The sequence below is a fragment of the Triturus cristatus genome, chromosome 10, assembly GCF_964204655.1.
Source record: "Triturus cristatus chromosome 10, aTriCri1.1, whole genome shotgun sequence".
NCBI lineage: Eukaryota > Metazoa > Chordata > Amphibia > Caudata > Salamandridae > Triturus > Triturus cristatus.
Window position 1 is genome coordinate 544,089,925 of NC_140593.1, and position 72,089 is coordinate 544,162,013.

The following is a 72,089-nucleotide window of genomic DNA, read 5'->3' on the forward strand; positions in this document are numbered from 1 at the left end:
CAGCACATGTGGCATAATCTTCAATGAAAGACAAAACAGTTTCATCTGAATCTGTTCCAAATGTAGGGGCGTCCTTGATCCATAACAACATATGTATATGAGGAGCACCTCTTGCTTGATACTCCTTTCTCCAAACAAAATCCACAACTTCTCCAAGAGGAGGATTCTTTTTATTGCAGATGAAAGACATCATAGCTTCAAATCTATGATTGAAATATTTGCATACATTAACAGGATCCAATGAGCAAAATTCTTTAGGTGTCTTGTATTCAATATTTTTTATATTGGAATTTGCCTCTCGAAGAAATTCAAGTAAATCAACCCAAGCATACTCAGCACAGCTTAGTGTAACAAACCATGTAGGAGTTCCCAAGTTCCATAGCATACATTTCAGTTCTCCATGATGACGGTACCAATATTCATTAGTCCCACGCTGACATGCCAGCAGATTAATCAACTGAGATTCTGATGATCATCTCTCTGATGCACTTTATCCATAAAATCCTTTGCAGTTACATTTTGCAGATGCATTCCAGTTTTTAAAATGTGATTTACTGCATATGAAAGTCCAGACAAGTCACTTTCAAACAGAAGATGAAACATATAAGGGATACATTGTCGAAATCTTGCATCTTCTGCATATAATCTTGTTGTCCGATATTCAGATGCAGGAATCTGCACAGGACGTTCATCATATCTTTTCCTGTTGGAAACAACTGCGGGAAACAACGAGCTTCCAAACTCTCTTCCCATACACTCTTGGGACTTCCTATTGCTTTTTTCATTTGGAACAACTCAATCGTATTCCCCATCACCTCTTTGGAATGAAGTGGATGTACACTGTAATGTTCATAGATTTCTTCACATCTGGACATGTCCACTTTTTCTATTTGTCCACTTAATGTTTCAGTATCTTCTGCTAAATCAATTTCTTCTTCTCCTACAAACACATTTCTATAGTACGCATTATTTTTTAACAGATACAATGATGCCTTTTGCACTTTTCTAACATCCATTAACTCTTGCCAGATTTTCTTATTCTTAGTAGGAACACCATTAACCAGAATGACTATTGGCTCATTTTCTGCATGGTCTACACCAATAGTTTCAATATGTTTCCTTAAATCTAACTGTAAATACACAACTCTTCCTTTCAATCCTCTTTGCAACTCTGATGGAGGTAATTAACCTGTTTTAGGCTCCATACGAGCAATAGCCTGAAACGGGTGAACACATTGAATGAGAATAGACTCATACGTATTTAAATCTATCAGCTCTGGAGGAATAGCAACCAACTCTAGATTATTATGAACAGCTCTAGCAGGCATTTTATTCTCATCTAATTTGTTATAACAATATTTGCAAATACGCTGCTCAGATCCCAAATCAAAACAATCCTCTACCAACAAATAAGTTGCAAATTCCATCCACTTATCATTATCTTCTATTTCACTTTTTAAATACAGATTGACACCCCTAGTCTGATTTTTATAGTGAGTTCGCCGATTGCAAATACAAGAAACATTTGGGGGTTGATTCCGATCCTGTAATTTTTTTTTTCGTACGACTCGTATCTGTATTTTTTTCCGTGCGAATCGTACAAGTCATGTCCGACCCGTGAAGTACGATTTGTACGGGAAAAAGTACATACGGACCGGCCCGATCCGTACGAATCGTAGCAGGAAAAGTTGTACGAGACGGACCCGGACACTTTTCCGTATGAATCGTAAAAATACAGTCCGAGCGTACAAGTACGACCCAGACCGGCTTTCCGATTTACGATTCGTACGGAAAACATCCCGTACACGGGGAATGACTTGTACATATGCAATGTCGGTGTACGCACCGTACATGCGCAATGTTGTTGTACGCACCAATGTTGTATTACGCACCGTACATACGCAATGGCGGTGTATGCACCGTACATACGCAATGTTGTTGTACGCACCAATGTTGTAGTACGCACCATACATAGCAATGTCGGTGTACGCACCATACATACGCAATGGCGGTGTACACACCGTACATAGCAATTGCGGTGTACGCACCGTACATAACAATGTCGGTATACACACCATACATACGCAATGTTGGTTTACGCACCGTACATACGCAATGGTGGTGTACGCACCGTACATATGCAATGGCGGTGTACGCACCGTACATACGCGATGGCAGTGTACGCACCGTACATAGCAATGGTGGTGTACGCACCGTACATACGCAATGGCGGTGTACGCACTGTGCATACGCAATGGCTGTGTACGCACCGTACATAGCAATGTCCGTGTACGCACCGTACACACACAACGCATGAGGGTGTGTGCCTGTACAACTCGTACCCCTGTACCGCACTGAACCACGGACATGGTAAAACAGCACAAGGAGGGTCTATTCAACTCGCACAACACCACAAAACACGTCTACAGTGCACAAAGAATGGAAATGACTGACCTGGACACATCCAAACAGGCAAACAGAGGGGCAAACTCACAACCACCCCTTATAACACACCCACCAAAAATTCTAACTGAGGCCCACCCACAAATGGACCAATAAAAAGTGCCCACACACACAAACCATGAGCCTTTGCAACATACTCACTGCAGCTAGAGAGCACACACCAACAACTGCACCCATCCACCTTAACATATACACCTTCACACAACCTCCTTCACACATACCCCCTCTTCACATTCAGACCCACACTGTCACATTCAGACCCACACACCCACAACCATCCACACCCTCACCCCACACCATGCCCACAGACAAGAATCCTAAGTTCAAAAGGGAGGAGCTGGAGATCCTTGTCAATGAAGTCATCAGAGTCGAGCCACAGCTGTTTGGAACATTGGTCAGACAGATCAGCATAGCTGAAAAATCACACCTGTGGCAGAGGATCGTCGATAGGGTGAATGCTGTTGCACCCATCAGAAGGGCCAGGAACGAATGCCAAGCCAGGTGGTACAATCTGCGGAGGGCGGTAAAGCGGAAAATGAATGATGACTACGCCCAGAGCAACATCACTGGAGGTGGTTGGGCCCCGCAGACCAATACATTTCCATCCCTGGGAGGAGAAGGTGAAGGCCCTGCTTCTGCCGGTGGGAGTACATGGACTGCAAGGAGTTCCAGAGCCTGGTGAGTACACAAACAACTTAGGTAACATGGGGGTAATGGAATCCACACCCCAGCTACACCAAATGCACGCAACTACCCCCAACCCCCCATCGGCCAGAACCACAGTCAAAAATAACGCTAATGCCACTAACATGTGTATGCTCCATTGAGAAATTAAGGCCATGCTACGTCCCATGCTACACGAAGCAGCAACCCAAGAATGGATGGCCGGTATGCTGGGAGGGTGGGTGGAACAAAACACATTGTTGAACTCCAAATCAGACACAGTTGCCCTCATCCCATATGGCCCAGGTACATACCCATGCACCATGCGCAATGCACAGGGATTGGGAAAGTACTGACAACATAGCTCACACTCGGCCCGGGTGTAGGCAGCACAAGGCCATCCTGTGACCAGTGCAAACACAAACACCAAGACAACAAGGTCAGATATCTAGGACAGGAATTCACACTCACTGTCATGGCAGCAGACTCCATGGGGGGACAGCTACATCACCCAGTGCCAAATCACACTACACCCACCAGCAGGCCCTGCCACACACACCCCTTACACAAGCAGACACCCCCGGGACAGGCAATGGATTTACGCACTGTCACAATGGACATGTAACACAACAACACCAATACATAGCCGAAGAAGCATCCAAGCCAAAAATCTACATGTCAAAGACTCAGGAGAACATATCAATCTGTCCCCCTCAACATATCCATCCACAAGTGAACATTGAGGAGAATGCTAGGCACATAAAACTACCTGGAGGAACAGTGCCAACTTGAATGTGCATGATACATGCATGTTGCATGAAACAGCATTAACATTGTCTGTCTCTCACACACAGGGCAACATGATGAATCTACCCCCAACAATGGGGGTGAAGATTCACAGTCCCTGGCCCGGGAGGAACCTGATCACACCGGCAGCGACGCCTCTCAACACTCCGCGGATGACCCCGACCGACCTGGGCCCTCTGGTGTCCAAGCCCCTGCAGAACCTGGTTCAGGACCATCTGTGCCAACCACCACCCCAATTCCTGCCACATCCCAGGAGACACCAAGGAGCCCTGCCCGCAGTGAACAACTGAGCCAGTCTGACCAGGAGGGACAAGGAGCGTCGGGCACCCAGGAGGAGGCAGACAACACCGCCACTGCCATCCCTCAGGGGTCCCGTAGACCCGATGTGCCCACAACGGCAGGCCAGGCTCGTGTGGGCAGGGGTGGTGGGAGTGGAGGCAGGCGGAGGCGAGAGCCTGACCAGCCAGCTGAAGGGACCGGTATGTCACACATACACAACATCATGGATGCATACCGGCGTGGCACCAGGGAGTTCAGCCAGGTAGTGGTGACCCTCACAGAGATCAAGAACCAGCAGGCCGAGCAACACTCCAGTCAACAAGAACACCAAGGATGGATGGAGGCAAGACTGGTTGAGCTCCTGGCGGTGCAAAGGGACATAAGCCATTCACTCCGTCGGATCGCTGACAACATGGGCAACCCTCCCTCTGCCACCAGGCGAAGACCACCACCAGCCACAGGGAGGGAGGAAGAGGAGGATTCGTCCGACAGAGCGTCCCAAGCATCGTCAAGGCCTGCATCTGAGGGTTCCACGAGGAAGGTGGGTCGTCCACGGAAAAGACCGTGAGAGGCAGCGGCACATCCACATCTCCCAGGTCACCTGGCCTGGCACATGGCCTTCATGTGCGACAGCATCACCTCATTGACTGACATCATCTGCCACATGGACCTGCTGGTCACAGTCTGACTAATGATGCCAAACACTGTGGTCTGGACTCTGATGACTTCAAATGGCAAGGATCTCATCTCCCCCTGTGAACTTTGGATTCTATGGTCTCTGCTTTGCACCTTTTTCAGTGCACAAATCATGCCACAGAGCTATAAATAAATAATTATTATGTGAAATTTTATGTTGCAATCATTTAGCATGAGTCCACAACATACGTGTGGGGATATGTCAAAGTATGCCTGAGTGTGGAGCTAACTCCAGCCATCCATACACTTGGATCTGAGTTCGGTCGAGGACACACATGTGTATCACCAAATACAGACATGGAGCCCAATACTCACCCGTGATGGCCTCAAGCTGCTGAGGGGGGGCTTGCAATACTGCTCAGGCAGACCAATCTGGAAGAGTATCATGAAGGTGTAGAGGTCATGGGTCATGTTGATGTGCCCGGGGAGGGAGTCCCAGGTCTGTTTGGTGAGGTGGGAGAACTATCTCCTGCATGCAGTTTTTATGTGGATGTGATGAATGGTGGCCAGGGCAAGGTGGGCTGCATGGAGTTGGGCCAACGGGGTGTTGGATGACAGACGTCCAAGGTTTGTTTTGGGTCTGGGGTTGTGGACTGCCTCCTGAGTGTGGGTGAGGAGTCTGAAGGTGATCCTGCAGCAGACAGTGAGCCATTCTAGCTATCTCAGGTGGACGGTGATGTGGCTGGGGCTGGGGATGTTGAAGATGAGGTGTGCGGATGCACCCTGGATGTGGACAAGTTCTCCTGCAGTTTTGCTGTTGTTCTACGTAGAGGCCGGTGCTGTAGTTGAGCCGGCTGGTGTCGTGGACCTGGGGGACAGTCTGTCTTGCCTTGTAGTGGATCTATCTGTGGATCATTTGCAGCATGCGGAGGGTGTTGCAGCATGAGGTACAGATGGTGGTGAGTTTCATGGTAATTGTGAGCGATGGGTCCATGATGAACACCAGCTTGCGTGCGTGGCCACTGGGTGCTGGTGCGGTGCCCAGACCAGTGGGACACACGGAGTTGACCCAGCCATAAGGGGACAATCCTCAGATGATGACCTAAGTCCTGTCCAAGTCCAGCCTCAGGTGGCTGATGTTCAGCCATTCGTCAACGGATCTCATGCCTTCTTGAAGTTTGGATCTGGCAATGGCTGGCCCTTTGGTGAGTTTGAGGAGCAGCTGGGTGTCAATGGCATACGAGATGATGATGAGGTCGTGTGCGCATGTGATGGTGGAGAGGGGGGACATGGAGACATTGTAGATCGTCACGCTGAGAGAAGAGCCCTGGGGCATGTGCCACATGACCGCAGTGTACTACATGCTGCAGGGTGGAGGCCGACTCCCTGGGCCTTGCTAGTGAGCTACTTTCTGATTTAATCCTGGGCCCTCCTCTGGATACCATTGTTGGAGATGTGTGAGCTGACAGTGTGTTAGCACATGGTGTACAATGCCGTTGAGAGGTCAATGGGGGTGGGCTCTCCATTGTTGAGCATGGCAAAGTTGTCGTTGGTGGTGGCAATGATGACGCTTGCAGTGGTGTGATTACCGTGGAATATGGTCTGGTGCTGGTTGCCTGGAGCTGGTTGCATGGAGGAAATTTGTCAGTTGCTTGTTGAGTGACTTCCGGATCACATTTGCTGGGTAGGGAAGCAGGGTGATGTAGCAGGAGATCCTGCGGTACTGCCATCCGTTGTTTAAGAAGGGCCTGGGTCTCTGCATGCCTCCAGCACCCATGGAATGTGGCTAACTCAAAGGAGACATTCATGACGCGCTGGACGTGGGCTTCTAGGATGGGGAATGATGTGGTTGAGATGTTGTGTGGGAAGGGGCCTGATGGAGAGCCAGAGTGGATGGTGCACATGAGCCAGGTGGTGTACTTGCTGCTGACGGGAGTCCAGAACCTGAGGGGGGTTTGTCCTGCGGATAATAGTGCTGTCTGCCGCTGTGTGCCAAGGCTGTTGTGTATGGCCATGAGCTAGCAGTGGTACAACGTTGCAAGGGATGTGATCTGCCTTGCAAGGGTGGGGTGTCTTGGACGGATATCTGCTGTCAGTTCACTCACAATGCTGATGAGCTCCTTGATGTCGTGTGTTTTGGTGTCTCGGCACTATCTGAAGGATCTCCACTTGTCCTTGCTGATGGTATGGTGATGACTGTGTGTGGTCTTTTCCAGGCCTGTAAGGTAAATGATGGCTCTTTGTGTTGCAAGGTATGCACAAGAGTCCGGCTAGGTCTCTAGGAGTCCAGTTGGTCTGCCTTGTCCCAGGTGCCTTAACTGTTGTTGTGCTTCACAGGAAAGTCCGTCAATGTGGCAAGATTGTTGGATCAGTTGCTGATCCAGTGCATGAGGTTTCAGGGTGTTGCGTTGGTGTTGTTTAGAGTGTCCCACACAGCTTGTCTGTGGTGACTTACATCAAGCATCTTTGGGGGATCGTTGGCGGGTTGTGGGGCAGTGTGTTGCTTGTCGGAGACGTTGATTAAAATGTTGATGGACCAATGATGGATGGTGGTGTGGTTCTTCTCCAGCCAGAAGTTACTGGCCCCCAGCCACATGTAGCCTGTGGAGGTGAGGGCGTGCATGCAGATGTACATGTTGATGGCTTAGCACAATTGTGGATGCAGGCCTGGAGATCTGTAGATGAGTGTTACTCTGAGGGTTGCCAGGGAGTTGCTGCAAACCCGGATTTGTGACTCTGAGGGTGTACTTGTGAATAAATTGCAATTCATCCTCCGGGATTGTTGGTGCCGTCCCTGCGGGTGATCTTGTATCCGTCTGAGATGGCAATGAAGAAGTCGTGTGCTGAAGATGCTTATGTCCAGGTTACTGTCATGAAGGTGATGTGTGGGGCTGTTGTGTTGAGGAGGTAACAGAGTCCAATGGCGTGCTGGTGGACGGAGCGGGTGTGGAGTAGGAGGAACATGACCTGGTTGTTCTGACAGGGTCTGGTAGGCTGGGCAGTGCTGTGTAGGCAGTTGGAGTTGCACACTCAGCATGCGACGGTATCGTGTGTGCGCTTAGGGGTTGCCTGATAGCAGGCTGATGATTGTCTGGGGGACATTGCTTGGAGGTTGGCTGCAGCATGAGCCTGTTGTGTGACGTGGGTCATGCAAAGACCAGAGGCTCATGCACTGTGCACGTTGCTGGCGCAGACGGTCCTACCCTTGGAACGGCGTTGGCGCAACAGTGGCACAGACAAGCTGCTGGCTGCATTAAGAATGGGTGGAGGGGGGAAGGGAGGAGCATTTTGGAGGCGTGTGGGTTGCAGAATCAGAGCACTCGGTGTGGCGGTGCCACAGGTGAGGCAGCAGCAGGCGGAAGGGGTGAGAAACTAGGCAAAAAGTAGCACACAAAGACAAGGAGGTCAGAAAAGCACAGTGCAACAGGTGTACTTAAAGGAATGAGTTTCAGGTTACTCATGGGTCACTACGAGAAAATGTATGACCAATCACCAAAAATGACGGCCAGAGGGTCAGGCAACAAAATGCGGAGCTGCGCACAGGAGACACACCATCAGCATGTGTTCACGTCCCGTTGTGGGAAGCAACCTGCACAAATATATACACAACCAGGGACTTTATGTAAATAGATATTATTAGCTGTGAAGAACTGCATGCATGTTGCTGAAGTACACATACATATATGCTCAATATTTGACAAGTATGCCATAGATGACGCATGCAAACTGGCAAGAGAGCTGCAGTGACAGAGATGAGGCACTTTGGATTGTGCTGAACACCTTTATTCCACATACACACACAAAGGGAAATGCATCCATGTGAACAGACTCACAGGTTAGTTGACAGAACATGTGGGACATACGCTGGACCCCCCCTTCACAACACGGATGATGTCAATCCCAATGAACTGGCACACAAGTTAAGGGGATGAGCCAAACACATCCTGCTGCACACGGAGAGGCTGCAATTCCCCATAGAGCCTGTTGTTGTGATGTCCCACACTATGTCCACCCGTAGCATCCGCAATGTTTCAGAGGCAAGGTTTACACACATTGATGCCTTCATCAGACACCACACTCCACTACAGATGACTGTCAAGAAGGGTGACTATCATGTCATGGGAGTGATGCTACATGTTATATGCTCCATGGTGAGAAGACATGTATGCATGGTACCACAACATGCACAGAAGCAGGCCCACACATTCCCAACCCGTACCACCACCAAAAAGCCTTGCTGCAATCCTTACCAAAACTGACATTTCCACATGTCCATGCATGTAACGCTGATTCAGCACACGTTGCAAACCTCATGAGGAATGGCAGGAGAACAACGATGACACGAGCAGACAACATGCGCAAAAACCCGGGAATGACAGACACACAAGAAGTCACCTAAAACAATTCTCGCCGCACACATGGACATTTAGAAAACATGAACAATGTTGGACACATGTAAATTTCAAAGAAAGTCTCTCCGCAAAACTGTGTGGCATGACATCATCACTAGAGTGCGGCTCACACAAAGAGGGGTTAAGGGAAGAGCTAGGCTACATACAACAACTGTTGTCCTATATGTCTTCCAAATAGAATAAATCTCACATATGATATAGGGTAGCACAATGAAAACTAAGGACCAACCGTTAGCTTGGGCATGCGCCAGTTCTGGACAAAAACCCTCACTCACCCGAGGGTGACATGCTTCATCATTGGGTTCCTCCAGCACACGGGGACCGCAAGATACCCCGTGTGGGCTACGACTTAACCCGAGAGGGAAGGAGCAGGAGTGCAAAAGCACACGTTGGATCAACCAACTCGAAATGGTGAGGAGGGGCAGAGTGCAAAATAATAAATTGAAAAGAAGTGATGGTTAAAAACTATCTATTTAGGGGCAACAATTGTATTCTTCCTGCCTAAATGATAGTAATTAAAAAGCAAGTGAGTATAGGGTTGAATATACCCTATCTATTGATCAACATGTTTCTGCCCAGGTGACATAGCTGTTCAAGGCATTCATCAGGAACAAAAGATAGTCACTCTGCGTTATCAGTGCTCAAATCATAATAAAAGTGTATACTTAGGCCTCAAATTCTTGTCCTTCAAACGGACAATCGTTCAACGTAATAGGTCAGCGGGCTCTGAAAAACAGCAACACTTGTAATAATACTCTTCAAATAGTATTCACCCATGTGACCATTGCCCAAAATGGTGGTAGAGATCATGTAGTTAAAAAGAACTCTTGTCTTACCTAAAGCATACTTCGTGTGTGTCAACTCGACCGACTTCAGAGTCTTACATCACGCTCGATATGCTATTAAAATTAAAATGAATGTATTCCTCTGCTTATTAAGTCTAGCTCATAGTACAGACACCATCATATAAGACACACCTTCAAGATTGCATTACTTGTGTAAAAATAAATGTTCAACAAGGCAGAACGAATGGCTATATTGAATCAAATAACAAATACTCTATCACGAGTGGTAACAAACTGTTTGTTATTGTATTCTGAACCATGCAATCAAAATTGTGATAGCTGTAGTCCCTAATTGCCAACCCTGTAATAGGGACTCTTACAGTAAACAGTGACAGCTTCTCGGGAAGCAATGGTGCAGGGAATCGTAAAAACGATCGTCTAATTAAAATAATTGAAAGTGCAACAAACACGGCAGAAATTAGGCTAAGCAAAAAACTTCTCAATGATGACTTACTAGATCAACGCGTGGTGCTGCTTCAAGGACTCTGCCGGGAGTTACGCGTTGGTGAAGCGTGTTTGTATTTATGCAGAAGTGTTTGGAGGTTGAGTCACGTGATAACGTGCTCAATGTAATTGCGTGTGTGTGAAACGATAGTGATAGGCACCAAAATGAAGTAAAATAAAATAAAAACACAGCCCAGGACTCAAAAAATGTTTAACTGTTGATGCATTTTATACTTCACAAACATGTGGATTTATATGTTTCTTATCGAAAGCTTTTGACTGGAAAGAATTAAAACCAGCAGCAGTTGCTTTATTCAGTTTCGAGAAAGCTCAAAAGGCCGCTCACGTGATCTATGTTCTTTGTCTATTAAGATATATCCCCTCTATTTATCGAAGTGGCAGATATTGAAGGGTATAAAAATAGATAACAAACGTCACCCTCGTATATATCATACAGTGTCTCCATGTGTTCAAAACAGTAGAACCCCCTACTGGAGACATAAGTATAAGGTGAATAGTGGTCTCAAGGCTGCTCCAAAATTATCTCCATCAGTATTAGAGTGGCAAGCAGTATATATAGATGTCATGTTAGCAAAATAGAGAGTTGTCATCTATAGGCCACAGCATGGAATTAGTGAATAAGGAGTGTGTAAAAATATTATATTCACTTAAATGGCCTATAGCCATAACTAGCCTCCTAATATTCCATGCAATAGAGTGGTATAGAAAAAACTAATCTAATAAACTACTAGAAAGTTAAAAATCCTATACCACAAAATCGATCTGTATGGAAATGAGGTTAGTGATAGTGTAGTAGGGACATGTGGCATCTGTTAATGGGAGTTCAGTGCACACCAGGGTATATCATCATTGAGCCCATTAATATGACTGCCCAATCTGAATACCCATCGTTGTTCACTTTGGATCAAAACTGTCTCCAAAGGACCCATGTTCCTATGATGATGGGGTTTGTCAAGGACCACCCATTTAAGATCCATTTCTGTATGGTCTGCATCTAGAAAGTGCCTGGTCAATTTAGTATTGGATTTCTTGCACTTGATGGAAATTTTGTGTTCAATCAGCCTGGTTTTTACCTTTAGAGTAGTCATGCCTACATAGTAAAGTTTACAGGGACACTGAATAAGGTAAACAACTCCATCAGAATTGCAATTTGTATGTGAAGTAAGACGCCAGGGCGTTTTTAATCCCAGATCTATTGAAAATGTACGTGTGGTCAGGTGACATACCACATGGATAATGCCCTAGAACTGGTGTACCTGTATTGATTGTTCGTAGCTGACTAGTGGCACTAGTAACTCTCGGCCGAGAATGTACTAAGATATTACCAAGGTTCCTACTTTGTCTAAATGCAAAGAGGGGTTTCTCACAAGTTTTTTTAGCCTTGTTGAGGATGTTCCAATTGGTATTGATTGCTTTTTTTATAGTTGTGCTGAGATGGCTGAAAGTACTGACACAAACTAAGCGATCGGAAGAGGGTTTGACATATGTTTCCAGCAAAACCTCTCTGTTGTTGTTCATAGCTCTCTTATTTGCCTTGCGTACCAAACATGCTGGATATTGATGTTTCTGAAGTTGCGCGCTGAGGTTGCTGGCATGTTTCTGATATGTCACAAGTTCGGTACAGTTTCTTCTCAACCGTAAAAATTGTCCGATAGGGAGATTATCCCGAAGTGCCCTAGGATGGAAACTTCTGTAATTAAGCAAGGAATTACATTCAATGGGTTTTTGATATAATTCCATGTAAATTTTGCCTTCATATGGATATAATCTCAAATCAAGGAAGGGCAAAGTCTCCTTACTGGCTTCCCATGTGAAATTGAGGGTAGTGTTAAGAGAATGAAGCCAAAATGAGAATTCTGATAGTGAATTGTGGTTACCTTCCCAGATAATTAAGATGTCATCGATCTAACGCTTCCATAGCAACAACTTCCCGTGGAAGGGATTGTGCTCTGGATATATATGGGTAACCTCAAACCAATGCATGAACAAATTGGCCATACTGGGAGCACAGGTACTGCCCATGGAAGTACCCATGACTTGCCAATACAGTTGTTCTTCAAAAGAAAAATAGTTCTCTCTCATAGCTAGTTCAGTACACTTCATTACAAAGGCTGTGGGTGTTTGATCACTACGAGGATTCTCTTCCAGTAAATCTTTGATGGTGCGAAGGGTATCTTCTTGTGGGATGTTTGTATACAGGGCCTCAACATTAAGTGAGGCCATGAGATGTTTAGTTGGATCAAATTCAATCGTAGTCAGGAAGGATAGGACATGTTTGGTGTCTTGCAAGTATGATGGCATCTGAGCAACCAATGGTCGTAGAAACCAATCAACAAATTGCGATAATGGTTCAAATATAGAACCGATGCCAGACACTATAGGTCTACCAGGAGGCGGTGTCTGATTCTTATGTATCTTGGGCAAGATGTAGAATGTATTTCGTCCATGACTGGCGCATGCCCAAGCTAACGGTTGGTCCTTAGTTTTCATCATCACTAGAGTGACACATCAGAACACACATCAAAGTCACTTTGCATTCAGTCAGCTTGACACACACATTGCAACACATGCCACTCAATGCTACAAGCTTGCACACTCATACCCACTGACTCACCATTATGAGAAGAAGTTGCGTATGAGCTGACTCCGGATATCATAAACCTCCTCCTCCTCATCACTTGCCTCGTGAGCAAGCCCTTGATCCTCCACGGGTGGATGTTCCTGCTCATCCGGATCCAGGATGAGTGGCACTGCCTTCTCAACTGCCATGTTGTGCAGCATGCAGCACACGAGGAAGATTCGGCAGACCTTCTCCGGGGCATAAGGGAGGGACCCGCCTGTCTTGTCCAGGCACCGGAATCAGCTCTCCAGGAGTTCAAGCGTCCTCTCAATCACTCGCCTGGTCTGCCTGTGTGCATTGTTGTACCGGTGATCTGTAGCTGTTCTTGGGTTGCGGAGAGGTGTGAGCAGCCATGGCATGTTGGGATAGCCAGAGTCCCCTACATGGAAATAACATGTAAAAAAGTGGGTCAGGAGATGCCGTAAGAGCCAAAGATACCGCAACACAGGACAAACAGAGTATACCCACCAACAAGACATGCTCGTTCATTGTGCAGCTGCAGCATCATTTGTGGCACCCTGCTACGCCTCATGATGTAGGCATCGTGTACTGATCCTGGAAAACCTGCACAGACATGGCAAATCAGCATGTTAGCAAGACACACCACAAGGGCATTTATCGAGTGGTAATGTTTTCTATTGCGATAGGCTTGTTCCTGTGCTGTGGTGGTACCAAAGCCACATGTGTACCATCAATGGACCCAATTACATGGGCATCCCTCCCAGGGCATAGAAATCACCCTTGACATCTGTCAACTCCTCAGGAGTAGGAAATTGGATGAATTCATCAAGGTGCTCCAACATGGCTGCTAAAACATCACGCAGGACACGGCTGAACATTGTCTGTGACATGCCATCAACATCAGCTATGGTGAATTGAAACGTACCTGTGGCAAAAAAATGTAGGGCTGCCATCAGCTTCATCTTGGGGGTCAGTGCAGTAGGATACCTGTGTCGCGGTTGCAGGTGTGGTGCCAGCTTGTCTGTCAAGTCCTCAATCAACTTGCGAGTGAATCTGTAACGGTGGATGCAGGCACCTTACCTCATGGCACCCAAGTCTGGAATTGTTCTTGGGACAGGCTGTGCCCTGCAAGACATTGTTTGTAAGAATGAAGATTGAGAGTCTGCCAATATCAATGTCAATGAACATAGCACATGCTACACTGCTAATACACATCAGGTAACTATGGAGTCGGGTGTGTGCAATACATACAGGACACATATGCCAGCTTGCTGGCACTCCTACAAAAAGCCAGATACACCTGTTGATTGTCAAGTCTACATGACATGCCCTGAAATGAGTTGGTGGCCAGTCTGAGTGAAGAGCCACAGATATCACCGGAGTGACACACAACCACATAGCTGCATTGGAAGGATGTCATCTCATCCACACAGCTGACTGCAAGGCACACGCACAGGTCACATGGAATGTCAAATGTACATATCAAACACATTGCGATGAAGGGGTACACGTGGCAAGAGAAAGACACAGCCATTGAGACAACGCAGACATGTATGACTGGGAAAATATGATGTCCGATGCACACAGACCCTACAGCGGTGGGAATCCACATGTGGCATGGTGTGCGTAGATGTGTTCCATGCCCATCTCCACACAGACCAATGTTGGATGCACCAACAGCAGATGCAGTTGACGGAACACTGACATCAAGCTCATGGGAACACATGACACACACCTGACATAGTCACAAATGGGCACGCTGATCGTGACATGTCAGTTGATAGAGTGTCCCTGTCCCTGGCATCAGGAGACAGGTGCGGATGTTGATGACTGTGCCATCCCATGGCTGCTGTGCATGACACAGTTGGACTACAGACACACATGTGGCAAGTGTCAAGGTGATGTGTGCCACATAGTGTCCCAACACACATGACATGTGTCCACAGGTCATCACACATCAATTGTGCAACTAGATGAGATGACCTGTGCAATATCACTGGCTGCCACACCTAGGGCCTGCACATGACAGTATGCAATGACAACTACTTGATGGACATCCTTGTGCGACTCGTAGCCCTCCATTCCTGGCATGTGTGCGCCTGTATTACCATTGTATGCAAAAATAACAATTGATGGACAGAATGCAGAACAATGTCATACATTCACCCCAGTACAGAGATCTGGGCCTAAATCCATCGTTTTTTTTGCTCACCATGCCATTCCAGTTTGAACCCAGCCATATGCAAATCAGTCTTGACCCTGTGCCCCATGGGAACAGTCCAGCCCGAACTGCCAAGCCAGGTCCTCCCTGGACTGGAAACAAGCATCCTAGGACCGGTTTTGGGCTTTCAGCCCTCGTCAGCCAGGATAGCTTGATTCCAGTGGCATGGAGAGCACGGGACTCACGTCTGAGCATACCCTTCCCACATTGTAAGCAAGTGAAATGCGTACCCGTACATGTGAACTAGTGCGTACCCGTACGTGTCAAACGCACTGTACTACTAATGCATACCCGTACGTGTCAAACGCACTTTACTACTAGTGCGTACCCGTACGTGTGAACTAGTGCATACTCGTACGTGTCAAATGCACTTTACTACTAGTGCGTACCCGTACGTGTGAACTAGTGCGTACCCGACATGTCAAACGCACTGTACTACTAGTGCGTACACGTACGTGTGAACTAGTGCGTACCTGTACGTGTCAAACGCACTGTACTACTAGTGCGTACCCGTACGTGTCAAACGCACTTTACTACTAGTGCATACCCGTACATGTGAACTAGTGCGTACCCGTACATGTCAAATGCACTGTACTACTAGTGCGTACCCATACGTGTGAACTAGTGCGTACCCGTATGTGTCAAACGTACTGTACTACTAGTGCATACCAGTACGTGTCAAACGCACTTTACTTCTAGTGCGTACCCGTATGTGTGAACTAGTGCGTACCCGTACGTGTCAAACGCACTGTACTACTAGTGCATACCCGTACGTGTGAACTAGTGCATACCCATACATGTCAAACGCACTTTACTACTAGTGTGTACCCATATGTGTGAAATGCACCGTACACCCGCTATCATCGCGTCTGTACGCTTTGTTTCACCATTGTACTTGTGCTGTAGGGGTACGTGTGAAACGCACCGTACACCCGCTATCATCGCGTGTGTACGCTTCGTTTCACCATTGTACTTGTGTCGTAGGGGTACGTGTGAAACGCACCGTACACCCGCTATCATCGCGTGTGTACGCTTCGTTTCACCATTGTACTTGTGCCGTAGAGGTACATGTGAAACGCACTGTACCTGTGTGTGGATTTCAAAATTACATAGGGGACACATAAGGGACAAGTATTAGGCCCTAAATGCATGCTGGTTGTCATGGAGACAGAGTTATCAGTTGAAAAGTGTCGATCATGTTTCCTGGAACAGTCAGTTGGCCACAAAATACAATGCTGCAAAGTAGTTGTTGACTTGACATGATGCTCAAAATTTGAACGATGCGAATGCTGTCATTGGTGTATGTTTAAAGTCATTGGTGTATGTTTAAAGGGATTGGAGTAAACGTAGGATGCGAATGAGTCTGACCAATCACTATGTACTCCTCTAAATGAATGCCCCTCAGCAAGACAGATATAAGGCAGCCAGAACCCATGAGAGGGCACTTGCCTGCACAACTTTCCAGTCGACCACACTGCTGCTGTCTCTGCTTCCTTTGGACCATGTCACGTACTGTGGAGAGGGCCCAGCCATTCACCCAGGAGGAGAATGAGGCCTTGCTGGACTGCCTCCTCCCACAGTACACCAAGCTGTATGGGAGACCAGGGGAGCAGGTGAGTGCTGAGTCCACTACCTTTGCCCATGCACCTGTTGTGTGACTGTCAATATTGTGTCCAGGTGGAACAGACATGCAATGTTGTTTAGAGTGGGTCCCGTGGGGGGGACATGCTGATATCTCTCATGCAGAGCATGATGTAGTTCCTGTGTGCACTCCTCACTTGCATTGTGCTTACTGTGACTTTCTGTCATGTCACACTCCGGTAAACACTATGGCATCCCGGTGGCGGCGCAACCAGGAAGCATAGAACGATACGAAGACTTAATTTCCCAGAAAGCATAGCGTCATCACGCCCCACGTGACCATCGCTACGCACAGAACCGGATATAGGCGTTACACTCTGTTTCAGCTGTGCCGATGATTAGAGTTCCGGAAGGCGTTCCGAAATCTGCAGGCTCCTGAGAACACTCCGTGGATTAAGACCTCCGTGTTGTAGAGCGGTACTGTAAGTACACGCAACTTTAGTTGTATCTAAACTGTGAGGATCGGGCTTTATGTGTGTTCCTCTGTTGGGGAGACTGCAGCCACGCGTCTCATGCAGAGGGACTGATTCGTGCCCCGTCCTCCTCCTCAGTTTCTCTTTGCTTCGTTCGGCCCTTGCCCCTTTTTGCTCGTTCCTCCGTTGTTGAGACTACTGCCTAGCATCTCGTGCGGAGGAACTTATTCTGTGATTATTGCCGGTTTCGTAAGCGGTAGGCCCGCGCTATATCTGGACGCTACTCTCGCCCCTCTCTTGGAGAGACTGCCGGCGGGCATCTCGTGCAGGGGAGCGTGTTAGCGCTTGTGAACTCCTTGGTGATTCTTTTCTCTGTTGGCGAGCCAGAACTTTCAGGGCTCTTGCAGAGAAAAGACATTCGAAAAGGGATAAGGCAATCCCTGTATCCTTGTGTGCACGTTCATTCCATGGTGCTAGGTTGGGAGCCAAATCTAGCCTCTAAACATTTCTGAATCGATCCAATACGTGGGAGACTATAGAGTGACCGGCTCCTTCTCCTTGGTATGGTTGCATTGGTTCGGAGCTGAGGGGCTTGTTTCTCACCCCACATACTGGGGGTCTCTGATCTTCCAAATCGACTCTGACAAGACTGTGCACCCAAAGCATCAGGGGCTAAGAAAACCGTTATCCCAGTGCTATTGGGAAGTATCCTTATTACCAGAAGAGAATGTGCATTAACAGTGAAAGAATTTTGTGTTGAGCTCGTTTACTGTGTTTTGTTTTTACTAGGAGAGAGAGTCTTTGGAGGGTGTGACAATAGCCGATTGTCTGCACTAACCACAGAGCCGGCCTCGCCCGGGGGTAGGTTGAGGGATAAAAGGGACCTAGTCTAATGAACAGTAAGAACAAATCCTTACCTAGGTGCTTTATTTACGGTATCCTCTCTCTTCTATCTCATAGCTTTGGGTCGGACTTGAGCATTCACCCTCACCTCTCTGCCAGTCTCAGCCTTCAACCTTTTGTTTCAGGTAGGAAAAGTGGTCTCAATAAGATTAGCACGAGAGAAAGGGAAGGGGGCAGGGAAGCGGGGTGTGGTGGATGAACAGCAGGGATTAATTTGTTGTTCTTGTGTTTCCTCAGGTCTCCCTCCCTGCAGTTCCCATCCTTTCCTTCCCCCGCTTAACTATCTCACTAGTCCGAGTTTATTGCTCTTCGGACTTGGGGCAGTTTAGAGGTGGACCCCTTTGAGCATCGACACAATCCCGAGGACTTCGTATGGCCAAACCTGACAGAATCATCGGCCCACGAATTTATTCGTCCTCTTGATTGTGCCGGTCTCAGGGATGGCCACCTTGGATGATGTCATGGCCGCTTTGGCCCAAGTCCAAATGGAGCTCGTAGCGTCTCGTCAGGAGACAGCTGCTCTACAGGCCAGAGTATAAAGAATGCAAAAGAACCCCTTTTATGCGGGAGCATCTTCAACCCCCTCACCGGTACCCGTTGTGGTGGAAATGCCTTCTCAGATTCCACTAGCCCCTCCTGAACGGTTTCACGGGGACAATAAGAAAGTTCAGGTGTTTATGACACAGGCATTGCTCCATTTTAACTGTAAGCCGAAGCTCTTTTCTACCAATCAGGCTAGAGTGGCCTTTGTGATCTCATATCTGGCGGGCGAGACAGCGCAGTGGGCATTTCCGCTGGTGAAAAGAGATGATCACCTACTATATGATTGGGAGGCCTTCAGACATGAATTCGAAAAAACGTTCGATAGAAGGGCGGAAACCTTTTCCGCCGATAAAGACCTGTTGGAGCTCCGTCAGGGGAATACAGAACTGATCACATACCTAAATAACTTTCGCAGACTGGTGGCCGAAACAGAGTGGTCGGAATCCAAACAAGCCGCTATATTTAATCAGGGGCTTAAGGATGAACTGAAGGACGTCCTCGCCCAGGTAGATCCCCAACCACAGACCTGCGCCTCCCTTATTGACCTGACCTTGAGACTGGATCACCGGATGAGAGAGCGGAAAGGGGACCACAGGCGGAAGGACAGATACACTCCGTCGTTGGATAGAACACCTCCTTTGGACCGAGGAGCCTCTCGACCAGAGCCCATGGAAATCGGGGCGGTACGAGCCTCTTTGACTCTCAGTGAAAGGGACCATAGGCGCAAACAAGGTTTGTGGTTATATTGTGGGAGGAAGGGCCATTACCTTCGCAAATGTCCCGTTAAACCAAAGTATGGGTGGCCCAGGCCAGGACACGTAGCTACTGTAGCAGCAAAAACTGAGGCGAAAAACACTGTAGCTTGAGGGCCCAGGAAGGGGAGCCTTTGAGCGGTGTTATGATCCCTTCAGTGAACCGGTCGAACTTTCTAGAAGCAGAACATTTCTTTGTGGAAGTGGACATTGTTATCAATCAGGAGCACAAACAAACACACGCCATGATTGATTCTGGTGCCACCGGGTGTTTTATAGATAAGGAGGAGGCTCAGAGGTTGGAGATACTGCTTCTATTAAAAGACACTCCTGAACATGTGTATGCGGTGGACGGGAAGGAACTGGAAGCTGGTCCCATAACTTACGTAACGCCGGAGCTTGTGATGGTGTATGAGGGGTATCATCGTGAATCAATTACGTTCAACGTTATTCAAGCCCCACAATGCAGAATGATAGTGGGTCTCCCTTGGTTACGGAAACACGAGCCTACGATCAATTGGTCAAACGCCTCCATGACTTTGCATTCCCCTTACTGCCAAACCCATTGTAACCAGACATCCCTCAGCCCTTCTGTGATGTTGGCCCAAAGACAGCACATCGCCACAGCTGCGGAAAAAAGCATAATCCTACCTACCTGTTATAGGGACTATGCAGATGTGTTCAGCGACGTCAAAGCAGAGAAACTACCTCCGCACAGAGACTATGATTGTCGTATCGAACTGGAGCCTGGTGCGGTGGTACCCTGTGGTAGGATTTATGCCCTTACTGCTCCTGAGACCCTCCATCTCCGGGAATACTTAGACAAGCTCCTCCAATTGGGGTTAATACGCCCATCCAGATCACCTGCGGCATCCCCACTCTTCTTCATTCCGAAAGCCAATGGTGAATTGAGGTGCTGCATAGACTACCGAGCGTTGAATGCAATCCCTGTGAAAAACCAATACCCTCTACCGTTGATTCCGGTCCAGTTGGAACAGGTAAAATCAGCGGTTATCTATACAAAATTAGATCTTCGCGGGGATGAATGGAAAACGGCCTTTAAGACGCAGTATGGTCTATTCGAGTACCTGGTGATGCCCTTCGGGCTGTGTAACGCCCCTGCCTCTTTTCAGTTCTTCTTAAACGACGTCCTGAGAGAGTTCCTCGACCACTTTGTCGTGGTATACATAGATGATATCCTGATCTATTCGGCCCATAAAGAAGACCATAGGGGTCATGTAAGTCGCGTTTTGCAAGCCCTACAGGAACATCATCTGTTCTGTAAAATCACCAAGTGTGAATTCCACGTGACATCTGTGGAATTTTTGGGGGTCATACTAACACCGTCCGGTCAGATTATGGCCGAGAGGAAGGTAAAAGCGATCCTCGAGTGGCCCCGACCACAGGATGTGAAAGACATCCAAAATTTTCTGGGGTTCGCCAACTTTTACAGGCGTTTCATCAGAGGGTTCTCGGAGAAAGTTGCACCCCTTACCCGGTTGACCCGGAAGAAAACCCCATTTGTATGGTCCCCCGATGCTCAAACAGCCTTTAAACCACCTGCGTGCTAAGAGAGGTACTAGACCTGATTATGTTTTTAGCAGCTTACACAGCAACCCCACTCTCATTTTCCTACTCCCTGCTGACGAGAGGCAACTACCTCGAAACACGTGTCCAGGGATGGCACACGCCACGCATACTTGCACGCACTCTTGAGCATAGGTGTATCCGCCGACGCTGACCTTCAGGGACCATTTTCATTGGGGGAACACGACTGGTAGGTGTAGCAGTGTGCGACCAATCTGATGTAACTTTATATTCAGGCTCCCTTGAGCCGGTGGAGTCGACGGACTCATGGTTACGCACCTGCGTGCTAAGAGAGGTACTAGACCTGATTATGTTTTTAGCAGCTTACACAGCAACCCCACTCTCATTTTCCTACTCCCTGCTGACGAGAGGCAACTACCTCGAAACACGTGTCCAGGGATGGCACACGCCACGCATACTTGCACGCACTCTTGAGCATAGGTGTATCCGCCGACGCTGACCTTCAGGGACCATTTTCATTGGGGGAACACGACTGGTAGGTGTAGCAGTGTGCGACCAATCTGATGTAACTTTATATTCAGGCTCCCTTGAGCCGGTGGAGTCGACGGACTCATGGTTACGCACCTGCGTGCTAAGAGAGGTACTAGACCTGATTATGTTTTTAGCAGCTTACACAGCAACCCCACTCTCATTTTCCTACTCCCTGCTGACGAGAGGCAACTACCTCGAAACACGTGTCCAGGGATGCCACACGCCACGCATACTTGCACGCACTCTTGAGCATAGGTGTATCCGCCGACGCTGACCTTCAGGGACCATTTTCATTGGGGGAACACGACTGGTAGGTGTAGCAGTGTGCGACCGATCTGATGTAACTTTATATTCAGGCTCCCTTGAGCCGGTGGAGTCGACGGACTCATGGTTACGCACCTGCGTGCTAAGAGAGGTACTAGACCTGATTATGTTTTTAGCAGCTTACACAGCAACCCCACTCTCATTTTCCTACTCCCTGCTGACGAGAGGCAACTACCTCAAAACACGTGTCCAGGGATGGCACACGCCACGCATACTTGCACGCACTCTTGAGCATAGGTGTATCCGCCGACGCTGACCTTCAGGGACCATTTTCATTGGGGGAACACGACTGGTAGGTGTAGCAGTGTGCGACCAATCTGATGTAACTTTATATTCAGGCTCCCTTGAGTCGGTGGAGTCGACGGACTCATGGTTACGCACCTGCGTGCTAAGAGAGGTACTAGACCTGATTATGTTTTTAGCAGCTTACACAGCAACCCCACTCTCATTTTCCTACTCCCTGCTGACGAGAGGCAACTACCTCGAAACACGTGTCCAGGGATGGCACACGTCACGCATACTTGCACGCACTCTTGAGCATAGGTGTATCCGCCGACGCTGACCTTCAGGGACCATTTTCATTGGGGGAACACAACTGGTAGGTGTAGCAGTGTGCGACCAATCTGATGTAGCTCAAACAGCCTTTGACCTCCTTAAGCAAGCCTTTACCCCTGCACCCATTCTGGTTCACGCCAACCCAGAGATCCCATTTATAGTGGAAGCCGACGCCTCCGACATAGCAGTAGGGGCTGTCCTGTCCCAAAGACATGCTACAACCGGACAACTTCATCCCATCGCTTTTATGTCCCGAAAACTCAACTCCGCAGAGCTCAATTATACAATAGCGGAAAAGGAACTCCTGGCTATTAAGGACTCCTTTCTGGAGTGGAGACATTGGTTAATGGGGGCCGCACATCCAGTGACTGTTTATTCCGACCACTGCAATCTCCAATACATGCGCGCCGCTCAGCATCTCACCCCCAGACAACTCCGTTGGATGTTGTTTTTTGCCGAATTCCAGTTTATAATCACATTTCGTCCCGGGACAGAAAACAGGAAGGCAGGCGCATTGTCGCGACAGGAACCAACAACTCAACAAACCCCAGGAGATGACAGAGCCATCATCGCCCCGGGCCGAGTGTTATGCACAATTCAAACAGAAGAGTTCCTAAGGAAAACCCGGAAGCAAGTACACTCCTTTACCTGGAAAACCTGGTTGAAATACCACCCCAAATGGCAAATACGGCAGGGTCTCCCTATGAGAAATCGCCAGTTGTTGGTTCCCACTCAGAAACTACGGAGGGTGGTGTTCGCCTGGTGTCATGAACTTCCGTGTGCAGGACATATCGGTGGCCAGAAAACCCTAGACAAGGTGTTACACCAATTCTGGTGGCCTACAGTCCGTCCCGACATCATGTCCTGGGTGAGAGAGTGTCCCGTCTGTGTGCAAATGAAATCCGATCACAGAGCTACTCAGGGACTCCTTCAGCCGTTGCCCACGCCCGAAGTCCCCTGGGAAAGAGTGTCGGTTGACTTCATCGTGGGTCTGCCAAAGGATCAGGGTTGTACCGCTATAATGGTGGTGGTGGACTATCTTTCTAAGATGGGGCATTTCATCGCATGCCCTCAGGTCCCTTCCGCGAGTCAATTGGCAAAACTGTTTTTGACGAATGTGGTCCGTCTACATGGCCTTCCGAAAGTCATTGTATCCGACAGGGGTTCTCAGTTCACCGCTCGCTTCTGGAGATCCTGGTGCTCTGCACTAAAGATTGAGTCCGCCCTTTCAACCAGTTTCCACCCTCAGACAGATGGCCAAACTGAAAGATTAAATCAGACATTGAAGCAGTACTTACGGTGTTACATCGATAGTAATACAGAGGCGTGGGTGGAATGGCTATGGGTGGCAGAGATAGCGTATAACAGCTCCAAACACGCCTCTACACGACATTCTCCTTATTTCTGTACTTATGGTTTTCACCTTTGGGTCACACCTTTGATTCTTCCCAGTCACACCTCAACCCTCCCGAATCTACAGCAACGCTTATCCCACATTTGCACGTCCTTGATAGAAGCGAGGAACAACTTGCTTCAGGCCAAACAAAGGTACAAGGCCCAGGCGGATAAGCATCGCAGACCCGGTCCCATTTACAAGAAAGGGGAGAGGGTGTGGTTGTCCACGAAGCACATTTGCTTTAAAAGACACAGCGTTTTTAATCCTAAATATATAGGTCCATACCCAGTGATCAAACACATCAACCCCGTAGCTGTGAAACTGAAACTGCCGGATCACCTCCGCATTCATCCAGTATTTCATGTGTCCCTCTTGAAGCCCTCGCACTGCCCAGTGAGGAAGCAACCCCTGCCTATCTGGGTTCACCAGAATAGAGAATATGAAGTAAAAGGAATCTTGGACTCTAAATGGGTGAGACGAAAACTATGGTACCTCCTGTCCTGGAAAGGGTATGGCCCGGAGGAAAACTCCTGTGAGCCCGCTGAAGCTGTACATGCGGTACGTTTGGTATCCGCCTTCTTTAAACGTAATCCATCCAAACCGGGTGCCGGTCAGTGTCTTCCGAAAGGAAGACGTACTGTCATGTCACACTCCGGTAAACACTGACAGCATCCCGGTGGCGGCGCAACCAGGAAGCATAGAACGATATGAAGACTTCATTTCCCAGAAAGCATAGCGTCATCACGCCCCACGTGACCATCGCTACGCACAGAACCGGATATAGGCGTTACACTCCGTTTCAGCTGTGCCGATGATTAGAGTTCCGGAAGGCGTTCCGAAATCTGCAGGCTCCTGAGAACACTCCGTGGATTAAGACCTCCGTGTTGTAGAGCGGTACAGTGAGTACACGCAACTTTGGTTGTATCTAAACTGTGAGGATCAGGCTTTATGTGTGTTCCTCTGTTGGGGAGACTGCAGGCACGCGTCTCATGCAGAGGGACTGATTCGTGCCCCGTCCTCCTCCTCAGTTTCTCTTTGCTTCGTTCGGCCCTTGCCCCTTTTTGCTAGTTCCTTCGTTGTTGAGACTACTGCCTAGCATCTCGTGCGGAGGAACTTATTCTGTGATTATTGCCGGTTTCGTAAGCGGCAGGCCCGTGCTATATCTGGACGCTACTCTCGCCCCTCTGTTGGAGAAACTGCCGGCGGGCGTCTCATGCAGGGGAGCGTGTTAGCGCTTGTGAACTCTTTGGTGATTCTTTTCTCTGTTGGCGAGCCAGAACTTTCAGGGCTCTTGCAGAGAAAAGACATTCGAAAAGGGAAAAGGCAATCCCTGGATCCTTGTGTGCACGTTCATTCCATGGTGCTAGGTTGGGAGCCAAATCTAGCCTCTAAACATTTCTGAATCGATCCAATACGTGGGAGACTATAGAGTGACCGGCTCCTTCTCCTTGGTATGGTTGCATTGGTTCGGAGCTGAGGGGCTTGTTTCTCACCCCACATACTGGGGGTCTCTGATCTTCCAAATCAACTCTGACAAGACTGTGCACCCAAAGCATCAGGGGCTAAGAAAACCGTTATCCCAGTGCTATTGGGAAGTATCCTTATTACCAGAAGAGAATGTGCATTAACAGTGAAAGAATTTTGTGTTGAGCTTGTTTACTGTGTTTTGTTTTTACTAGGAGAGAGAGTCTTTGGAGGGTGTGACAATAGCCGATTGTCTGCACTAACCACAGAGCCGGCCTCACCCGGGGGTTGGTTGAGGGATAAAAGGGACCTAGTCTAATGAACAGTAAGAACAATCCTTACCTAGGTGCTTTATTTACGGTATCCTCTCTCTTCTATCTCATAGCTTTGGGTCGGACTTGTGCATTCACCCTCACCTCTCTGCCAGTCTCAGCCTTCAACCTTTTGTTTCAGGTAGGAAGAGTGGTCTCAATAAGATTAGCACGAGAGAAAGGGAAGAGGGCAGGGAAGCGGGGTGTGGTGGATGAACAGCAGGGATTAATTTGTTGTTCTTGTGTTTCCTCAGGTCTCCCTCCCTGCAGTTCCCATCCTTTCCTTCCCCCGCTTAACTATCTCACTAGTCTGAGTTTATTGCTCTTCGGACTTGGGGCAGTTTAGAGGTGGACCCCTTTGAGCATCGACACAATCCCGAGGACTTCGTACGGCCAAACCTGACACTTTCACTGCATAGTGCATGACACTTTCAGCCTGGCAAATCCTTGGTGGCTTTTTTTCCTATTGTCCTGAGGTGATTCAGTGGTGCCCCCGGTGTGACAGGTGACTGTACCCACAGATGTGTATGAGTTGAGTGGACCTGTGGTGAGAGTGTCCAAATGATGTGTACGACATCATGGACATTGATGTGTGTGAATGTTCCTTGTCATGTGGGTGAGAGTCTATGTGAAGTGTTGCACCACAGCTGCATGGAGGAGGCTACAGATCAACCCATCTTATGTGACAAGTAAGCTGTGCTGTGTGTCTGACTTGCAGAGCTAGCATGACACCTGTGACACCCCACTGGCAAGTGGCACATGTGCAGAGTGAGGGTTGTATCCGCTGTTGTCAATGACAGGCGAGTGATCTGTGCCTGGGTGTGTCTGTCTAGTCTGCTGAGGGTGCGTTAGTGGAGTGGGACATGTGACTGCTTGGCACGTGCTGGCCTTCAGCCTGCTGTTGCATGTGCTGCACAGTGTGTGGCATGATCAGTGAGTGTGTCGCACCCCTCATGCCAACCTGTTGACTTTCAATGCCATGTAGTGCATTGGGGCTTGCACACAGGCCAATTTCTTATTGTGTATGATGTAATTCCTGTCTGCATCCTATGCCATGTTCAACATTTCAATGATGTTCAAATGTGTGGCTCTGGGACATGGAGCAGGTGTATTGATGTTGTGTCACTTTGTCATCCTGACAGGTAACTGCCTACGAGAAGGGGGTGATCTGGAAAAACATCGTCAGGGACCTGAGATCTGAGAGGGAGCGTAGTCGTCAGCTGCCACAGGTCCGCAAGAGGTGTCAGGACATCCGGTGCTGGACCTGGCGGATCGCCCGGGTCCAGCTGGGGCTCGACAGTCCTCGCCCCCACGGCGGCTGCTGACGTCTGATCCCCCACATGAGACGTGTCCTGGCGGTGGTATTCCCTGAGCTCGATAGGCAGTTACAGGTGAGACTGCAGCAAGGAGGTAGGTACATGGCTGTTTGTCGTGTTATGTGTTGCCAGCTTTTGGAAGTGCTCTGTAGCCTGGATACACTCCCAGAGTTTATATGTGCAGTGCATTTTCGGTTCCCCAATGTCACCTGGTGCTCTTTTTCATCCCTTCCCCTCCTTGACATGTGTCCCCTGGTCTGTGTGTAATCACATTTGCACATGGTCATCTAGGGTGCCAGTAAATCTAAGTGCACATTGCTTTCTGCATCATGTGGGAGGGTGGTCTGTGACTTTTGTTGGTACCTTGCCTGTGCCATGACCTGTTCACTATGTTGGGGGTCCATATTTGTTGTCACTGATGATGATTCTCAACATAGGAGTGTGAGCTTTCAACTGAACACCCTTGCAGCATGCATGACCAATGTTGTGGCCTCAGACATGATGTGCATGAGTGGGAGATATGCATATTGCCAACACGGTTGAACATGGTACAGTCAGCTCATTCCAGGACCACGGAGCAGTTTGCACACTACAGTCCCCTGAGACACCCTGGCCTCCTAATCATGTGTGTCATCCAACACTGTGCACATTCTCTGTGGGTTCAGCATAGATCTGCCTCTGTGGCATTGTTCCGTGGACTAGTTAGTATTTTGCAAATGTGTGCTACATGTGTCCACTGGACAGGGATACACCATTTTGCTTGTGCATACTCACACTGGGCAGTGCCTGTGTGGCTATTCACAACAATCTGTTGATGGTTGTTTGTCACAAATATGTGGTGCCAGCCCCACGAGGTGATGTTGTGTAAATGAAGCTATTTTTCCAGCACAGTTATTGTAACCCTGAATAAGAGGTGTCACTTCTTGATCTGTATCAATCACATTGACTCAGGTATGGGGTGGGATGTGCGGGAGAGGCATACATGTGCAACCCTGATTTTTCATTGCCAGGTCTGACTTGTGTGTGAGACTTGGCTGTACAAAGAATCACCATGAAGTGCCCCTGTGATGCTGGCCAGTGCTTAATGTTCGTGCTTTGCAGCCTGTGTCAGTTTTTTAAAAATATGATTCCTGCTCATACATTTTTTGCACCTGTGTGTGGTTCAGATGCAACGCAGTTTGGACTTTGTGTGCTGACATCTGTGTGTCCATTCTGGCTTGCCATGAGGGTGTCCCCACAGTACAGCTAGGCTTTTTTTCAACCCAATTGCAGGCCCATTAGCTTATGCATTGTCCTGGTTGTGGACATGTGTGCCACTCAAGATGACAGGCAGTAGGTCATATGTGTAGCCAACTGTGTAATCAGGTGATGGATGGCCATGTGACAACTGACATAATTCAAGTTGTTACTCTAAAGAAATTGTACCTTGGCACTCACAGCACTTGCCGACAGTTCTTCATGTTTTAAATGTGGACATTTGATGATTTGTGTTAAGAACACTGATGTGCCTGCATGAAAAAGTCTCCCAAGGAAGTGCACACCAAACGACATTTCCACTTTCATGGAACACACTGGCACATTTTCTAAGAAGCCACTGTTAGAATTAAATGGTGTTGCAGATTCTCCATATACATGTTCCCACAGTGCTCTTGATTTTGTGAGACTCCTTTGTTGTTGGTGATACAAACTGACGAGTCTCAAGACATCAAGACCTCCGTGGGCCCATGTATATGTACCTTCTGCAACACCATTTATTTCTAACAGTGGCTTCTTAGAAAAGGTGCCAGCTTCTTCAATGATAGTGTAAATGTACTTTTGTGTGCACTGCCTTGTGCAACATATTTAATGCAGGCACATGAGTGTTCTTTTCACGAAATGGCGAATTGGCACATTCAAAACATGTAGATTGTGTAAAGTATCGTGAGTCCCAAGGTAGCAACATTTTTTTGTTTTGTGTTCCAAAGTACTTACAGATCTCTGAGTGTGGTGACACCTTGAGTAGTGAGGTGTGTCAGTTTAGGTTGGGTGCACCACTAAGAGGTGGCATGACTTCATTGTATTGCTGTGCTCACCGGTTCACAGACACTAGCTTCTCAGTGTATTTCTCATTCAAGTTGTGGCCTTTTGTGTTCTTTTTTTCCTGGTGTCCAAGTGGCATAGTGGGTCTACCAACTGGGCAGTACACGGCTTACATATGTGCGGAGTTATCTAGCTGTTACTCATGATGCATTGCCTGATATGCACTGTGACCAATTGTTCTTGTGCTCATGTGTCAGATGTATACAGGTGACTGATGCATTTCGGTTTGTTCTCCTTGCACACAGCATCATCATCCGCAACCGAGGGAGACACCTGCATGGACCTGGAGGAGGGACCCAGCGACAGTGCCACCAGTGCTGTGGATTCAGAAGGACCCAGTGGCACGGAGGGTGAGGGGAGTCAGTCAGAGGACCTGTCTGGTGGTAAGAGCAGCTACGACGCCGACGGGTCTGAGACTGACATCCTTGAGGAGGCAGAGGCTGCAACACCAACTGGCAGCATCCCCACATCTGTATCCGCCTCCTCCATTACCATCTCCACCCTCCCAGTTGCTCCCGTCCCTTCTGTCCGTGCAGAGGCCCACCATGTCTCATTCGGCCCAGGCACCGCACCCCCTGCCTCTGTCACCCCTGCTGCCCTCAGTGAAGAGTCTGTGGACATACTACGGCAGTTGCAGGTTGGGCAGGCATCGGTGCTGAATGTCCTCCATGGACACACTCAACTGCTCACACAGATGGTGTCGTTCATGGAGGGCATGTCAGCAACGATGTCTGACCAATGCAGGTTTCTGCGGTCCATGGACAGTTTCTCTCCTGCAGCGCTCCGTCCCCCCCTCTACCCCGGACCCATCCACACTGCCCTCTCCCATGCCTGCCCAACGTACACCCAGACAGTCACGGGCACGCACCCCACCAGACACATCCAGCACACCCCCAAGTAAGGCACAGCACACACCACCTGGCACGCACACTCAGGGGGATGTAGGCACACCCACAGGGTCTGGGGGCAGATGACATACACGCAGCCACAGTCGCAGTCCGCAGTCCTCACAACCCTGTTCCTCCAAGACCACTCCCCTTAGCTCCCCTGCTAAACTCTCACCCAAGGAGATCTATATGGGTGGGCTGGACCTCGCCCCCACTGAGCCACCACCCCACAAGCGGGCGAGGAAGTCCCCGGGCACGGGAGTTGAGTCCCCCACCATGTCCACCCCCTCCCCCAAGAGCGCTGCACACCATCCCTCACCCACCACACCCTCTGTTGACCCTGGGGAATCCTCAGGTGCAGGGGTTCGGATGGAGGCACTGGCAGCGGTGTGCAGCGCCGAGCTCGCCTCCACCTTCGGTGCTGACCCACCCCATGTGGTGGAGACATCCCCCCCTGCACCCGCAACACCTACCCTTCCCCCTCCTGTCCCTGCGGTGCCTGGTACTGCCACAGATGATGCCCCCCCCGGTCGACAAACCTTGAGTTTCCTTTGTGCAGGCAAGGTAGGGGTGGACGCGGTCCCCTACGTCCACCCTTGGACTTGAGAAATGGACTGGCCATTGGCCTTTGTACATAGTCTCTTTTTAATTTTTTTTTTTTTTGGTGCTGAATAAAGCCTTTTCTTTTACTTTCAACACTATTGCATTTCAGGTACTTGATGTTGGTGATGAGGCTCCTGGAGTTGGTGTTCTGGTAATGTGTTAGGGTTCTGAGAAATGTTTTTGTATGATGGTCATGTGGTGGACCATGGTATCTGTGTGCCATCACAATGTCTCTGCAAAGAATCATTGGTAGTGTGTGTTCTTTTTGTTTGGACACATTGTCCCAAGTAGTGTTCCTTCCTCTGTGGCACCTGACATCTTCCCTGCAAACAGTTGCACAATTGTTGTGCTGACCTGTGTCAACATTTCCTTTGTTGATGAGGGATACCTTCAACAATGGCCATGCCTGCTCACCGATGTCTCCTGCTGAATAGTCTGTGCCATCCTTGCTAGTCACTGTACTTGTGTTTTGGGTATGTAGGAATGCCTTCAGGGACAAATTGGCCCTTTTCAGCACTATGCATGTGTGTAATCACGGCCTACCACACAAATGGTACTTGTTATGCAGGGTATTTGGGCACCTGACTCACAATTGTGGGCATTGTATCTAGTGGAATAGAACCCTATTGCTTCCATGAGAGACAACATCTTGGTGGCTGGACCAGCACCTGAACATTCCTATCACTCATGGGATGTGCGTGACAGTGTGTGTTCCCTTTGGCTATCTTAGTTTTGTATGCAGTTACATGACTATACAGTCTGTTGGCATGACATCAGGGTGTGTATTGTGCTGCATCCGCCATGGGTGGGTATGCATGTGTTATATGTCCTGAGTGGTGTGTCATGCAGTGTGTGAAAGACATCCATCCTCCTGGGAGTGGGACACTGCTGTCAGTGATGTGTTGTAATAGCACTAAAATCATAGTCCAAAGTTAGGGATGTGTCCATACCACCATGTAGGTGTGGTCATCTGATAATGATGTACACCCCCCCATATCTCTGTCCACTGCTGGGAGTCCTCTGCACCCCCCCCTCATATCTCTGTCCACTGCTGGGAGTCCTCTGCACCCACCCCATATCTCTGTCCACTGCTGGTAGTCATATGCAGCCACCCCTCATATGTCTGGACACTGCTGGTAGTCATATGCAGCCACCCCTCATATGTCTGGACACTGCTGGTAGTCATATGCACCCACCCCTCACATGTCTGGACACTGCTGGGAGTCCTCTGCACCCACCACTCATATTGCAGGCCACTGCTGGGAGTCATATGCACCCACCCCTCATATGCCTGGACACTGCTGGAAGTCCTCTGCACCCACCCCTCATATTGCAGGCCACTGCTGGGAGTCATATGCACCCACCCCTCATATGTCTGGACACTGCTGGGAGTCCTCTGTACCCACCCCTCATATTGCAGGCCACTGCTGGGAGTCATATGCACCCACCCCTCATATGTCTGGACACTGCTGGGAGTCATATGCACCCACCCCTCATATTACAGGCCACTGCTGGTAGTCATATGCACCCACCCCTCATATGTCTGGACACTGCTGGGAGTCCTCTGCACCCACCACTCATATTGCAGGCCACTGCTGGGAGTCATATGCACCCACCCCTCATATGCCTGGACACTGCTGGGAGTCCTCTATACCCACCCCTCATATTGGAGGCCACTGCTGGGAGTCATATGCACCCACCCCTCATATGTCTGGACACTGCTGGGAGTCCTCTGCACCCACCCCTCATGTTGCAGGCCACTGCTGGGAGTCATATGCACCCACCCCTCATATGTCTGGATACTGCTGGGAGTCCTCTGCACCCACCCCTCATATGTCTGGATACTGCTGGGAGTCCTCTTCACCCACCCCTCATATTGCAGGCCACTGCTGGGAGTCATATGCACCCACCCCTCATATGTCTGGACACTGCAGGGAGTCCTCTGCACCCACCCCTCATATGTCTGGACACTGCTGGGAGTCCTCTGCACCGACCCCTCATATTGCAGGCCACTGCTGGGAGTCGTATGCAGCCACCCCTCAAATGTCTGGACACTGCTGGTAGTCATATGCACCCACCCCTCATATTACAGGCCACTGCTGGTAGTCATATGCACCCACCCCTCATATGTCTGGACACTGCTGGGAGTCCTCTGCACCCACCACTCATATTGCAGGCCACTGCTGAGAGTCATATGCACCCACCCCTCATATGCCTGGACACTGCTGGGAGTCCTCTGCACCCACCCCTCATATTGCAGGCCACTGCTGGGAGTCATATGCACCCACCCCTCATATGTCTGGACACTGCTGGGAGTCCTCTGCACCCACCCCTCATATTGCAGGCCACTGCTGGGAGTCACATGCACCCACCCCTCATATGTCTGGACACTGCTGGGAGTCCTCTGCACCCACCCCTCATATGTCTGGACACTGCTGGGAGTCCTCTGCACCAACCCCTCATATTGCAGGCCACTGCTGGGAGTCATATGCACCCACCTCTCACATGTCTGGACACTGCTGGGAGTCCTTGGCACCCGCCCCTCATATTGCAGGCCACTGCTGGGAGTCATATGCACCCACCCCTCATATGTCTGGATACTGCTGGGAGTCCTCTGCACCCACCCCTCATATTGCAGGCCACTGCTGGGAGTCATATGCACCCACCCCTCATATGTCTGGACACTGCTAGGAGTCCTCTGCACCCACCCCTCATATTGCAGGCCACTGCTGGTAGTCATATGCACCCACCCTTCATATGTCTGGACATGTCTGGACACTGCTGGGAGTCCTCTGCACCCACCCCTCATATTGCAGGCCACTGCTGGGAGTCCTCTGCACCCACCTCTCATATGTTTGGACACTGCTGGGAGTCCTCTGCACCCACCCCTCATATTGCAGGCCACGGCTGGGAGTCATATGCACCCACCCCTCATATGTCTGGACACTGCTGGGAGTCCTCTGCACCCACCCCTCATATTGCAGGCCACTGCTGGGAGTCCTCTGCACCCACCCCTCATATGTCTGGACACTGCTGGGAGTCCTCTGCACCCACCCCTCATATTGCAGGCCACTGCTGGGAGTCATATGCACCCACCCCTCATATGTCTGGACACTGCTAGGAGTCCTCTGCACCCACCCCTCATATGTCTGGACACTGCTGGGAGTCCTCTACACCCACCCCTCATATTGCAGGCCACTGCTGGTAGTCATATGCACCCACCCCTCATATGTCTGGACACTGCTGGGAGTCCTCTGCACCCACCCCTCATATGTCTGGACACTGCCGGGAGTCCTCTACACCCACCCCTCATATTGCAGGCCACTGCTGGTAGTCATATGCACCCACCCCTCATATGTCTGGACACTGCTGGGAGTCCTCTGCACTCACCCCTCATATTGCAGGCCACTGCTGGGAGTCATATGCACCCCCCCTCATATGTCTGGACACTGCTGGGAGTCCTCTGCACCCACCCACGCACCCCCTTGGAGCAGTACACTGCTGGCCTAGACCTACACACACACCAATATGAAGGTAACATGCTGGGCCAGTCCTCTAAGCCCACATTCCTGGCGTGTGTACGCCTCGTATCCCAAATGTACTGGTGCCGTAATGGGGTACGTGTGACACGCACCGTACCCACACATTCCTTGCGTTTGTACGGTCCGTATCACAGTTCTACTGTGCCGTAGGGGTACGTGTGGTACGCACCGTACCCACGCATTCATTGCGTGGGTACAGTCCGTATACCTCTTCTACTGTGCAGTAGGGGTACGTGTGGTAGGCACCGTACCCACGCATTCATTGCGTGTGTATGGTCCGTATCACTGTTCTACTCTGCCGTAGGGGTACGTGTGGTACGCACCATACCCACGCATTCATTGCGTGTGTACGGTCCGTATCACTGTTCTACTGTGCCGTAGGGGTACATGTGGTACGCACCGTACCCAAGCATTCATTGCGTGTGTACGGTCCGTATCACTGTTCTAATGGTGACGTAGGGGTACATGTGCAACGCACCATACACGTCCACTTCCGTTGTTGTGGTACGTAGGGGTTGCTGGCCATGCCCCCCCAAGTGACCAGACCCTGGTGGTAATGTATGGCCTCCATATTATAGGTTTGGCTTTGAGTATGGGGTTTGTTTCCTGCCCCTCACCCCCACCCTGGCCCCTGGGTGTTGTTCTCACCTTCTGCGGCATGTGCATCGGGTGCGGTGCACCAGGTTGTAGGCCAAGAGGACCGGGATGACACGTACGACAGGGTTCATGGCATGTACGTCGCGTACCGGGGCTCCGTTGCGTAGCGGTTCGCGTCGGACTGTGCTTTTCCGGCTGTGTTTGACTCCCGTAAAAAAGGAGCCGTACGGAGTGACGTAGGGACAAATCGTACTTGCTGGGCCGGAAACCGCTGCCTGCATACGTCCGGACGTTGCGTACAGGCTGTTCCGGATCAGAATCGTAGTTTTTTTTTACCCGTGTGGTCTTTTGTACGATTCATACGGAAATAGGCTTTCTGTACGAATCGTACTTCCTAGGTTGTAGGGACAGTTTACCGGGTACGAGTCGTACGGAGAAAATGCTCCGTACGACTATTCGTACGGCCTTTTTCCAGGATTGGAATCGGCCCCCTGGTCTTTCACTTGAAATTACTTTAAACTTTGTGATTTCATCCTAAAAAAAAATTGTGATCACGGGTTCTACATTGTCTTTAACATTTTGTTCTACTAATGTGTCAGTTTCTGCACTCTCTTGCTGAGGACCAAAGTAACAAGACTCAATATCATCACAAACCTTCTTCACATCTTTTACTGAGCCACGCAAAAGAGCACTGTTCAACTCATTTAACTTTAGTGCTGGACTTTTCGCATAATACAATCTTCTCACTAACTTCCGCAATTTGAGTATGATGTACTGCCAGCATCCTGAAATGGTGAAAAACACTTTCACAAACTTTCCTAGAAAGACAAGCCAGAGAATAACCTTGCAAACCAGTATTTTTTCTCACTCTGCAAGGGTCTAGTCCTTGCAAAACCTTAATATTTTGTTTAACACTTTTTTTACTATATACTCGTAAAAAACTACATAATTTATCAATAGATTCCTGTCGTACACTACAAATACTACTGCAATCCCATGTATACACAGGGTGTTTAGGACGTCTCCCTAGAACTTCATCAGCTATCACTTCTTCTGCATTTCTTTCAACCATTTTCTCTTTCTCAATTGGACAACCATCTCTAACTTCATAACCTCTACCACTGGTGTCAACTGCAAACAGTAATTTTTGCTCTGTAAATAACTCTCTTCATTAAAGAAAGGCTCTGAACTGGAACTGTGTTTCCATTCTCCCCAAAAAAAATCCCAAAACTTTTTTCTATTAATTACTCTTTTCCTCCTACTTTTGGCCTTCATTAAATTGATTGGTTTATCTAGTGATCGAATTCTGTTTAATACTAAAATGAATAGTTTCCTTTTTACTTCAAAAGCCTTTTCAACAATGTTTTCAATATGCTTCTTCTTTTTATAAAATAGAGCTCTCTTTTTATATTTCTTCACATCTTTCAGCAAATTATGAACTACTCTCTTGTAAAATATTTTTTTGCATAATTCCTTATACTGATTTTGCCTTCTTTTAGCATACTTTGCCTCCTTTGACTGAACATTTGTTGTTTTGCTTTTCCTCTTATTTCGAATTTTTTTTCTACTTGTAACATTCTCAGTGGTTTCAGCATTCTGTACATTCTGTTTGCTCCTACAAACATTTTTAATAAATTGCTTTGTGATCTTACCAGAAGATTTTTTCTTTTTAGCCACATTATCTTGTACATTCAATACTTGTGGTTCATGTTTCTTCAAGTAATTCTCCTGTCTCTGTTCTTTTCTTTTTCTTTTTTTTTCTGGCATGATTTCTCTATTTTAACGTTGAAAAACAGTATCTGTAAAAAAGAATCACAACTAAAACTAGATTGATAACTTTCAAATTTATACTATTCTATTAGTGTAGAAACACATTTTATATAAAAACTGACAGTTCATGCCCTAAAGCCTACCTCACTGAAAGAGTACATGCTAACTGACTGAATGATTACAATACTATAAGAGACACACTGGGTGAGTGACAGGGTGTTTCCTAGAAGTGTATGAATACTGACATGGATATTGATGGTGTGAAAGACAAGTGTGTAGGTGATTAGAGACCTACATGCATAGTGGACACATGTTTCAATCCATCCATATGTTAAGGCCTGTCTCACTCCAATACTACTTGGATACTGATTAGATGATTAGAGTACTGCAAGGAGAGTGCCTGGGTGAATTTGTAAGTGTTCGGGTTTTGGCACAGTGAATGGATTAATCCATGGTGCTGAATGGGTCACTAGAGGACTGCAAGGGCAGTGACAGGGTGTTTGCTAGAAGTGTATGAATACTGACTAGGGAATTGAAGGTGTGAAAGACAAGTGTGTAGGTGGTTAGAGGACTGCATGCATAATGGATAGGCATTTGAAGCAATTCATGGACTAAGGCCTGGCTCACTGCATGAGTACTTGGGTACTGACTGAATGATTAGACTACTGCAAGGAGAGAGCCTGGGTGAATTTATAAATCGTTGACTTTTGGCGCAGTGAATGGATTAGTACATGATGCGAAGGGATCACTGGAGGAGTACAAGGGGAGTGATAGGGTGTTTGCTGCAGTGTATGTATACTGAGTGGGGAATTGAAGGTGTGAAAGACAAGTGTGTAGGTGGTTAGAGGACTGCATGCATACTGGATAGGCATTTTAAGCAATTCATGTGCTAAGGCCTGGCTCGCTGCATGAGTACTTGGGTACTGACTGAATGATTAAAGCACTGCAAGGACACTGCCTGGGTGAATGTATAAGTGGTTGCCTTTCGGTGCAGTGAATGGATTAGTACATGGTCCTGAATGGGTCACTGGAGAAGCATAAGGAGAGTGACAGAGTATTTGCGGGAACTGTATAAATACTGTCTGGGATATTGAAGGTGTGAAAGACAAGTATGTAGGTGGATAGAGACCTACATCCATAATGGAAAGACGTTTCAAACAGTCCATAGAGTAACACTTGGATCACTGCAAAACTACCTGACTACTGACTGAATCATTAGAGTACTACAAAAAAGAGTGACTCAGTAAATCTTTTTAAGATTTTGGATTCTAGTGCAGTGAATAGGTTAGTACTTACTGCCAAATGAGTCAGTGGAGGTGTGCAATTAAAGTGACAGAGTGTGTATTGGAGTTTATAGATATTGAAACTCTGAAAGGCAATTGTGTTGGTAGTTACAGGCCTCCATGCATACTGTAAACACATTTGAATCAATCCATGTGCTAAGGCCTGCCTCACTCCATTAGTACTTAGGTACTGACTGAATGATTAGACTATTGCAAGAAGCGTACCTGGATGAATTTATAAGTGTTTCAGTTTTGGCGCAGTGAATGCATTACTACATGGTGCTGAATAACTCACTGGAACACTGCAAGGGGAGTGACAGGATGTTTGCTGAAAGTACATGGATACTGACTGGGGAATTGAAGCTGTTAAAGACAAGTGTATAGTGTGTTAGAAGACTGCATGAATACTGCATAGACATGTGTAGCCCTCTATGTGGAAATGCATGGTTCACTACATGAGTACCTGGAAACTGACTGAATCATTAGACTACTACTAGGAGAGTGCCTGGGTAAAACTTTTACGTTTTTCAGTTTGGGCGCAGTAAAAAGATTAGTACATGGTACTGGATCAGTCACTGGATGAGTCCAAGATGAGTGACAGGATGTTTATTGAAGTATATAGATACTGACTAGTTAATTAAAGAAGTGAAAGACAAGTGTGTAGGTGACTAGAGGCCTGTATGCATACTGGATAGGGGTTTGAAGTAGTCCATGTTGTAAGGCCTGGCTCGCTTCATGAGTACTTGGATACTGACTGAATGATTAGAGTACTGCAAAGAGAGGGTGTTTGCTTGAAGTGTATGCATATTGACTGTGCAATTAAAGGTGTGAAAGAGAACTGTGTAGATGGTTAGAGGACTGCATGCACAGTGGATAAGCATTTGAATCAATGCATGTGCTAAGGCCTGCCTCACTCTGTTACTACTTGAATATTAACTGAATGTTTACAGTTTTGCAAGGACAGTTCCTGGGTGAAAACATAAGCAATGACTGCCTTCTAATTCTAACAAAACTTGAGAACTGGAAAGTTTTTAAGCAGTTATGCGTATTCAAACATATGAAGTACCCAAATGCTTCTCTCACAGTGGTTCCCAAATGCACACAGACTCACAGTGTGATTCTAGACGAGCAACACTATCCCTAGGAGTTTACCAAAACTCCTTCACTACAGTGGAAGGGGTAAGGGTACTGCACACAACCTACATATTTCAGTACTGCACTTTACTGTCAATCCCTGACTCATTTTATCAATGCATAAGCAATGACTGGCTTCTAAAGCTACTAAAATTTGACAACATGACAGGTTTTAAAACAGTTATCTGTCAGCAAATACACTATGTTACCAAATGCTTCTCCCACAGTGGTTCGCAAATGCACACAGACTTTCAGTGTGATTCTAGACAAGCAACACTATCTCTAGGAGTTTACCAAAACTCAATCACTACTGAGGAAGGGGTAAGGGGACTGCACACAACCTACATATTTCAGTACTGCACTTTAGTGTCAAAGCCTAACTCATTTTATCAATGCATAAGCAATGACTGACTTCTAAAGCTACTAACACTTGACAATATGACAGGTTTTAAAACAGTTATCTGTCAGCAAATACATAATTTTACCAAATGCTTCTCTCACAGTGGTTCCCAAATGCACACAGACTCACAGTGTGATTCTACACAAGCAACATTATCCCTCGGAGTTTACCAAAACTCATTCACAACTGTGCAGGGGGTAAGGGGACTGCACACAATCTACATATTTCAGTACTGCACTTTAGTGTCAAAGCCTGACTCATCGTGGCGCCGCGGCCAGGGCGACTGACTCCGGAATCTAGGGATCACGGTTCGATCCCCAGCACCAGAGGCAGATTAGTCCAGCACCATGTGTCTCTGGGCAATAGCTTGCTTAATCTCCCCGACGGCCCCCCGCGCCTAGAGACCCTTACGGGTGATTGTTCGCGCTTTACAAATGTGGATTATTATTATAAGCAAAGACTGTCTTCTAATGCTACTAAAACTTCACAACATGACAGGTTTTAAAACGGTTATCTGTCAGCAAATGCATGATGTTACCAAATGCTTCTCTCACAATCCTTACCCGAAAGGAACACAGACTCACAGTGTGATTCTAGACAAGCAACACTATCCTAGGAGTTTAACAAAACTCATTCACTAGTCTGGAAGGGGTAAGGGGACTGCACACAATATACATATTTAAGTACTGCACTTTAGTGTCAAAGCCTGAGTCATTTTGTCAATGCATAAGCAAAGACTGCCTTCTAATGCTACTAAAACTTGACAACATGGCAGGTTTTAAAACAGTTATCTGTCAGCAAATACATGATGTTACCAAATGCTTCTCTGACAGTGGTTCCCAAATGCACACACACTCACAGTGTGATTCTAGACAAGCAACACTATCACTAGGAGTTCACCAAAACTCATTCACTACTATGGAAGGGATAAGGGGACTGCACACAATCTACATATTTAAGTACTGCACTTTAGTGTCAAAGCCTAACTCATTTTGTCAATGCATAAGCAAAGACTGCCTTCTAATGCTACTAAAACTTGACAACATGGCAGGTTTTAAAACAGTTATCTGTCACCAAATACATGATGTTACCAAATGCTTCTCTCACAGTGGTTCCCAAATAAAAACACACCCACAGTGTGATTCTAGACAAGCAAAACTATCCCTACGACTTTACCAAAACTCGTGGACTACTCTGGAAGGGGTAAGGGTACTGCACACAATCTACATATTTCAGTACTGCACTTTAATGTCAAAGCCTGACTCATTTTATCAATGCATAAGCAAAGACTGGCTTCTAATGCTACTAAATCTTGACAACAAGACGGGTTTTAAAACAATTATATGCAAGCAAATACATGATATTACGAAATGCTTCTGTCACAATGCTTACCCAAAGACACACAGACTCACAGTGTGATTATAGACAGCCAACTATCCCTTGTACAAAATACATTTACTAGTCTACAAGATCCAAGGTGACTGCACATATTGCAGAAAATCTTCTACTACAGATTAGTACCTAAATGTTTCTCTCAAAATGATTCCTAAATGCACACAGACTCACTGTGTCATTCTAGACAAACAACACTATCCCTTGCACTATACCAAATCACATTTCTTAATCTACAAATACTATATTTTAGTGTAGAAACATGACTAATTTTGCAAATTTATAAACCATGACTGATTTCTAATTGTACCAAAATATAAAAACAGCACAGTTACCTTCCTGCAAACACATGAAAAACACAAATGCTTATCACAGAATGATTTCTACATGCACACACACTGTCAATAACATTGTAGACAAAAAAAGTACTCCCTGCACTATACCAGGAAAAATACATTAGTCTGATTAAAATCAAAATACAGCACATACATCCCCTCACAATTAAATAACTCACCGTTCATGTTGTTTTGTAGATTAAGAAGTATATCAGTCACACACCAGATTTTCTTATGCAGAATCTCTGCACTGTGCGCCTGTCAGCAAAACCAAAGAATGGCAAAGTTTCCCTCTCATTTTCCACACATATACATGTAAACATCAAATCACATTCCTTCCCACATAAATTCAAAACCAAACACTCATTTCTATTGGTTAAACATTTCAACCCTTTCCAAATGACATACATTTCAACCCTACCCCCAATCTGCCTTCTGCCTGTTACCATAGAAACAGGTCATGGAACACTGAACTGAGAACACAGGTCACAAGTTCAGCACACCATGTTGCTAATCAAAACAGCAAGTGTGCTTGACTTTTCAACATATCAGCTTATCATATATAATGTTCCTTTCAATCACTTTTTGTTAACCAATAACAATCATGCGTTTAAAAAACAGAAACATGCACCCTATCTTTCAGTGTAGAAGGTTGTCAAACAACCAATGATTTCTTGTCTTTTTTCAAAACTGCATCTTAGCCACCATTTTAGAAAAATCTTACTTTTCAAACTGCCATTTCATTTACAGAGACCATCTGAGTGCATCCAGACCTCCCTTCAAGAAGCTTAGAGTGTGGATTGTGAGACACAGCTATATGTTCGGGAGTCAAAGGTATGCAGAAAACAAAGGCATTCATAAAGACCTTGGTTTGCCAAATGTAGACATTAAATGGATTGGACAGAGAGGGTTCTAGTGGCACCAATTGATGCCATTGGTAAAAACCTTTATGCATATCCAACAGCCTGACCTCATAATAGTGCACTGTGGTGGCAATGACCTAGGCACTTTGACTGGGGTAGGTCTGGAAATGCTTCTGAAGGACACCTTTGCAGAATTGATTTCACTTTTTCCCAAAACTGCCTTTGTGTAATCCAACATATGCCAAAGGCAGAAATGGAACTGGTCCAATCATTTGTGTCCACAAATTGAGAAAGCTAGGAAACATGTGAATAAATCTGTTTCTGCTTTTCTCCGAGACTATAGAATGGGGTCCATTTACAATAACAATCTGCGCTTTCATATGCAAGAGATGCATAGGCGAGATGGAGTACACTTTACTGATGAAGGAAACAGAGTCTTCCTCAACAACTTCAGACTCTGTATAGGTACTTACTTATAAGTACCAAAAACTCTGAATGGATAGGAACCGCGCACCCAACGCGAGAAGAACCGTGCACCCAACGGGTTTGGATGCGCGACTCCTAATTTTACCGTAAAAAAAAAAAATAGCCCCTATCACTAATTTTTATTATCCTCGGGGACCCCATCCCCCGGGGCTTATAAAAAAACATTGGAGACCGTGGTGGGAGCCCCAACACCTCCACGGTTCCAGCCAGCTCCCTGCATCCTTCGGGAGCCGGCATTGCTTTTCCACATGGGGAGCTGCTGACATGCAGCTCCCCGTGTGGAAAAGCAATATCGTTTGGATTTTGAAAGAGAGAGCAGGTTTCCCTGCTCTCTCTTTCAAAAGCCTAATTAAGTTTTCTATGGGAGGGCAGGAGACTCCTGCCCTCTCATAGCAAACAACAGTGTCCTGGGGGTGGGCACCCCAGGACACTGTAGGAGCCGTTCCTGGGGGGTGGCGGTCCCCAGGGCCCTCGAGGGCTTCAGGAGGGGGGCCACGCAACCCCTCTTCCCCTTTTAACTTATAACAATTTGCCCCTGGGATTTGGCCCACCCGGGGGCTAATTATTAACGAAGCGCGGAAGCCCACGCTTTGAGTTTTTAATTTTTTTGTCCGGATCCGCGCACCCTGCGCGCATTTAGCCGATTATTTTTTTTTTAAAAAGAGGGCCCCAGGGGGTCCTTCTGGGACCCCCTAAGCAACACTAGCATTAGAGTATTTCTACCCTGCCCCCTTTATATGTTTAAAACACTTATTCACCTTACTTAATCAGCCTCGCTTCTACCGAGGCACAAAATGGCTGACAACCGTTACTGGTTTTGAGTGTAGACAGACACTTGACAGCCAATTAGCATTCAGCGTGTGATCGGGAGGGTGCGTGCTCAGTTCAGGGAGGGTGCGCTTAGGGTGCGCGGATCCTCCGAGGCCATAGATATATCTATCTTTTTTTGTCTAATTTTCTCTGGAACTACTGAACAGATTTACACCATTTATGCAAAAGGCACGAGTCTGAACTGAGGACTACCTCTTTGCCGAATTTGGTGTAATTCCGTTCAGCAGTTCGGGCTGTAGCTGCGTCAACAGGTCCTATGGAAAATTGCATGGGGAAAACGCGTTTTGGGACCCCCCTTTTTTCTCAGCCCCGCTTGACGAATCACCACGAAACTTTCAGGATAGGAGCGGACCGGAGCTGGCCAAACGTTTGGAAAATTTCGCGAAGATTTGTCAACCGGCGCCAGACTTATTGGGAATAGAATGTTGCGGATTTCCTATGGAAAATAGGTCCTAACTATAACTGCCTACTGGCGACCGCCAGTAGGTAATATATATATATATATATATATATATATATATATATATATATATATTCACTGAAAAAACCATAGGTTTCACACATGTTATAGTTAGCGGAAATTTTACTGATAAAAAACCAATGAAATTCCCCCGTTATAGTTAGTGCAGGCAACTATAACTCACGCGACCCCAATCCTCTGCTGATGCTAATACTGTATTTAGACACTTATTTGCCCATGTCTTCTTCCATACATTTTTAGCTATACATATATTACAAATATTTTTTTTTCATAAAGACACATATGTCATCAGCAGAAGATTGCGGTCGCGTGAGTTATAGTTGCCTGCACTAACTATAACGGGGGAATTTCATTGGTTTTTTATCAGTAAAATTTCCGCTAACTATAACATGTGTGAAACCTATGGTTTTTTCAGTGAATTTGCAAGGTTTTTTAAATGCTAATTCCTAACTATAACGTGTGTGAAACCTATGGTTTTTTCAGTGAATTTGTACGGTTTTTTAAATGCTAAGTTACTTTACGCCATTCGTGGCGTGCGCGCCCACTTAACGCAGTTCGTTCCGTGCGCGCACGGTGCGCTTCGCGCACCGTGCGCGCACAGTGAGCACGCGGTGCGCTTCGCGCACCGCGCGCCCACTTTACGCAGTTAGTGCCGTGCACGCACGGTGGGCACGCGGTGCGATGACAAAGCAAGAAAGCACGTCAACAAATCTGTTTCTGCTTTCCTCCGTGACTATGGTATGGGTGCCATTTACCACAACAACTTGCGTTATGACATGCAAGACATTTATAGAGGAGATGGTGTGCACTTCAATGATGAAGGCAACAGAGTCTTCCTCTTGAACCTTAGACTCTGCATCGGTACTTACTTGTAGGTACCACTAAAAAATCATTTCATAAACACAACGGCTCTTTTTAGAGCCCCCTAATATCTAAACACTTAAATCTGATTTTCATTTTTTTTTTTTTTTTTTTTCTACCGTACGCTTACCGTAAGCTTACCGTACGCGTACCCCGTGATTTTTTTTAAAATCAATAAATGTTTTTTTTGTACTTTTCTGTCCTTCTTTGACCCCCTTACAAATGTTAGGGGGTCTGTAACTCTCCTCATTGCCCCCTTTCCTTGTTTTCACTCTTTTTTTTCAGAGTGAAATACACAAAATGGCGGCCGCCGCTTCCTGGTTTCGGCCGATTCGAATGTTTACTAAGATCTAAGAGCCAATCAGAATCGCGCTCGCGCACGCCACCGTACGCTTACCGTAAGCGTACGGTAAGCGTACCGTAAGCGGGCTCAGATATATATATTGATTTAAAGGCTATTTTCTCAGAATCTACTGAACAGATTTACACCAAACCTACAAAAGGCACTTCCTTGACCTAGGGACTACCTCTCTGCCAAATTTTGAGTAATTCTGTTCAGCCGTTCGGGCTGTAGCTCGTTTCTAAAGGTCCTATGGAAAAATGCATGGGAAAAACGCGTTTTGGGACCCCCCTTTTATCTCAGCCCCCGCTTGACGGATCCCCCCGAGACTTTCAGGGTAGGAGCGGAGCGTAGCGCCCCACCTATTTTGAGAAATTCGCGAGGATTCGTCGACCGGCGCCAAAGTTATTCAAAATAGAATGTTGAGGTTTTCCTATGGAAACGTGGTCCTAACTATAACTACCTACTGGCGACCGCCAGTAGGTAATATATATATATATATATATATAGATATATATATAGATATATACATATATATATATATATATATATATATATATATATATATATATATATATATATATATATATATATATATATATATATCAAAAAACCAGTCCCGATAAAGATGAAGGCTGTCTGCTGGGCGGTCCGTGTGGGGGTAATCGGCGACCCCAATTATGCAACACCATACACTTCTCCTCAAGGAAGTATACACGGACACCAAGGAGATTTGCAGTTTTCAAATTGGTTTAATGGACTGCACAAACAACGCGTTTCAGCTTTCACCTTGCTCACGTTACAATGACGTTTTTTTGTGTAAAGTTAAATACAGTTCATGAACACAAAGTAAACAAAATAAACAACAGACTCTTAGCAACAGAGAATGTGTGGAGTAGCGAATTGGTAAACTTGGCGGCCATCTTAGCCTAGTGCAGAAAATCAATCAAAAGGTATCAGTTTCCCAGTAGCATATCAAAAAAATATATTACATACATGATGATTAGTAACAAAATTGTATCAATTTACAAAATAAACATATCCAATGCAATATTAGATTAGGGTAGCGATTAGAATTAGAGAGAACCTCCGCCATATGTTTTTTCTTGCTTTTAAAGTAAATCTTCCGGTTACTTGTTAGTTTTAGTCTTCAACATGGTCATGGGCTTTGATATGCCCCTTTTGTATTAGACAATGTCTCACGGCGCAGTCCTTCCGTGCTTCGATATGCAGCTGCAAATACAAAAGGGGCATATCAAAGCCCATGACCATGTTGAAGACTAAAACTAACAAGTAACTGGAAGATTTACTTTAAAAGCAAGTAAAAACATATGACGCAGGCTACAACATTAATGGGTGGGGGGGCTCAACCGCCACCCCCCCAACAAAATAGATGGGTGGGGGCTCAAAGGCCCCCCAGCCCCAGGGACCGCTACCCCCTGGGGCTTTCTCAAAAATGGATGGGGGGCTCAAAGGCCCCTCCAAGCCCCGGGGACCACCACCCCCGGGGCTTTGTGTGTTGTGGAGGGGGGCCATGTGGCCCCCCGGCCCCCCTCCTGGAGCCCACGAGGGCCCTGGGGACCACCACCCCCAAGGGCTGGCTCCTGCAGTGTCCCAGGGTGCCCACCCCCGGGGCACTGCTGTTTACTATGGCAGGGCGAGAGCCAAGGCTCCCGCCCTGTCATAGCAAACTCGGTTTGGATTTTGAAAGAGAGAGCAGGGAAACCTGCACCTGCTCTCTCTTACAAAATCCAAACTGTTTTGCTTTTCCACATGGGGTGCTGCATGTTAGCAGCTCCCCATGCGGAAAAACAATGCCGGCTCCCGAAGGATGCGGGGAGATGTCTGGGACCGTGGGGGCATTGGGGCTCCCCCCACGGTCCCCAACATTATATATGAGCCCCGTGGGATGGGGTCCCCGGGGAGAATAGAAATTAGTGATAGGTGCTAATTATTTTTTTTTACAGTAAAATTAGGAGTCGCGCATCCAGCGCAGCGCTCAGTGCGGCCCCCTGGTGTGCACGCATCGGGTGCACAACTCCAAACGTGTAGGGTGCGTGAATCCAGCGCGTCAGCTGCACGATTTATCTCACGTTGGGTGCGCGAATTCTATTGCGTTGGGAGCGCGACTCCAAGCAAAAACAAAAAAAATATTTTTCAGATATACATCAAGCTTATGTTTTTAGATCTTGGGTGGCTCTAAAAAGAGCCGTTGTGTTTATGGACAGATTTTGGTACCTACAAGTAAGTACCGATGCAGAGTCTAAAGTTCATGAGGAAGACTGTTAGCCTCATCTGTAAAATGTACACCATCTCTCCTATAGATGTCATCCATATTGAAATGCAGATTGTTGTGGTAAACGGACCCCATCCTATAATCTCGGAGAAAAGCAGAAACAGATTTATTGACAGGTTTCTTAGCTTTCTCAATCTGTGGACAAAATTGATTGGACCAGTTCCATTTCTGCCTTTGGCATATGTTAGAATAGAAAAAGGCAGTTTTGGAGAAAAGTGACATAAATTCTGCAAAGGTGTCCTTCAAAAGCATTTCCAGACCTACCGCAGTCAAAGTGCCTAGGTCATTGCCATCACAGTGCACAATTATGAGGCAGGGTGTTGGAGATGTAAAAAGGATTTAACCAATGGCATCAATTGGTGCCACTTTAACCTCTCTGTCCAATCCATTTAATGTCTACATTTGTCAACGCTAGGTCTTTTGTCAATGCCTCTGTTTTCTGCATACCTTTGGCTCCAGAAAATATAGCTGTGTCCCACAATCCACACTCTAAGCATCTTGAAAGGAGGTCTGGATGCACTCAGATGGTCTCTGTAAATGAAATGGCATTGAAAACTAAAATTTTTCTAAAATGGTGGATAAGATGCAGTTTTGAAAAAAAAAAGAAAAGATTGGTTGTTTGAGAACATTCTAGACTGAAAACTAGGGTGCATGTTTCTCTTTTTTAAAAGCATGTTTCTTATTGGTTAACAAAAACTGTTTGAAAGGAACATTACATAGGATAAGCTGATATATTGAAAAGTCAAGCACACTTGCTGTTTTGATTAGCAACACTGTGTGCTGAACATGTGACCTGTGTGCTCAGTTGAGTGTTCCATGAACTGTTACTATGGTACGAGGCAGAAGGCACATTGGGTGTAGGGTTCAAAATTATGTCAATTAGAAAGGGTTGAAATGTGTAACCAATAGAAATGTGTGTTTGTTTTTGAATTAATGTGGGAAGCAATGTGATTTGATATTTACATGTATATGTGTGCAGAATGAGAGGGAAACTTTGCTATTCTTTGGTTTTCCTGAAAGCAGTACAATACAGAGATTCTGTATAAGAAAATCTGGTGTGTGACTGACTTACTTCTTAATCTACAAAGCAATTTGAAAGGTGAGTTATTAATTTTTGAGGGATGTATGTGGTGCATTTTGTTTTTAATAAGAGTAATGTGTTTCTCCTGCTAAAGTGCAGGGAGTAGTTTGTCCTGTCTATAATCACATGGTGAGTCTGTGTGCATTTGGGAACCATTGTGACAGAAAAATGTGGGTAGTTCATGTGTTTGCAGACACATAACTGCTTAAAAATCTATCCTGTTCTCACGTTTTGGTAGAATTAGAAACCTGTCATTGCTTATGTATTTGCAAAATGAGTGAGGCTTCTACACTAATGTGCAGTAGTAAAATATGTGAATTTTGTGGAGTCCCCTTCCCCTTCCAGACTAGTAAATGTCTTTTGGTAAAATGCAAGGGATAGTGTTTGTTGTCTAGAATTACACTGTGAGTCTGTGTGCATTTAGGAACCATTCTGAGAGAAGGATTTGGGTATGTCATGTGTTTGCAGACACATAACTGCATTAAAACCTGTCATGTTGTCAAGTTTTAGTAGCATTAGAAGCCAGTCATTCCTTATGCATTCAAAAAATAAGTCAGGCTTTGACACTAAAGTGCAGTACTGAAACATGTAGATTGTGTAAAGTCACCTTACCCCTTCCAGAGTAGTGAATGTGTTTTGGTAAAGTCCAAGGGATAGTGTTGCATGTCTAGAATCACACTGTGAGTCTGTGTGCATTTAGGAACCATTCTGAGAGAAGGATTTGGGTATTTCATGTGTTTGCAGACACATAACTGTATTAAAACCTGTCATGTTGTCAAGTTTTAGTAGCATTAGAAGCCAGTCATTGCTTATGCATTCACAAAATGAGTCAGGCTTTGACACTAAAGTGCAGTACTGAAACATGTAGATTATGTGCAGTCACCTTACCCCTTCCAGAGTAGTAAATGTGTTTTGGTAAAGTCCAAGGTTTAGTGTTGTTTGTCTAGAATCACATGGTGAGTCTGTGTGAATTTAGGAACCATTCTGAGAGAAAGATTTTGGTATTTCATGTGTTTGCAGGCACATAACTGCTTAAAACCCTATCCTGTTATCACGTTTTGGTAGAATTAGAAACCAGTCATTCCTTATGTATTTGCAAAATGAGTCAGGTTTCTACACTAATGTGCAGTAGTAAAATATGTGGATTGTGTGCAGTCCGCTTACCCCTTCCAGACTAGTAAATGTGTTTTGGTAATATGCAAGGGATAGTGTTTGTTGTCTAGAATCACACTGTGAGTCTGTATGCATTTAGGAACCATTCTGAGAGGATTTGGGTATTTCATGTGTTTGCAGACACATAACTGCTTAAAAACCTATCCTGTTCTCACGTTTTGGTAGAATTACAAACCAGTTAACTCTAACCACCTTCACACTTGTGTTTCAGGCCAAAACCCAGATACTTATAAATTCACCCAGGCACTCTCTTTGCAGTACTCTAATCATTCAGTCAATACCTAAGTACTCATGCAGTGACCCAGGCCTTAACTCATGGACTGCTACAAACCCCTATCCACTATGCATGCAGTCCTCTAACCACCGACACATTTGTCTTTCACACCTTCATTTCCCCAGTCAGTATTTCTACACTTCCAGCAAACATCCTGACACTACCCTTGCACTCCTCTAGTGACCCATTCAGCACCATAAACTAATCCATTCACTGTGCCAAAAGCCAACCACTTATAAATTCAACCAGGCACTCCCCTTGCAGTACTCTAATCATTCAGTCAGTACCCAAGTACTCATGCAGTGAGCCAGGCCTTAGCACATGGACTGCTTCAAACCCCTATCCACTATCCATGCAGACGTCTAACCACCTACACACTTGTATTTCACACCTTCAGCTCTCCAGTCAGTATCCAAATGTCTCAGAGCTTAACACAAACACTGGTAGGAACCTTGGTCCATTACACATGCAGACCTGTAATCACCTATACAGTTATGTATACACCTTGAATTACAATTACAATTAGTGAAGAGAAAATAAAGTGGTTAAATGGTTTTTATATAGAATATGTTTGTATAATAATTGAAAAGTATAATTTATACATTTATTAAAAGACATTTATTTATGTTTAGTTTTTACAGATATTGTTTATCAGCATTAAAATAAAGTTATCATGCCTGAAAATCAAGAAAGAGAAAAGGACAGAAAAAGGACAATTATTCGAAGAAAATTCAACAACAAGTATTGGATGACCAACATCATGTGGCTAAAAAGAAGAAGTCTTCTGGTAAGACAACCAAGGAATTCATTAAGAAACTTTCAAAGCCTACAAACAGTGTGCGGAATGTGCAAACTAATGACAATGATTCGACTACACAGAAGAAAATCAATAACAGGAAAAGAAAAAAAGATAATTTACATCCAAAAGATTCAAAGTATGGTAAAAGAAGGCAAAATCAGTACAAAGAGATACGTCAAAATTTGTTTTACAAAATAGGGGTTCTTAATTTGTTGAACGATATGAAAAAATATAGCAAAAGAGCACAATTTTATAAAAAGAAGAAGCATATTGAATCCATTGTTGAAAAGGCTTTTGCAGTAAAAAGGAAATTATTTATTTTATTTTTAAACAGAATTTGATCACTAGATAAACCAATCCATTTAATGAAGGCCAAAAGTAAAAGTAAAACAGTACTTAACAGAACAAATTTTTGTGATTTTTTTGGGGTGAATGGAAACACAGATCAACTTCTGAGCCTTTCTTTAATGAAGAGAGTTATTTACAGACCAATGATTTGTTGCATGCAGTTGATACCAGTGGTCGAGCTTATGAGGTTAGAAATGGTTGTCCAATTGAGAAACAGAAAATGGTTCCCAGAAATGCAGAAGAAGTGATAGCTGATGAAGTTCTAGGCAGACGTCCTAAAGCCCCAGTATACACTTGGGATTGCAGTAGTATTTGTAGTGTACGACAAGAATCTATTGATATTTTACGCAATTTCTTACGAGCATATAGTAAAAAATGTGTTAAACAAAAGATTAAGATATTGCAGGACCCTTGCAGAGTGAGAAAAAATACTGGTTTGCAAGGTCATTCTCTGGCTTGTCTTTCTAGGAAAGTATGTTAAAGTGTTTTTCACCATTTCAGGATGTTAGCAGTACACCATACTCAAATGCGGAAATTAGTCAGAGGATTGTATTAGGCAAAAAGTCCAGCACTAATGTTAAATGAGTTGAACAGTGCTCTTTTGCATGGATCAGTATCAGATGTGAAGAAGGTTTGTGATGAAATTGAGTTTTGTTACTTTGGTCCTGAACAAGAGAGTGCAGAAACTGATACATTAATAGAAGAAAATGTTGAAGAGAATGTTGAACATAGTAGTACAAAAAATTGTGAAGATCAAATTACAAAGTTTAAGGTGATTTCAGGTGAAGGGCAAATTATTCTTGTATTTGTTGCCGGCGAACTCACTATAAAAATCAGACTAGGACTGTTGATCTGTATTTAAAAAGTGAAAGAGAAAATAAGGATAAGTGGAAGGAATTTGCAACTTATTTGTTGGTAGAGAATTGTTTTGATTTCGGTTCTGACCAGCGTATTTGCAAATATTGTTATAACAAATTAGATGAGAATAAAATGCCCGCTAGAGCTGGCCATAATAATCTAGAGTTGGTTGCTATTCCTCCAGAACTGATAGATTTAAATATGAGTCTATTCTCATTCAATGTGTGCACCCGTTTCAGGCTATCGTTCGTATGGAGCCTAAAACAGGTAAATTGCCTCCTTCAGATTTACAGAGAGGTTTAAAAGGAAGAGTTGTATATTTACCTCTAGATTTAAAGAAAAGTATTGAAACTATTGGTGTAGAGAATGTAGAAAATGAACCAATAGTTATTCTAGTTAATGGCGTTCCTATTAAGAATAAGAAAATCTGGCAAGAGTTAGTGGATGTTAGGAAAGTGCAAAAGGCAACATTGTATCAGATAAAAAACAATGAGTACTATAGAACTGTGTATGTAGGAGAAGAAGAAATAGATTTAGCAGAAGATAATGAAAGGTCAAGTGGACAAATTGAAAAAGTGGACATGTCAAGATGTGAAGAAATCTATGAACATTACAGTGTACATCCACTTCATTCCAAAAAAGTGATGGGGAATACTATTGAGTTATTCCAAATGAAAAAAGCAAAGGGAAGTCCCATGAGTGTATGGGAAGAAAGCTTGGAAGCTTGTTGTTTTCCGCAGTTGTTCCAAACAGGAAAAGGAGGACGATATGATGAACGACCAGTGCAGATTCCTGCATCTGAATATCGGACAACAATATTGTATGCAGAAGATCCAAGATTTCGACAATGTATTCCATATATATTTCATCTTTTGTTTGAAAGTGACTTGTCTGGCCTTTCCTATGCAGTCAATCACATATTGAAAACAGGAGTACAGCTGCAAAATGGATAAAGTACATCAGAGAGATGATCATTTAGAATCTCAGCTGAATAATCTGATGGCATGTCAGCGTGGTACTAATGAGTATTGGTACCGTCGTCATGGAGAACTTAAATGTATGCTAAGGAACTTAGGAACTCCTACATGGTTCTTTACCCTAAGCTGTGCTGAATACGCTTGGGATGATTTATTTGAATTTCTTCGAGAGGCAAATTCGAATATAAAAAATATTGAATACAAGACACCTGGAGAATTGTGCTCTTTGGATCCAGTTAATGTATGCAGGTATTTCAATCATAGATTTGAATCTATGATGTCTTTTTTCTGCAATAAAAAAAATCCTCCTCTTGAGAAGTTGTGGATTTCTTTTGGAGAAAGGAGTATCAAGCAAGAGGTGCTCCTCATATACATATGCTGATATGTATCAAGGATGCCCCTAAATTCGGAACAGATTCAGATGATACTGTCTTGTCTTTTATTGAACAATATGCTACATGTGCTATACCCAAAAGCACAGAAGAAAACAACTTAAGACAACAAGTCTTCCGATTCCAAAGCCATCGTTGTGGAAAATACTGTCGACGAAAGTACATGTCTAAGGAAACGTTTTAGACAAAATGTCATTTTGGATTTCCACGTCCTATAATATCAAAAGGAAGGGTAAACAGTTTTATGTCAGCTATGTGACATACCATCACAAGAATGTCTCCAAAAAATACCTACAATTTAAGAAGAAGCAAAGATTCAAAATACATAAATGATTACAATCTGGTTATTCTGTCTATGTGGAATGCTAACATGGATATTCAGCATGTTGCGGACAATTCCATTGCTGTTGCTCGTTATGTAACATCCTACATTACAAAATCAGAAAAGACGCAATTGAAAGAAATGTGGGAAGAGTTTTCTGACGAGAAGAGTCTAAGTAAGAAATTATACAGTTTCAGTTTGAAGATGTTATCCCATCGAGAAATTGGAGCGTATGAATGCTCAGATCGGTTATCATCTGCAAGTCTATACTCCAAATCAAGAAGAATCATTTGGGTGAGTCTAGGTCTTGCTGCAACGCGAAATCGAGTACTTAAATCTGTACAAGAAATCGAATGTTTAGCAGAAAAAGATCCGGAAAGTACAGATATTGTGAAAACAAATATGTTGGACACATATTATCCAAATAGAAGTCATCATTTTGAGAACATATGTCTCTATGAAGTGCTGCAAAACTACACTTTTAAACGGAATACTACAGAAAACATCAATGAAGGAAAATATGCAGTGATTGTTTCCGAAGGATGTTTGGTGAAACAAAGGAAAGGAAATGTGATTAATCACAGAAAACTGAGTTGCGACACTCCTGATAAAAGGGAATTTTACTATTTAGCACTTTTGCAACTGTTCAAACTGTGGCGTTCAGAATTGGAATTACTTGGAGATTTTCAGAGCTATGAAGATTCCTTCAATGCTTGTAAAGATACCATAGAATGTACTGTATTTGCAAATTATGTGAAAATGTTGAACGATGAAATTGATCAAGAAGCTACTATTGCAACTGAGATTGCTAGAGACAGTTCTCAAGACAGTCAAAGCTCTGCTCCACTGAGTCAAGATCCACTAGGACAACCAATTGTTGAAAATGAAGCAGCAATCGCCATGAATGAGGTGGAAACAGCAATGGATCAAGCTCAAGAAGATATTTTGGACTTAGCCAACTTGGAAGAACAACTAAATGTTGAACAGAAAGAAATATATCAGCAAGTAAGACAACAGATTGACCATGGATTTCTTCATGAAAACAAAGAATGCACATGCACCTCATTTCAACCTATACGAATGTATTTGAGTGGACAAGCTGGAACAGGAAAAAGTTTCTTAATTAAAGTATTCACCAGTTATCTACAGAAAACAATGGACTCACATTTGTCTTGTGTTGTTGTAACTGCTCCAACTGGGTTGGCAGCACACAACATTAAAGGAATTACATTGCATTGGTTACTTATGCTACCTGTGGAGCATGAAAACAAATTAGAATATCACAAGCTATCTGGAGAAGCTTGTTATGAAGTTTCAAGAGTGCTGAAGAAAATGAAACTTCTGATTATTGATGAGGTAAGCATGGTGTCAAACTTAATGCTTGCTTTTGTGCACTTAAGAATGCAGCAAATTCTTAAAACAGAGTATGACGTGTTATTTGGAGGAAAACATGTCATAGTTTTTGGAGATCTACTGCAACTTACTTCCGTAAAAGGACAACCAGTATTTAAAACACTTGCTCATGAAGATACCAGAAAGTCTCTGGGTAGTGTTGGAAATGTAAACATTTGGTCATATTTTGAGTACAAAGAACTCATTACAAATATGCGACAGGCAAATGATGTTAATTACGGAACTATTCTTCAAGATATAAGAATTGGAGTACTGACAGAACATGGCAAACAAGCTTTGCAGAGTCGGTTAATTTGCTATTTGTTTCCAAATGAAAATATAGTTCCTGAGAAAATATATATGAAAATTGCAGAAAACAAATCTGTAATCTGCTTAATACCAACACTGCGTGAGTGTTCTATATTCAACGAACAACTTTTGAAGCTGGAAAATGAAGAAATAATAAAAATGGAAGCCATTGATAAAATACAGCATGAAGGAATCACTATTATTTTGACAGAAAAGTTGAAAACAAAATTGGATTCTTTAGAAAAATCAATTTCTAAAACTGCTGGTTTAGAAAAGAATCTATATGCATGTATAAACTGTCGGGTCATTTTAAGGCGTAATTTGGATGTAGAAAAAGGTTTAGTTAATGGAGCAATGGGCAAAGTTGTGGATTTTATTAAATTTTATTAATTATAAGAATAAAGATGGTATTGAATTTTTAAAAATTAAATTTGATCAGATTGAAGAAGTGAAACAAATTGCTCATTGTTCAGTTTGTTTTTTGCTTGTTAAAGATTTATATGTCCGTAGAAAACAGTTTCCAGTTTCTCTGGCATACGCAGTGACTATTCATAAATCTCAAGGTTTAAGTGTAGACAGTGCTTTGGTGAACATTGGAAGTATCGTGTTTAAAGAGGGTATGGGATATGTTGCTTTGTTTCAAATCAGAACTTTATCTGGTTTGTTTTTGATTGATTTTGATGACACAAAGGTTACTGCAGATGCAAACTGTGTAAAAGAGTATAATAGGTTAAGAAGAGTGTATGCTCCCAATTTAGCTCAATATCCTGTATTTGAAAATCGTGTGATAAGTCGAAAAAAAAGGTATGAGAATATCTGTAGTGAAGGTATAGAGAAGGCAAAAAACAAGATAATTTTGTGATTGCAAATAAAAAGAAAAAGGACACTGTTGAAGAGATTGTTGGTTATCAGTTTGAAAATAGTTCAGGTGTCAACTGCTATGCTAATGTAGTGGTCAATGTTTTTTTTTTTCTTGAAGGTTTGCAACAGCAAATTCTGGAGAATCTGGAAAAAAGATTTTATTCCTTGTTGTATTGTGTTTATGAAAAATTGAGAACTGATAAAAGTAAAATACAAAGCGTTTGTGATATTCGTAATCTTTTGGATGTATGTTCTGGCTCTACACAATTTACGCAGAATATCCAACAAGATGCTCAGGAATTTCTAATGTATATGCTTACCATATTGGAAAATGAAGGCATAGAAATTGAAAATCTTTTTGGCCTTTGTTATAAATGGGATCATTATTGTGAAAATTATATGTTTACATGTAGCACTAACATAGACACTGAAAGATTTATATATTTGACATTACCAGACTTTAAATCAGTGTCTTTCAACAAACTAGTTAAAGCAGCAAATCAGAACATGGATTGTAGGCAATGCAACTCAGAAATGTTATCAACATTATTTCTACAAAGATATGGACAATATATAATTTTAATGATGCAACGTTGTACAGCTGATGGAAGAAAATTGGACACTTTAATAAAACATTTTGTAGAAAGTCAACTATCAATATCAGGAAGAACTTTTGTAGCAGTAGCAATGATTTTCCATGATGGTCCTTCCACAACATCTGGACATTACACTGCCTATTTAAAATGTGATAAAGGCTGGACATATTGTAATGATGCTCACTTGGTTTTTAAACAACGTTTGCCAAGCGAATTACCAAATTCCTACCTAAAATTTTTAAAGCCAAAGTTTTAGGAACATAATTCGGCCTCTGAGGAATTTATTAATAGGTATTATTATGATTACTGTTGGACAATTTAAATAAAAAGGATTTCAATAATACCATTTGGCCTCGAGGAAAGGTGTATCTTTGAATGGCGGACTTTTTCTTGCACATTCTCTCAGCGTATATTTTTAAGTAACAACATTTACAGTGTTTATAAATTTAAGTTAGGACATTTTCTTAGTAGTAAGTATTTTATATATGTGTGATTTGTATTATATGGTATGTTATTGGGGATGTAGTCTTGGGTTTTTTTAAACAATCTTATTGATTATGTTTCTTTTGGCCCCTGTTATGTGATGAGTACGATTGAAATCACTGTTTCTAGTGAAATTCAATATATTCTGAGAACAGCAAAAAAGGCAAAGAAAATCATTTGTAAAATGTTAAAATTATGCTGTGTTGTAAAAAATGTATTGTTATATATTATATCTATATATTTTCTTCTCTTTCACAGATCCTAATTCTAAAATATGAAATTTTCAGAAATTTAGATTATAAAAAAACAACTGAAAAAAATGTGAACCATTTTTTATTTCTATTACTGTGAAAGTAAGTTTAACTAAGTATTAAAATGCACAATGGCCTGTGTTTGCACACAGGTGAAGAAAGGGGAGATGAAGAGTAGATATGTGTGGAAAGATGCTCTGTGGATGTTTTAAGTTTCAGGATAAAGTTAACATGAATACTAAGTGTCACTGGGAGCCAACTAACCCACCAGATATGTGCAGAAAGTGCCAGAGAGTTCCATTGCAGAGAGGTATAAAATAGGACATGGCTTCAGAACACCTCTCTGCAACGCACCTGTATGGTATTCAATAGAGAGACATGGTGGGCTAGTAGGGCCCAGGGACTTTCAGGATTAAAACAGACAAAATTCCTTAACTTAAAACACGTCACAGGGTGTGTTTGCACATGTCACACCAGGCCCCATCCCTTACCTTCACTAATCTATAAATGTGTCCTATTAGTTTGCCAAAACGTAAGTCCTTACAAATTTATTTTGTTCTCTGTTTGCAGTGCTGAAATTACTCTACTTATTATTCATATAGTTAAGGATTGGCCTAGCCATTAACCCTAGTACAAATTAATTTCTTTATATACTATGCAAGCAGATCTGCAAGAAGCTAGAAAGTATTCATTCAGTCCTGAAAACACCCAGTTTATACTCATGTAGTTTTGGAATCTCACTGTCATAGGATATTGTGTGACCTGAAAAAAAAAGATTTGATTGGTTCATAAAATTTCCCATTGTACCTATTGAAGAACCACAATCATTTCAATCATTCTTCTTTGAGCATCTTTGGAGACATAACTCTGTGCTTTTGTAACATGGTTATAGTGCAAGACACTCTTACATATTTACAAAGACAGGAAAAGGCAGTCTGTGTACCTTTTCTTCTCCATGTAAATACAACGTCATCATACATACCACTTTGCATTGAAAGGGCGTTCTATAGGTGTTGCTCTGTGTGTTTGCACAGAACACTCAAAGAACAAGACACATCTCCAGATTTATCAGAAATTATAAATCTGCACATGTGTGTGAATATTGCAGCATCCTCCAATTGGTGTAGCAAGGCACAAGAAGGAGAATTATTTTAATTTCGCCTCTTTTTTTCTCTTTCAATGCATGCTGCATTCCACGGCATACATTGAAAGAGGAAAATGTTTTTACTGATTGTTTTTGAGCAGGAAGGTGTCCCTTCCTGCACAAAAACAATCTCCACACAACACAGACATCCTTGCACCATGGTGCAAGGGTGCCTGTGTCACCGCATGGCTGCAGTTTGTGCAGCAGTGCAGAGGGAAGCACAGAGTTGCAACATATTTATGTACATATGTTGCATCCCTATGTTTCGGAAGTACCACAGCACACTGTAGCTAAAGAGCTTACAGTGTCATGCTGCAGCACTTCCTGCGTTACAACAAACAAATGATGGACGGAATGCTGACAATGCAGACATTCTCCCCCAGTCAAGAGATCTGGGTTAAATCCATCGTTCTTTTGCCCACTACGCCACCCCAGTTTAGACATGGCCATATGCAAATCAGTCTTGACCCTGTGCCTCATGGGAACAGTCCAGCCCGAACTGCCAAGCCATGTCTTCCCTGGACCGGAATCAAGCATCCTAGGACCGGTTTCTGGCTATCAGCCGTCATCAGCCAGGATAGCTTGACTCCAGTGGCGCAGTGAGCACGGGTCCCACGTCTGGGAATACCCATCCCACTTAGGGCGAAAAGCATTACAACAAACAAATGATGGACGGAATGCTGACAATGCAGACATTCTCCCCCAGTCAAGAGATCTGGGTTAAATCCATCGTTCTTTTGCCCACTACGCCACCCCAGTTTAGACATGGCCATATGCAAATCAGTCTTGACCCTGTGCCTCATGGGAACAGTCCAGCCCGAACTGCCAAGCCATGTCTTCCCTCGACCGGAATCAAGCATCCTAGGACCGGTTTCTGGCTATCAGCCGTCATCAGCCAGGATAGCTTGACTCCAGTGGCGCAGTGAGCACGGGTCCCACGTCTGGGAATACCCATCCCACTTAGGGCGAAAAGCGTTACAACAAACAAATGATGGACGGGGTGGCATGGTGAGCAAAATAACGATGGATTAAACCCAGATCTGTGACTGGGGGTGAATGTTTTGCCATTGTGCAACATTCCGTCCATCATCTTGTGTGTTTTGCTGTTCACCCTATGTGGGAAGGGTATGCCCAGACGTGGGTCCCGTGCTCACTACGCCACTGGAATCAAGCTATCCTGGCTGATGACGGCTGATAGCCAGAAACCGGTCCTAGGATGCTTGATTCCGGTCCAAGGAAGACATGGCTTGGCAGTTCGGGCTGGACTGTTCCCATGAGGCACAGGGTCAAGACTGATTTGCATATGGCCATGTCTGAACTGGGGTGGCATGGTGAGCAAAATAACGATGGATTAAACCCAGATCTGTGACTGGGGGTGAATGTTTTGCCATTGTGCAACATTCCGTCCATCATCTTGTGTGTTTTGCTGTTCACCCTATGTGGGAAGGGTATGCCCAGACGTGGGTCCCGTGCTCACTACGCCACTGGAATCAAGCTATCCTGGCTGATGATGGCTGATAGCCAGAAACCGGTCCTAGGATGCTTGATTCCGGTCCAAGGAAGACATGTCTTGGCAGTTCGGGCTGGACTGTTCCCATGAGGCACAGGGTCAAGACTGATTTGCATATGGCCATGTCTGAACTGGGGTGGCATGGTGAGCAAAATAACGATGGATTAAACCCAGATCTGTGACTGGGGGTGAATGTTTTGCCATTGTGCAACATTCCGTCCATCATCTTGTGTGTTTTGCAGCACTTCCTGCAGCACTTCCTTATAGTTCTGCACTTATAGATTCACCATACACTACAAATGCATTCATTCAGTCAATTATGCACTACACATACATTCATTTAAACTTTCACACATTAGCATACAAATTTAGCTCTTTTTTTAACCAGAGTAGTTAGTTCTAAAAAGAACTTTTCTTTTTTTTCAGTTTTATATATTTTGTTTTTTTTAAAAGGGAAAAAAAGTCAACTGGTCAAACAAAACCATGAACTTCAAGTGGAAAAAAAAAAAACTCTAGCACCGATGATTGTCAATTGCTCAGCAAACCAAATCAACAGATTGCTCCCCATAGCAGAGCAATCTATTACACTTAGTGCAGTGTATTTTTGCTTTGGCAAATTGGGGACTGGTGTTCGGGTGTTGGTTGGACGGAGACATCCCCGAAGTGCTTGGTACTGCCGGCGTTGATGGTGGGTTCTCCCGGAGTCTTCTGCACTCCTCACGTGCTAGGTTTGCTGGATGTAGGCATTTCAAGTGCTTTAACATACTTGCAGTCCCGCAAGAATATTTCTTATTAGGGTCTCCACGTGACAGTACAGCGTTACAAATTTTGCAAGTGACCTTGGTTTCGTTCACTTTTTTCTGTCCTTCAGGAAATATAAAAAATTTCCAGACGATGGAAGAATACCTCTGAGGGCATGGAGGTTCCTGTACAAATTCTTCGGTGTTTGAATCAGTTGAGTCTTGTTGTCCAGAAGCCATTTTTTTCCAATGCAAATCCAAAATAGGTGTGCAATCACCCCAAAATGAGGTTCTTCTTAGTAGAGTTGTTGCTCCAAAGAAAGTCTAAGAATAATGATTGAAATGGGTGGGGTCCTTCAATAGTTACAATAGGCAGTGCTATGAACCAATCAAATCTCTTTTTTTCTGGTCACATGGGATCCGCGTAGGTTGCGCACAGGCAGCTCGCACCCAGCGTGACTTCGCAAAATTGCATTTCAAAGTAATATAAGTTTATTAAAAGTAAAAGAATATTATTTTATTAAATAACTCAGATAATGTCTTGCCTTAGTATTTATATTAAATACATATATATATCTTTTTAGACATTAAAAAAATTTCACGGATTCGCACACTCAGAATTTCAATATTTAAAAAAAAAAAAAATTCAATTTATATAAAAAATATGTAATTTAATTTAAAAAATAAAATATCTAAAAATAAATAGTTTTAAAAAATGAAGTAAATCAGTATCAGAAAAATAATTATAACAATTAATACATTTAATAATTGTAATTTAAAAAACCTTTGAAATTCACTGAAAAAACCATAGGTTTCAGGCACGTTATAGTTAGGAATTAGCATTTAAAAAACCTTTGAAATTCACTGAAAAAACCATAGGTTTCAGGCATGTTATAGTTAGGAATTAGCATTTAAAAAACCTTTGAAATTCACTTAAAAAACCATAGGTTTCAGGCACGTTATAGTTAGGAAGTAGCATTTAAAAAACCTTAGAAATTCACTGAAAAAACCATAGTGATGTCATTTGAGATATCATGAGTGATGTCATGAGTGATGTCACTGACCATGTCATGAGTGATGTAATATGTGATGACATTAGCAGTGCATTGTGGGCGCGCAAGTTATAGTTAGCTTAGTTAGCTGAACTAACTATAACGGGGGAATTTCTATGGTTTTGTACGAGCGAAATGTCCAGCTAACTATAACACCCCTGAAACCTATGGTTTTTTCAGTGAATATATATATAAAAAAAAATATATATATATATATATATATATATATATATATATAGATATATATATATAGATATATATATAGATATATATATATGTCCTGTTCTGGCTCAATTTTGCTGAGTATATCGGCGCTCTGTGGCGGTGCGGCCCGATAAAAATGGCAGAGCCCCTCTGCATTTATCTTCACGATTTACAATTAAAAATTGTAAAGGACTCGGGTTGCACTCACGAGTAGATTAAAATTCTTTTTATTCCTTGTCCATAAGCAATGCACAACCAAAACAAGGTTCCTCTCAACGCATTTCAGTCTCACAGAGACCTTGTTCACGGGCAAAGTTTCAAAAACAGCGGCGCTTGATAAATACATCATGCAAACTGCGTGTTCTCTTTTTTGTTCCTAGGAATTCTGGGACTTGTAGTGAGTGTTGAAAGCAGAAGGAAGTATATCATACCATTGTTGCGAGGGAGGGGTTTTTATCAAGTTAAACCTGCTTTGATGTATCTGCAATTATTAAATTCCCCCTGGATTATTTTTAACATTGCTAACTTCCTGGTTGCTGCAGCTCGCGCAAAGAAAAAAATTTGATGTACAGCCTACCTTATGAATTTAGTGTTATTTGTATTTGTCGGGATGGATTTTTATAATGTTGTTATTGTATTGTACTTGTGTTTTTAACAATGTGTAATACTGTGATGTACTTTTATGATTTTAATTAATCGATTAAAGTGGTTTTGATGATGATGATGGTTGATGATGATGAATACCGTGATTAATATGTGTTTAGTGACTATCTAATATCGAAGGTTCAATTATTCCTAATAATTGATTTATTATGTTTTTATTATTAATCTTTAATGCCCATTTATTGATTCCCCCATGATTGTTGCTATTTTACTAATATTGTAGGATTATTGAAATGTAATTATACTTCACTTTCACCAAGGGGCTATTTAATGGGAGCTATATTTCAATAGAACCCTCTGGTGGGTTATTGCTCCTTCAGTCGTCAACCCTTGCCTTGGTTAAACATTTTAAATGCATGTATTATTCTAGTGTTATTAGTTAATTCATTTATCCTAAGCAACTCGAATAAATCTACTTCCTTTTTATTTTAAGGAGTTGTCCAAATGGGTACCCTCTGGAGGGTTTAGTCATATTGACTTAGATAGTTTGGATGTTATTTATTACTAGGTAGCTTCCATTTTATCCAACTTAATTTCATATGTATAGTTGCTAACTCTTAAATCAGTGCTACATGGGCATTAGCAAGTGCTATATATTTTAAGTGTTACCATATAGGTGTTTGTGTTGCGGTGAAAATTCTGATTAAAATTAGTGAAATATTAAAAATAACCATAGCGAAAGATAGACCCAACAAAATACAGGTTTTTTTCAAAGATGTACATAAAGTTCCTCATTCTGATTTAGACCATGTGTGTGTGGAGATCCAGTATATATCGAGATTCTCGTTGGCTCAGTTGGCGTTCACGGTCGCCACCTCGTTCATGTTGCTCAATTGATTTGATTCCAAAGAGTTTTAATTTTTTCCGATTTCCTTCATGATTGGTTTCCATGTGCCTCGCTATCGCATTGCAGCGGTCCTTATTTATTGTGGCCCTTACATGTTCAAGATTTCTTTTCTTTAGCTCACAAATTGTACTTCCTACATATTTTATTCCACATAGGCATACTATTACATATACCACATATTGGCTTTTGCATGTTATGTATTGCTCAAACCTCCAGTTTTTATTATTTGCTGTTTTTATTTGTCTCTTGTTTTCCACTATTTGATCAACTTTACAATTATTGCACTTGAAAAAGCCCAATTGTTTAATCCAATTCATTATTTTTTTTCTTTCTTTGAAAATGGCTGTGCATCAGGTTGTCCTTTAGATTTCTGGCTCTCCTAAACGTTATGTCGAGGTTGTTGCCCATTCATTTTGCAGCTGTATCATCTAATTGTAATATGTTTGAATTCCTTTGGCTTCTGCTGAAAACAAAGGAATTAAACAAATTACATTATTTTTGGAATTTATATTTCGCTCCCTCTTTTTTAGTATGTCAATTCTGGATTCCTTTTGTACTTTGTTGAGGTCAGACTTGAATATATGTTGTTTATAGCCTCTTTTTTTGAATCTGCAAGTTGTTTCTTCAGTATGTGTTTTGAGTTCTTTATCTTGAGAGCATATTCTGCGAATCCTAAGTAATTCACCATACAGAATGCTGTTGATAAGGGTAGATTGATGAAAGCTGTCCACATTTAGTACTGCATTCATTGCTGTTTTTGTCCTATGCAGGGTAGTGTGGATTTTGGTTTTTCAATGTATATTTCTGTATCCAAGAATGTTATTTTGGAACTGCTTATCTCATACGTGACATTCAGATTCGCTCTTGTCAAATTTAGGATTTTAAAATATTGGGAAAATTCTGCTTTCGTTCCAACCCAAATGATGAATAAATCATCTATGTATCTTAACCACATTATGGTTTTGTTGACATACTGATCATTTTCGGGTTGCCAGGCTATTTGTTGTTCCTACCAGTCCATTATAAGGCAGACATAAATAGGACTAAAGGAAAAGCCCGTTGCTGTCCCCTTTGTTTGTTGATATAGTTCATTGCCAAATAGGAAGAAATTTTGTGTTAAACAAAGATTAATCATTTCCAATAACATCTCGTTCTGGAGTGAATACTGTATGTTACGTTTTATTAAAAAATATTTGCATGCATTGAGGCCGATTTCATTCTCAATGCTTGTATATATCAAAATCAGATCCATTGTGATCAGTTTGAGAATGAGAGAGGCTGCTGGTGGGAACGATTTCCATGTCTGGTGCAGCACAGCAAGTGAGGAGATTTAACCTGCTCTGTACTCTGGGTTCAACTGAGGAAAATAATGGATTTTAAAAGCATGAATGTTTAAACAGAACCCACTGAAGGGTTTGATCAGCTCTGAATTGAACTACCTGTTCCAGCATGCATTAAAAGGAAAAGCGCACTGAGCGAGGCCCACTAAAGGTAATCAATTACTGAACAGTATGCAGCTGCGTATAAAAACAGAGCTCTCTGGAAAACACTCACAATTTCCAAGTTGCCTAGGAAGAAGAGGCAGGAGCCTTGAAACGCATTAGGCGCAATTAACTTTTACTGGAATGCAGACGGTCATATTAAAATGAACACAACAGTTTTGGCCTTTACAATCTGATAACACTTTCACATTGACATTTGAATGTTAAATGTCCCAATACACAAATTCGCCACTAAAATCCTGGTATAAATACCCAACGTCTGTTTCTAACATAGCAGCAGGCTTACTGAGTCTTTGAACCCTTTAATCTTGTTGCCCGCAAGGTGTAATTTTATCTTTAAACATCACGCGAGTTAAAAACATTAAAAGTGGTACACGTATATTATTATGACTCTAAGACAATATTGTGCAAAGTGTGCATGTTGACAGTACTGGTTAGAAATAGTGCTTTTATCTAATCAAACCAGAATATGTTGTTTCATCGTACAGGTTTAAATACCTTTATCCAACAATTACATTACCTATCACCTTGTTAATAAAAGCTAAAAATTCTATGTTGTATCTTATGCCGAAAAGATTTCGGTTAAAATTGATAAAACCAAACTTCAAATTGCATGAACATACCTATTTCTTGTGCAAATTACGCATGATATACAGTACTAGTCTGATCAGGGCGCTATATGCCAACCCTCCAGATTGTACACAAAGTTATCAATGAGATCAAAGTAAACATATGACCGAAAAAGTGAAAAAAGTGCAATTACGTTCAAAAGTGCTTGTGCCTATATAATACTAAGTGTACATCTAAAATTTGATGATAGAAACAGTTACTTAAAATCATTATTGTTCTACTGACTATTGTTCCCGTTTGGCTAATAGCAGCATTCCTCCTGATGAACTAAGTGGCTGTTTCTCAGTTTGTATATCATCTTATTCATGGCTATTTGCAATCAGAGACATGTATACAGATCTTCAGTGGTATTCAACCCTCCTGGATGTTTACAGTCGAAATCTAATATGTACCTTGTTTCTAGTTTACGTAGCACTCTCTCCCTGTCACCACCCCTTTTGGTAGCTGGTACGCTGTCTATAAGATAATACTTTAAGTCTTTGGGGTCTGAGTGATGGTGTTCCTCAAAGTGACGGGCAACCGGGTACACCGGGTCATAGTTTTGAATCGCTCTGATATGTTGCAATATCCTTTTGTGTCCCTGTAGCTTGGTACTTCCCACATACCTAAGCCCACAGGGACATTCCAGGACATATACAACATATTCAGTCTTACATGTCAAGGCTTTAGTTATGCACTGCTTTTGTTACCAAATGCCGTCCTGTAGGATGTCTTGTTAGTGCCATGTTGGCAGGCTTTACAGGATTTGTATTTGTAAAATCCTTTTCTCTGTCTCAGCCAGTTGCCCTTCTGTCTGTCAATGGGGTTGTTTTGCACCAACTGATCTTTCATGTTGGGTGCTCTTTTATGAGTGATAGATAGTTTGTATGGTAGTAGGTGGCCAATCACAGGATCATTACACACGAATGGCCATTTTCTTTGGTTAATTCGATTGATGATTTTATCTTGTTTACTGTACCCTACTATCATTCTGAAGGTCTCTCCTGGTGTATGTTCACTATTCATGTTGGCAGCTCTTTGTATTGTGGCTACGTTTGGTTGCAGTTCTTCAAGTTTTAATAGGGTAGCCTTGTCTAACTTCTGGCTTTTGAGTATGGCGGCATCTATGCATTTTTTAGAATAACCCCTTTCCAGAAAATGTATTCGACTGATTTCCGGAGCGGCATGTAGTTCTATCTCAGTTCTACAGATTCTTTAATCTAATCATTTCCCCATTAGGAATACTTTGGATGAGATGTTTCGGATGTGCACTTGCCGCATGTAAGACAGAATTCACTGCTTTCGGTTTCCTGTGTACCTTGGTCTCTAGTTTCCCATTTTTAATGTATACTACAGTATCTAGAAACGTGACCATGTCTGGGCTGATGTTCGCAGTGACTTGCAGATTAATATCATTTACATTGAGTTGTTCAATTAAATTATTTTCTTCTGACTCTGACCCATGGCATATTAAAAACAAGTCGTCAATATATCTCAGCCATGTTTTTATGTTAGTATTGAAGATTTTTTCAAATTTCCTGTGTAGAACCAGCTCCTCCCACCAACCCATGTGGAGGCAAGCATAGCTGGGGGAGAAGCTGGCCTCCATGGCTAAACCATGGAGCTGTTGGTATAGGATGCTCTGAAATAAAAATATGTTATGATTTAGACAACAGTCCATCATGTCCAAGAGCATTTTGCTGTGCTGCTCTTCTGTCAATGATCTTTTTCTGAGAAAATATTGTACAGCTCGCAGCCGTCTTTATGATTATTGCTCGTATAGAGCACTGTGATGTCCATGGTGATCAGCAAATAGTCTGGCTGCTAGGAAAAATTATGGATTTTAGCTAGGAAGTCTCCCGTGTCTCTTAAGAATGAAAGTAATTATTGAACAAACTCCTAAAGAAAGTGGTCAACATACTGGGAGGTTATTTCCGTTAATCCATTCAAGGTGGATAGTATTGGGTGGCCTGGAAGTTTCAACAGATTTTTATGGAGTTTGGGACTGAAATAGATTACCGGAGTTGTAGGTGTATCATTTCTTAGGAATTGGCATTCCTCCTTTGTGATTAGGCCCATGCCTTTCCAAGCCAATAACGTACTGTAGTAGGTGTTATATGTGGCTTTTAAAGAGGTTAGATCACTCCTTTGATAATATTCTCTGTCAGCCAGTTGCTCCATGGCTTCCTTTACGTAGTCTTCTTTCGCCCAAATAAACAAGTTGCCACCTTTATCCGCATTTCTTATAATAATGTCTTTGTTGTTCTTAAGTTTGGCCATTAATTGATGGTATTCACGTTCTTGTTTGTTCTTTGTCGTCCTTGTTGTATTTTTGATTTTCCGGTTCAATTTTTTGAGCCCCAACGTGATCGGTTCGTGAAATGTGTCTATTTCATCCCTGGGCATGACAGGGATGAACGTAGATCTAGCTTTGAACATCTTTACGTGAGCTTTAGGTCTGGTTGTTGCCTTTGTGAAGGACATTTGGCTGCTAGTTCCTTGTGTTATATTCTCCTGAGCCAAGTCCTGTAGGTCACTTTGGAGTGGCATTTTTTGTGTTGTTAAATTGTATAGAGATAGGATTTATATCATTGTTACTGCAATGGTTTGGATGGCATTTTACCAGGACTTTAACTCAATGCAAGTACGCTATGAATTCAGTATTTTACAAAGCATGCTGGATGTTGTAGGATTTGAGGACTACTGGGCATAGTGAAAACCCACATATAAAGCATGTAATTACTTACCTTGGTAAATTTCTTCACCTGTGATCAAGGTCCATTTTTTTTGCCGAAATGCCGAAGGATTGTCCTGAGTAAAAGCATTTAGCCACTTTCATTGTGCGGATCAAACAGAGGGAACCTAATGATTTTGCCTCAGCGTTCTTATTCTTGCTTGATGGAGTTATGGGTGCTCCCTTCCCTGTAGGGTCTATGTCTCCTGTAATGGAGGAACTGTGTTGGAGTTCGTTATGGACCGTGGAGCATGACCCGCTTGGTTCCGCTTCACAAAAAGGATTTCCCAGAATTTTGCAGCAAGATATTAGTAAGGGGGAGAAGAGGATTAATGCCTCCTTTTCGGTCTTGGAGCCCTCTGTTTGCAATATTAATTTTACTTGTGGCAAAATGCACAAAGGCATGCTTTTTAATCCGCGTTTATGCACGTAGTCATTTTATTAACAGCGTAGTTGAATATAAACAATGTTAATGCACTGCTTGGATGGTATTTTACCAGGACTTTAACTAAGTGCAAGTACGCTATAAATTCAGTGATGTCATCAGTGATGTCATTTGAGATGTCATCAGTGATGTCATGAGTGATGTCACTGACCATGTCATGAGTGATGTAATATATGACGTCATCAGCAGTGGATTGCGGGCGCGCAAGGTATAGTTAGCTGAACTAACTATAATGGGGGAATTTCATTGGTTTTTTACGAGTGAAATGTCCAGCTAACTATAGCATGTGTGAAACCTATAGTTTTTTCAGTTAATTTGCAAGGTTTTTTAAATGCTAATTCCTAACTATAACGTGTGTGAAACCTATGTGTTTTTCAGTGAATTTGCAAGGTTTTTTAAATGCTGATTCCTAACTATAACGTGTGTGAAACCTATGTTTTTTTTAGTGAATTTGTGAGGTTTTTTAAATGCTAATTCCTAACTATAATGTGTGTGAAACCTATGGTTTTTTAAGTGAATTTGCAAGGTTTTTTAAATGCTAATTTATGAATGTATTCTTATATTTTTTATATATTTATTTTACAATAAGCTACCTATCTAGTTATTTACTTTATCCTGTAATATGGAATGGCTCAGTTTTTTTTTTCATTTAGATAGAGTTGAACAGCATAGTTAATATCTTCTATAAACTTCTAAACACTTCAAAAAAATTTTTAAGGGTTTTTGTCCGTGCGCGCACGGTGAGCGCACGGTGCACGCATGCATACGTACTCTGTGTGCGCATGCGTACGTGCTCCACGTGAGCATGCGTACATCGTGCGTGCTCCGTACGCGCGTGCTCCGTACGCGCATGCGCGCGTGGTCCGTGCACGTACGCGCATGCTTCGTGCGCGCACCGTGTGCGCACGGCAAGTCATGTAATTTAGAAACAACACTTTTCATTGGTTTATAGTAGTTTCAGGTCATGTGATTAAGAAACAACACTTTTCATTGGTTTATAGTAGTTTCAGTTCCAGAAACGTCCAACACCACACCCACTCCCCTCATTATTACTTCTGATTCCCTGGGAGAAGGAGCTGAGCAGCTTTTCCAGTACTCCAGTACTTGAGAATGGCAGAGCAGCAGTCATCTTCTGGGAGTGAGCAGGAGACCCTTGTGAGACAGAGACAGAGGAAACAGAAAGACTCTTTTATATGGCAATTTTTTACATTTCCAGATGGGCAGAAGAAGGTGAATGCTCCAAAAGTCACCTGCACTCTTTGTGATCGTGTCTTATCAAGAGGAGATCCTAAAAAGAAATACTCTTTTAGTATCTTCACTATGATCAGGCACGTTAGAGATATACATCCTGTGGCTTATGCTCAAGCTGCTAGAGAAAACCCTCCAGCAGCTCAGCCGAGCACATCCGCCGCAGCTCAGCCGAGCACATCATCAGCAGCTCAGCCGAGCACTTCATCTGCGGCGGCAGCTTCACCTGCTTCGGTTCCTCTGGATATACACCCTCTGTTTAAGAGGGTGCATATACGGTGCAATGCGTGCAATGCTCTTCTCTCTTATGCGGACACCAGCATTCCCCTAATAGAGAGAAAGATACAGCAGCACACGTGCGGCACCCTATAATTTTTGCCATGTTTTTTTTTCCTGTGTCCCTCAATTAGCACAACGGCTCTTTTTAGAGCCACCTAACATATAAACACTTAAATTTGATTTTTAATTCTATTTGTTTTTATGATTCTGCCGTTCACGCACCGAGCGCACACCGAGCGATGGTGCGCATACGGTGCGCGCACCGTACACGCACCCCGCGATTTAAAAAAAAAAAATAATGTTTTTTTCACCCTTCATGGTCCTTCAGGGACCCCCTGACAAAAGCTAGGGGGTCAGGAACTCTGTACCCTGCCCCCTTTTCACGTTCACCACCTTTCTTTTTCACTGTCACACACAAAATGGCGGCCGACACTTCCTGATTTTGACCGATTCGAATGTTGTCTGACATGAATCCACCAATCAGAATTTCGCTCGAGCACGGCACCGTGCGCGCACCGTGTGTGCACGGTGCGCGGCTATAGATATTTATGTGCTTTTAACTGCAATTTTCTCAGGAACTACTGAACAGATTGACACCATATATGCAAAAGGCACATGCCTGACCTGAGGACTACCTCTTTACCAAATTTCAAGTAATTCTGTTCAGCCGTTCGGGCTGTACCTTCGAGTAAAGGTCCTATGGGAAAATGCATGGGGAAAACGCGTTTTGGGACCCCCTTTTTTCTCTACCCCCGCTTGACGAATCACCCCAAGACTTTCAGGGTAGGAGCTGAGCGGAGCGCCCCATTAGTTTTGAACATTTCGCGAGGATTCGTCAACCGGCGCCAAAGTTATTCAAAATAGAATTTTCAGGTTTCCTATGGAAACACGGTCCTAACTATAACTATCTACTGGCGACCGCCAGTAGATAATATATACATCAAAACAGGTTGCCCTAGGTGGAGACGCCACTCGTGAGGATTGACACCTTTTTATTGAAGACCGCAGTGCAAACAGGATCACACACACCAAATTCAAAGTCTCTGAAGCCTTACTCGTTTCAGACATTGCTGTCCTTGTTCACAGGCAGGGAAAGTAAAGAGCAGCAGCAGCGTGTGTGGACACACCTGATAAGCATTTCCCAAGTCCTGCCCCAGTGGGCGGTGCCGCTCGGCATGCTGGTACTTGTTGTCCCACAAATAATCCTCCCAAGTGGGTTCTGCTGCCCTTCAAAATAAACACAAATGTCTTACCCAAGTGGGTCGAATTGGTGCCAGAAAGCTGTGTGTGCTGCATATCAAGTCTTTCAAAACAGCTCACCCACGCCATCAGCGCTGAAAATTCAAGCTGCCAAGGTCCGCTTTTAAGCAGTAGAGCATCTCCGCGACCAGACCGGCCGCTCAAATACATCAAAACAGGTTGCCCTAGGTGGAGACGCCACTCGTGAGGATTGACACCTTTTTATTGAAGACCGCAGTGCAAACAGGATCACACACACCAAAGTCAAAGTCTCTGAAGCCTTACGTGTTTCAGACATTGCTGTCCTTGTTCACAGGCAGGGAAAGTAAAGAGCAGCAGCAGCGTTGTGGACACACCTGATAAGCATTTCCCAAGTCCTGCCCCAGTGGGCGGTGCCGCGCGGCATGCTGGTACTTGTTGGCTCGTGATCAAGAACGGCAGTTCGAAACGCGTTGAGCCGCAAAAGGAGACGGAAGGGTGAAACTGCCTGCACTGTCCTCCGCAGCAT